This window comes from Rutilus rutilus (assembly GCF_951802725.1).
Source record: "Rutilus rutilus genome assembly, chromosome: 14".
NCBI lineage: Eukaryota > Metazoa > Chordata > Actinopteri > Cypriniformes > Leuciscidae > Rutilus > Rutilus rutilus.
In genome coordinates this window covers 28,187,995-28,250,804 of record NC_140219.1, presented here as the reverse complement: position 1 = coordinate 28,250,804, position 62,810 = coordinate 28,187,995, and the positions used below count along the sequence as shown (strand labels likewise).

The 62,810-nt window shown below is 38.1% G+C and overlaps 3 protein-coding genes and 1 long non-coding RNA gene across 4 annotated transcripts in view; 1 reads left to right on the top strand and 3 right to left on the bottom strand.

Moving 5' to 3' along the window:
- selenot2 (selenoprotein T, 2) overlaps window positions 1-964 on the bottom strand; it is an 8,365-nt gene extending 7,401 nt beyond the window's left edge. Inside the window, exon 1 of the mRNA XM_084431179.1 lies at window positions 660-964. Coding sequence (XP_084287305.1) covers window positions 660-844 — 185 coding nt within the window. The 5' untranslated portion in view covers window positions 845-964. The remainder of the gene's footprint in view (window positions 1-659) is intronic.
- A 3,750-nt stretch (window positions 965-4,714) lies between these two features.
- Window positions 4,715-10,049, bottom strand: rab33a (RAB33A, member RAS oncogene family). The gene is made up of 2 exons (XM_084430932.1): window positions 9,691-10,049; window positions 4,715-8,210 (listed from the first exon to the last, which is right to left on the bottom strand). Exons 1-2 carry the CDS (start codon window positions 9,952-9,954, stop codon window positions 7,764-7,766), a joined length of 711 nt encoding a protein of 236 aa, XP_084287058.1. The 5' UTR covers window positions 9,955-10,049; the 3' UTR covers window positions 4,715-7,763.
- A 1,220-nt stretch (window positions 10,050-11,269) lies between these two features.
- Window positions 11,270-26,116, bottom strand: LOC311303974 (matrix-remodeling-associated protein 5). Its single transcript, XM_084430759.1, has 6 exons — window positions 25,884-26,116; window positions 25,396-25,525; window positions 24,837-25,227; window positions 20,926-24,216; window positions 18,818-19,721; window positions 11,270-14,852 (listed from the first exon to the last, which is right to left on the bottom strand). The coding sequence occupies exons 1-6, from the start codon at window positions 26,075-26,077 to the stop codon at window positions 12,944-12,946; spliced, it is 6,819 nt and encodes a 2,272-aa protein (XP_084286885.1). The 5' UTR covers window positions 26,078-26,116; the 3' UTR covers window positions 11,270-12,943.
- A 10,809-nt stretch (window positions 26,117-36,925) lies between these two features.
- Window positions 36,926-38,632, top strand: LOC311303752. Its single transcript, XR_014629825.1, has 3 exons — window positions 36,926-37,246; window positions 37,913-37,989; window positions 38,399-38,632. It is a non-coding gene; the product is annotated as an uncharacterized lncRNA (long non-coding RNA).
- The last annotated feature ends 24,178 nt before the right edge of the window (window positions 38,633-62,810 follow it).

Genomic DNA, 62,810 nt, shown 5'->3' with positions numbered 1-62,810 from the left:
TAACTGGTGCTAAATATTGCATGCACTGTAAGTGAGAAAAAATGCTACAAAATATTATTATTTAAACCACTTTCACTTAGATAATATTAAACAACATATAGCTTCATCAGAAAAAAAATAAAATAAAAGATTAAAGTCTAATATGTCGCTTATTGTATTTGGATATATTGTGTTTTAACAGGAGCAGTCATAGACTGCAAGAGGGAGATATGAAATCCTTATTAGCTTTAAACAGATTTATAATAATCTGCTGGTTTCAGCATTTCACGTAAAGACAAGAATGCACGATAACCTGAGCAGTTTTTGTTGCAGCAATGATGTTAAATCATGTACATACATATGCATGAGTTGTAAAAGATGCTTTATGATTATAAAGTATTTAAAGGGTGGAATGACGTAAATTGCGCTTGACGTAACGTTAAATCTTTTGGCATTCACCCCATGACAAAACCGGCACAATTTATCTCAGTTCATCCACTTTATTGTGTAAATAGAAAGATTATGCAGGTTGTAATTATTTTAATGCATATTTATCATTATTATTTTTTATTTTTTCAATTCGGGCATGGTATGTTAGCCGTATTAGCTTAGCACCTCCTTTGGGCTTTAAATAGAAAGTGAAAACACTGAATAACATGAATGTCTGTGGAGTTTCTCACCAGAACTGGAACTTGAGAACCGGACCCGTGTATAACGTGTGTTTGTTCGGTCTCTGTGTGTGCATGTCGGGTTCGGCGCCGTCTTGTTGAATCATGCTGTTGCGGCCCACATAAATATCCTTCAGTGTTACCACAGTAAACAGCAGCAGGGCCGTTAATATACCCGTCTGACTGTACTCCGCCATCTCCGGCCCGTCCACAGCGACAGAACCGAGCCCAAAGACCCGCTGCTACCGCGGTACCGCCGAACGGTCGAATGTCTGCTCTGCTAGCGAAACAATCAGGATAAAGCGACCAATGTTTCAAAATAAAAGTCTCTCACGCTGAGTCATTACGTCGAGCGTGTAAACAGCGACATCTAACTGTCTGTGTCATCAACGCATTTCAGCTCCAGCACGCCACTCTGTGTTCATCAAAGGAGATGACAGGGAACGTTATAGATTAAAACTAAATTATTTAAACACGTTTTAAGTATATTTCATAAAAGTTTTTTTAGAGACAGCAGTTACAACAACTTGTTTCTCCATTTTGCCAACTGGCATATAAATTACATAATGAGCAAAAATTGTGGAGAGTTGACATTGATGATTATTGTGTTTGATGATGTTAAAGAGATCTAGCCTATTATAGTTTGTGTTGATTATTTGTATTTGTGTGTGTGTGTTTTGCTTTTTTGTGTGTGTGTGAACCAATTACAGGCAGCAAATTAATTTTTTACCCACGGTTTCACAGACAAGGTTTAAACCTAGTCCCAGACTAAAATGAATGTCTGAGCTGTTTTACCTCAAAGAAACGTGCACTAACATACAGTATCTTAAAATATGTCAGTGCCTTTGTTTTGTCTCAAGATGCATACCAGTAATGTTTTTTTCTAAGACACATTTATAAAAGCTACTTAAATGTATTCATAAAACCATGGCCTAATCCTGGCTTAATCTAAGCCCCGTCTGTGAAACCAGGCCATAGACATATTTCTATAGCACACATTATTCAATATGCACGCAAATACCTTGCACATAGATTTTGAAATGCAATAAATACAAAACGTTTTATTAATTTTAAATGTATTATATAGTTTATATTTATTGTATTATTAATATATTTTTATTCATATATGGAGAGATTTTGGAGCCATTGTTTAAGAGAGTATGAGAGTACACATATGCCCGGTTTCACATGCTTGTATCCAGTGGTGGAAATGGGCAAAATTCACTGGGCGTACTCTATTTAAAAAAAAAGAATAAAAAAAATAGAGATCATCTGGCTTTAGATGACCTTTCAGATGTTTAAAAACCTTTATAATCTATAATAACTAAATTATATAAATTATTTATTTTATGTTTCATTTAACCCCCTGGGGTCGGCTATTGCAAAAAAAAAAAAAAAAAAAAAAAAAAAACCTTGTTTTTCGTAAAATAAAATATAAATATATGGTGCGTTCAAGTCCTCCTGGGAATTTCGTACGTACGAGGTGGGAAGTCGTGTTGACGACGTGAGGTGCGTTCAAGTCAGTTTCGTCGGAGCAAGATGGTGGTGTACCTTCTTTTAATGAATAACACGAAAATATAGCAAGTTTTGTTAACTCTGCTTATAGAAAATGAAGAACAAAGAATGCGCATCGGGTGTGTTTTTCTTTTTATGTTTTTAATTAACTTATGAGGCCAATGTAAATTAACTGTATCATTATATTAGTATATATATAATTGTTATATTACAAGTAGGCTATCATATTTTGTGCAGAGAGCTTACTTTGTTATAAATGAAAAAGCCTTACAATGTCACTGCTATACCTGTAAGTATTGTGATATATTTTACTATCACTTTGCTCAACTACAGACGTTGCATTCATTGATTCCGCCATGTTTCTCACTGACACGCCCCCAACTCGTACAGATCGGGGCTTAAAGAAAATCCCGAGCTCCCCACTGGTATTTACGACATTGTGGTGGCGTTCATGTGCATTCAACTCGTAAATACGATCTATACGAGATGACTTGAACGCACCAAAACATGATGTGTTGTCCCATCTCTCTCAAAGTGAAGATCATTCTGAAATGCGACAGAAAATGATCTGTAACTCCGCGAATGCTTGTCACTGTGGCATGAAACATGTGTCTTTACAAAGCTTGAAGTCTCCATTTTTAAATGATGTAAACCATATAAAAACCAAATATTCTCTGTTTAAGTAATCCATATGAAAGCAACGACATGTACAGTTTCTCCAGTCCGAGCTAATTAACTCTAATGTGACCACGCCCACGCGTGCACGAGCGATTGACATGGAACGCAGAGCTGTTAATGGACTCTTTAGCTCAAAAACAAGGGGGGTATTATTTAAATAAAATATTATTTACAAAGAGTTTAGCCTAAATTGATTACCTCACAACAAGGCTACAATTAGCCACAAAAACTTATTTCTTTTTTTCTTTATTCCCTTAAATGCCTATTAATCAATAACTAAAATAACACTTTAGCTTGAAAACCCCATACAATTAATAAACAAACATTATAGACCGTTCTTATTTATCCGTACAGTATTACATTACCAGTAGATTGTATTTAATAGATTTCACTTTGTAACTGTTAAACACATTTGCAGTTGGTTTGTAAAAGGTATCATCATTACATGATTGGCCTGTATTACATTTACAGTTTTGACCAGCATGTGTCGCCATTTGTGTGCGTTTTGTGCATCTCACGCATGTATTTCTGGATTAGCCTACAGTGTGCGTTTCTGGATCTGTGATTGTTTAGTTTTTTTTCACTCGATACGTGTAACGGAAATTCGATTTCGAAATCCGAAAAGCTCTTTTCGAACAAAACAACCGGTTAATTTTAAGATGGCCATTTTTTATTATTTTTAGACCGGATCATTTCAGCTACGTTAATACAGCTTACCCATACGAAAGTTTCTGTTATGACATCTGGTAAAGTAACGGTTTCTATTCAGAATTTCGAACAATATTACAGTTCATCATCCAAGATGATTTATTTACCTCAAGCGGTCTGTTTTGAAGTTCTGTGAGTAGTAAGAAAGACGCGCACTGATAGAGAAGCATTTCGATTGGCTGCAGTCTGCAGGCATTGGCCAATAACAAAAGACGACATAGCGCAGCCAATTTTACAGAATGCCATTGATAAATATCAATATCCCTCTAAGGTTTTATTATCATATATTGTGCTACGTTTACGTAATACGGCTATTATATTGTAGATAAAATATAGTAATCGTTACAATGTCCACAAATATATATATATGAGGAGCTCTTTTCCAAAACGCTATAAATCCATTTAAATAGTTTTCAGGATTTTTTTTTTTTTTTTTTTTACCTAGACCCACACATTTTGTGAATATTCAATTTATCCTGTTAAAATGTTTTTTTTTTTTTTTCTTTGTTTTTTTTTTCAGTCTGAACATGTTGAACAATGATTATTAAATCAAACAACAAAATTGTTGATAATAAATTCAAAGTTATTTTTTTTTCTTTTCAAAACGCTATAAATCCATCCATTTTTTCCCAAAATTTATGGTTTGTCTTATAATTTTTTTTTTTTTTTAAAGGCAAGTCAGTCAGTAATAAATACATTGGCTGTTAAGTGTTGAACCCATAACAAGTAGAACCATTGTCCACTTTAGATAAAACAAATCATGACATGACCTTGTGTGAGTGAGAGAGTGAGTTGGGACTTCACACCAGACGCGAATAGAGCAAAGACGCGTTTACGCGCATCTGGAGGGCCTGCTGCGCCGTCCCCCCTCGAAATTCACTCCCCACACTGCGTCCCCCCCCCCCCCCCCCATTTCCAGCCCTGCTTGTATCAAGATGCACTTCAGTAATGTTTTTTTTCTAAATTTATAAAATCTTAAATGCAGTCCTAATTTAAGGCCTATCCTGGCTTAATCTATGCCCTGTCTGTGAAACACATAGGCACTTTTAACTAAAGTTTAATTTCACTTTTAAATCCATGACCTGTTCTGTGATTGCACAAATCAGTCTAATATTCTATTGCCTGTATTTATTTAAAATACAACTGATTACACAAGCACTCTGGGTAAGATTTATTATGGCTTTTTCCATTTGTTTATATTTAGTACAGTGAAAAATTATTTCTATAATTATAAATTATTTTTTCTACATCATAAAAATGTATGTTTAACTCCTCTCTTTACATTGCAAATTTATCTATTAATCTTTTTAGCATGTATTACAACATGATGATTATCGTTGCATAATGTTAGTCTATTATAATTGTTAATACTGTCCACAATAAATCCATGAGTAATTTCAGCAGAGTAGGATTTTACAAGTGTTATTAACTCTTTTCAGCATAATATGTTAACAATATTGTGTAGTGCGTTTGAAAATCATTTAATCAGTTCATCATTTTTCTCTTGATTAAAAACTCCAATAATTGTTTCAAAGCTTAGCCATTTCTCAGCTAATGAAAGGGCTGGGGCTTCAGGATATGTGAGATTTAATTTGGTGCTCAAAACCTAACATACATATTGTAACATGTGACAGCATACAATGGCACAAAACAAGACAAATCATAAGGCTTCAATGTCTTCAGCAGATATAAGGCTAAAACGATTGAAACCAGAGAATTCTCTTATGAATCTGAATACATTTGAAACCACACACACAAAAAAAAAACTGCAACTTCTCCTGTAGAACTAAAAGAACAGAACAGAAATGGCAGTGGATAGAGGTTATAATAACTAAAAACAAACTTACAGGGGCACCAAATTATACTCTTTTTCCACAATCAACATTTCCACAAACACTCACACCGCCAAATTGTCTGTTAATAACATTATTTTCTGGTTCTTTTGAATTGAAATGTAACTATAATTAGCCTATTTGAACCTTGCTTTTGTAGAAATGAAAGCCTTTATGCATTTGGAAGAACCACTTTAAGCTGGTAAAATACTGTGATGCCACATAAAACTTCCCACACGGTTCCACTCGTTCCCAAGGTGCATGTGGTGAACGAATTATGAGCAATATCAGATTACATTAAGCATTTTGTTGGGTCACTAAACTATTTAATGCTAACTATCAGAATATGTTTTAATAGTTTCATAATTTGAATGAGTTTCAAATACATACATGCTGTTAGTGAGGGTTAATGTTAAAAATATTTTAGCATGGAGTAACCACAAGGCTAGGAAAAAGAAATGAATATGTTTTAAGGCAATACAAACATTTGACTGATCATTGTAAAAAACTGCAGGGTTTGGATTCCATGTGCAGTTCCTGACGGCTGAAACCTTAAAGGGATAGTTCACCTAAAAATGAAAATCCTGTCATCATTTACTCACCCTCAAGTTGTTCTAAACATTTTTATGTTCTGTTGAACAACCACAAAAAAATATATTTTGAAGAATGCGGATAACTAAACAGTCGCTGGTCCCCATTGACTTCCATAGTATAAAAAAATACTATGGAGGTCACTGGGGACCAGAAACAGTTTGGTTATCTGCATTCTTCAAAATATCATTTTTATTTGTGTGCGTATGTGTTCAACAGAACAAAGATACTCATACAGGTTTAGAACAACTTGACTGGGAGTAATTGATAACAGAACTTTTACTTCTGTTGGGTGAACTGTCCCTTTAAGACCATCAGCCAATGATGTTGGAGATGTTGTGTGATGCCCATGAATGAATTCAAATGAATGTGTGACAGAACCAAATGACTAAATCTAACAAATGTCACTTTTTTTCAATCATTGAAAGGTTACTCATAAGTGGTATTTATGCGGATAAAGTGCACCTGAATTAAGTATGCGGGATTGAAAATCATTCTTCTACACAGGCATGAAATATTGTGTAAACCTGTCTAGCTCGCATTCTTTTTGGATGACAGAAATGAAGCATTTTGAAGGGCCATTATATATTTTTTCAGTTTTTTCAAAATTTTCCTTGCCAGAAATCTCAAAATAATGTACCTGATGTTTTACTTTTGAGTAAACTACTTCCTTTTTTGTAATTATAAGATTAATACATAATAATACTTATACTTACAAATACTTAATAATATATTAGTTGTTTTGCATTACAACAATGAAAATAAGATTTTTTTCCCCCATTACACCCTAGTGAAAAAACCCTATACCAAAATGCATTTAATTTTTTTTTTATTTCATATAAGTATCCTAGAAACCCATTAACATATTTACTGACATATCGCTTAAGATTTACTGATATAAATATTAGGCTACAGTTAAACTTTATTTGGAGTACTTCTTTATTGCACAATGCACATTTCTTAATATTAAGCTTAACATGTGTTTTAATATCACTATTAGTAAGGATAGTATGATCAGTATTAGTCTTTAAATGCTAGATATTTAAAGTGTACCTAAAGTATGGTTCCATTTCAGCACAATTAAATATACTTAAGTTTATCTTTAGTTGGACCTCAGCACTATTTCTGGATAACTAAAGTACATTAAGTAAAAAAAAAAGTTGTTCCAATTTAGCAGACTTTAAGTAGCCTATACCAATTTAATATACCAAAAGAACAATTGCAGGAGGGTATTTATTATACTGTATTAAGTACGTAACATGTAGATGTATTTGTAGTATACTTAGCATAAAATAAATGTATTTCAAATATATTTTAGTATATTTATTATTCACTAGGGCAGTAATGTGAATTTTTGGGGAAATGTGCTTGTCATGAACATAATGTCACAATGGAAAAGTGGCATTATTTTCTGTCTCATTTATTTCCTTTGATTTTGAGATGAAATACGACCAGTTTTGTGGGATTTGCCTTTTAGTGATGGTGTAATTGAAAATAGAAAAATAAACAACAACAACAACAACAACAACAACAACAACAACATTTTAAGATAAGCACGCACGCAACACACACACACACACACACACACACACACACACACACACACACACACACACACACACACACACACACACACACACACACACACACACACACACACACACACACACACACACACACACACACACACACACACAGGGCTAGTTCATGGCGTAAAGTAACTAAAATGAGTTGCAGGCACATTCTTGCACTGATTTATCATCAATGTTAATAATTCCACAGTTTAAGGTCCTCAGCATGGGCAGGTACTCTTAGGATCGGGCGGATGCGTCAGCCTCACTCTGCCGTCTTCTCTCTCCACGTCTCTGTAGATCAGGGACTTTTGTGCTTTTAGACGACATGCCAGGCACATGAAAATGGAGTCCACATTCTGGCTCTCCTTGGGATCTTTGGCTGATGTTTCAAACAGTAGCATGTTATGGGAATCTGCAAACTTAAGGGCAGTGTTGGAAGGGACCTGGATATGGTCAACTAGATCGCATTTGTTTCCCACCAGAACACGAGGCACTGAGGATGACACCCCGTGCCCGTTACACTCTTGAATCCAGGTCTTTAGGTTCTGGAATGAGGCCATTTTTGTGACGTCATACACAAATACCACAGCATGCACATTGCGGTAGTAGTGCTCCACCATGCTCTTCCGAAAGCGCTCTTGGCCCGCTGTGTCCCATACTTGTACCTGTTAGAGAAGAAACAAGACAGAAACTAATTTCAAGGTTGCAGAGAAGGTGAAGGAGAAAACGGATACATCATAAATAAACTAACATGACAATAAATAAATCTACTTTGGCTATTTTTTTAAACATTCAAGGTGTGACAGTAAATCCAAATGATTACTGGTCAAATCTTTGACCTTTACTCATAATTGTATATGACTGTGCTCTTTAAATGTCATAGTGTTTCCCTTTTTTAATTTATGACAACATAAATTGGCTCAACATAAAGATAATTTCAGTGTTGATGCATTTGGAATATTTAGTACTGGCTTCTATTGCATTAGACGGTGGTGTAACTTTCTCAAAATACATTTCTAATAACATACAAGACACATACAAAAAACTTTATCAAAATGAATGTATTAAAGGGGTGACTGAACACACACACAGAGAGAGAGAGAGAGAGAGAGAGAGAGAGATGTATAGACAAAGACAGATGATAGATAGATAGATAGATAGATAGATAGATAGATAGATAGATAGATAGATAGATAGATAGATAGATAGATAGATAGATAGATCTCATCTGTGTGTGCATGTGTGTGTTATCTATGTAATGTCATCCCCTTTCCATCAGTCTATTGTATTAATCACAATAAATAAAAATACAAGATACTGTTGAACAATACCACAAACATTCTATTGGACAATCTGGCTCTAGATGGAAGCTGTGGAACATGCTAGTGGGTCATTCCGTGTCAAATCAACCAAATTGTAGAATTTTTTCCTGGCTCAAATTTTTGATTTTGCTAATATTTCTTCTGAAAAAAGACAAAGATTAATAGTGATGAAAGCCAAAAATATTAAATGTCATGGATGTATATTTACTGAATAATCCACTATTTTGCAGAGGGAGTCAAAATGACAATTTTCACCTGATATTTGGAGCCAAATTACACAGGGGTAAAAATGACTTTAGAAAGACGGCAGCATCATTATTTTATTTTTACACTGAGATTGGTAGGTCTATTATTTAAATCTGTTGACTTTAGCTATCTTTGTTGCATTATCTGCCAACAGACAGATCAAAAATGGGAAAAAACACTTCTTGTGTTTTTTGCCTGAAGTTTGCATGCCAAGAAGTAATACTCAAGAAGTATTAAAGATATCTTAATATCTTTATATATCTTTGGTTTTTGACCACTGAAAATGTGTTCAATTGACCAATTTACCCATGGAGGTGCATTAAGATGAAATAGCAGGTGTGATGATTTTTAAATGGTCGACATTATGGCATGTAATTTGATTTGTCTGAAATGAAAGACGATGACCAGGCGCCTTGATGCAGCATGCGATCAGAACATTGATATTACTCAGAATGTAAACACTGAGCTTCCTCATGATGCTGCTGTCTGTCACACGTCCACCCAAACACACAATACAGTCGTGACACAACGAGATATCGGCCTTCGGAAAGAGACCAGCCCCGACAATATATCCCACCTTTATTTTCTCGCCCTCGATTTCCACGGCTTTCTCCCTGAAATCCACGCCGATGGTGGCTTCAGTCTTGCAGGGGAAGGCTCCGCCGGTGAAGCGGAAGGTTAAACAGGTCTTACCCACATTTGAGTCCCCGATGACAATGATTTTAAAAATCCGCGTCTGCACACTGTGGTCTAGAGACGTGCTCAGGTCTAGAGACGACGTGATGTTGGCATGGCGTGAGTTGGCAGTTCTTTCTCTGTTTTCTGGGAATTCATTTGCCATAACGGTGAAATGATGTACCGAGCCTGGTGTTCACTGGTCCGGCGGTGATGATGGTGGTGGGGATGGGGGAAGGGATGGCAGATACACTCCCTTTGCAGATGCAGCGAGTTTACATAGACTGACTGACACTAGCTGATGCAGTAGCCTAAACGCAATTAAAATCGTATAATAGCTGAAAAATAAATGAAACTTTACCCATAGTTGAATAAAAATGACAGCATGGGTGTGGTAGTTAAATTTAAAGGGATAGTTCACCCAAAATTTAAAATTCTGTCATTATTTTACTCTCATGTTGTTCCAAACTTGCTGGTATTATTGCAGTGGAATACAAAATAATTTTGGAAGAATCTTTATGTAGCTCTTTTCCAGACAGTTCATAGTGATCATATAGCCTTTGTCAACAAAACATAAAAGTGTCCAAAAAGAACTCCATATGACTCGTGCTCTATGGTGCAAGTCCCTGAAGTCATATGATTGCTTACAATGTGAGAAATATACCAAAAAAGTTATTGATGGAAAATACCCCTCTGCAAAACTGTTCTGTTATATGCATTTTGTTCAGAAAAATAGTTTGGCAAGGTTTGATGTCTTTGTCTACACTTGCCATTTCTAGGATGTGTCATAACTGAGCATTACACTTGTTTTAATATGTGGAATGGAGAATGACATTTCATTGCAATCATTGCTGCGGGAATCAATAATGACAGAATTTTCATTTTCAGACCTTTAACCATATTTTATTGCTCTATCATAGCTCATAGATTTATGGAGTTCATTTATGTATCAATCGAAAATTGTTAATATACACTAAGAGTACATAGCCATAAAACTAATGTGTATAGAATAGCTCGGATAGTTTGGTCTTGAGTGAATTTAACAAGAAATTCATATTCATATTTCATAGTTCATATTGAGATCTGACTTTTGTTTGCAAACTTTAGTATCTTGGCAAATCTGTTGTACAGATTGTGACATTGTTGAGATCTCTTCTCAAACTCTAGAGCAGACAAATCAGATAAACACTAAAAAATCCTGTCTAGGAGATTATATCATTCATATATCACTGTGATTTTTATTTCCTATACATTAATTAGTACTATTGCTTGATTCATCATTGTGGCGTCTTACATTTAAAATGTAATAGACCTCAAATTAAATTAATAGGCCCACATTAATTTACTTAGTAATGTTGTGCAATTGTGGCATTTTGTAAAATAAATGGTATATATTAAAGAGTTGAAACAAAAAGACCATAATAGTATTATTTATTTGCCCAGTGTGGCAGTAAGTATCTTACATAATTGTGTTCTTGTCTTATTTTTTGTACAGCTACCACATCAATAGCAACATTTGTACCATACATTGCCTCATTCCACTCTGACAAGGCCATTTTGTTCTAACGCACTGAAGAATGCAAGAAATTCAACAGGCAGTATTTCAGACAAATTGCAGACATTCTGGAATGTTTTATGTTCAATTTATGTTAGAAAATAAGGTATTTAAAATGATTGTTTACTCCGTGGAATATATATAAAAATGTACAAACTGATATTTTTATAAATTAAAAACAGAATACCAAAGACATCTTATCCTTGGGTCAATGAATGGGCAGATCCAAAGCTAACAAACATTTAACATTGATGAGGGCATTTTAAGTGCATTGGTGCACTTAAATACATTTTTTAATACAATATATAAACCCAATTTCCTGAAAAGTTGGGACATTTTGTATAATGCAATAAGAATCTGTGATTTGTTAATTCTCTTGAACTTTTATTTAACTGACAAATGTACAAAGAAAATATTTACAATGTTTTCACTGACCAACTTAATTGTATTTTGTAAATATAATTTTTATTTTATTTTATTTTGATGGCTGCAACACACTCCAAAAATTCAGAGACAGAGGCATGTTTACCACTGTCACATCACCTTTCCTTTTACTTTTTAATCATTTGGGTTTTGAGGATACTAATTGTTGCAGTTTTGCAAGTGTAATTTTTATTCAAACTCGCCTGATATAAGACATCTACTCAACAGTCTGTGGTCATCATTGTCTGATTGTCCTTTGATAAACCACTCCGTTGTAGCACGTGCAGAATGAGGCCTAGTATTGTCTTGCTTCCCAGGAAAGTTGTCATCTTGATGGCAGTATATGTCTCTGTACAATCCCAATATATACCTCCACATCAACTGTACCTTCACACATATGCAAGTCACCCATGCCGTTTGCACTGATACCCTCATACCAAGACAGACCTTTGCCTTTGCACTTGTCGTTGATGAAAGTCTGGATGGTCCCGTTCATCTTTGGGACTAAGAACTTGATGTCCGTTCATTTCTTGATGACTGTGTTAAGTGAAAACGGTTTTCCAAAGTACTCCTGAGCATATGTGACTACATTTAACAGCAGCATGATGGTTTCTCATGCAGTGCCATTTGAGGGCTCAAAGGTCACGCACATTCAATGGAGGTCTCCTGCCTTGCCCTAAACAGACTGAGATTTCTCTGGATTTCCTGAATCTTTTCACAATATTATGTATGGTAGATGGTGAAAAACATAAATTCTTTGCAATCTTACATTGAGAAATGTGATTTTTGAATTGTTTGACAATTCCCTCATGAAATTTGGCACAAAGTGGTAAGCCATGACCCATCTTTGCTTGCAATTTGCTTTTATACCCAATCACAATACCCTCAACCATTACCAATTCACCTGCTAAATGTGGACTGTTTCAAAAGAGTTTAACTTGGATATTCTATTATCTTTTGAACTTTTTTGTAGTGTGTTGCAGCCATATATTTACAAAAAACAGTTGGTCAGTGAAAACATTGGAAAACTTTTCTTTGTACTTTTGTCAGTTAAAAAAAAAGGTTCAAGATAATTAACAACTCACAGATTGTGGATTTTATTGCATTTTACAAAAGGTCTCAACTTTTCTGGAAATGGGGTTATATCTATATTATCTAATGGATTTTTGTCTATTGCTCAGATCACTTGAAGGTATGTTGATTTGAAGTCCGTTCCCAAGGCATTTCTAGCATTACATTTGTAAATCCCTGAGTTCATGAGGCCTGGGTCCTGTATTACCAAATTTCCCTCCTCTGTCATGTGAATTCCACTCTGTGCTGTGAAGCGACTATTGGGTACAAGTGTGGTGCGTCCAGGCAGAGTCCAAGAAATGTCTGGTTTGGGTATGCCAGAAGCTATGCAGTTCAGAATCACAGGAGACCCCCTGTTAACTCTGGTTATTGAAGGTGGAGCATGAGTGATTTGAGGTGGAAACACCATAATACTCACTGGATATGACAATGTTGATGATCCAAATGTGTTTTTGGCTTTGCAGGTATATGTTCCTCTATCAAATTTGGAAGTTTCTTTTACCTGAAGTGTGCCATTAGATAAATATGTTACTCTTCCAATAACTTGAGGCTTGTCCAAGACCAGGCCATTTGGAAGAGTCCAGGTAATTGTTGCCTGAGGCCAACCATCTGCATTACATGGCATATTCAGTGTCTGCCCAAATGAAATCTTCATTGTTGCAGCAGTACTTCTAATTTGAGGCTTTTGTCCAGGTTCTAAAGCATAGCGCTTTTCTCCTTGTCCAGCTACATTTTTGGCCAAGCATCGATATACACCTTTGTCAATGACACCTGGTTGCATAATGTGTAAAGTCCCATTTCCCAGGAAGTGAGTGAACCGTTGAAGTTTCATGCCTGGATTCAGTGCTGTTCCATTGGGTAGAATCCAAAGAAACTCTGGCTTTGGTTTTCCTGTAGCACGACACTCCAAAGCAATGTCATCACCATCTGGTTTGAGAGGCAGAACCTCTATATTTGGCACTGAAAAGCTTGGCTTCTCAGCAAGTGATGCTACTTCCAGGTCAACTGCTAGACTTGCTTCCCCTAAGAAATTCTTGGCTACACACAGAAACCGACCTTCATCAGTCTTTCGAATGCCCCTCAATTCAAGAGTGCCATTCCTGTGGACTTGGAACCTGCCTCCCAAATATGGGGTAGGTAGAGACATGCTATAAGGTGTGGTCCAGGTGACCTGTGGCTCAGGCATACCCTCTGCTTTGCAGTCCAGCAGCAGTGTCTGGTAATACACTGCTAAAACTTTGTTCTCTGTTCGCCCACTCTGTCCATTGATTTGCGGCCCTTTAACATCAACTAGAAGCTTCACATTCTTGATGTAATCTCCGGCTGGGTTCCGTGCCACACAGGCATACTTTCCCTGATCAGCCAAAGTCAGTTTTTTTATGATTAGAGTCCCATCGTTCAGGATTTGGTATTTGACCGAAGATGAGGTAATTATCTCATTCCTTGGTGAGATCCAGATAATCGTAGGTGGTAAAACACCTGTAGCATCACACTTCATTTGGACTGATTGCCCGAAAGGTGCCCACATGGATACTTGCTCTTTAGAAGATATTTGGACTGAGTTTGGCACCACTTGGACAATTACTTTCATTGCATCCTCCCCCAGGTTGTTCTTAGCGAAACATGTATAATTGCCTTCATCCTTTTTTCCCATTTGTTGCAACAAAAGCGTTCCATTCCCAAAGATGATATAGCGCCGGTTACGGGTTCCGCTGTCATCCGATTGAAGGGCATTGTTGATCATGGTGCCATCTGGGAGGCTCCATGAAACCTCAGGGTCTGGAAGGCCAGAAGCTACACAGTCCACCAGGAAGTTGTCTCCATTAGCTATTCTTTTATGTTGTGCCCCATTGTTCTCTATCTTTGGCGGCCTCATGAGAACCTCTACTTGGAACAGCTCCATGTCCTCACCATTTGGTCTTTGATACATGCAAAAATAATTGCCTCCATCTTTCTCAGTCAGTCTCAGAATTCTCAGAGTGCCATTGGGGAAAGCAGTGATGTGCCTTTGTGGACTGAGAACAAAAAGAGAGAAATTGTTTACACCTTTTTATGACAGCTGAACTCTTTCATAGTAATTAACTATGATAGAATAAAATAGCTCATAGAATTCTTCCTACGCTGTACACCGTGCAATTTCTTTTCCCTGTCCATTACAATTGTTACTTGTCAGATTTTGTCAGATATGAGTCCGGTGAGATTTTGCATAAAAACTAAGCTGGACAGAGTGGCATCTATGCTTATTCAGACTGTGTGATACATCTACAATTTTGGTCATGATTGACAGCGCTGACTGGGAAGTCCACATCCATTCAGGGGTGAGTTTCCCATATAGTGACGTAACTCACTGCATAACTCCGTAGTACTATGAATCGTGGTATGCACTGGTTTTCCGAAACCTTAGTAACATGGCCACACCTGTGTTGTTTGAACCGTGTTATAGATAAAATTAACTAATTTAATAATTTATGGTCTTTACAACAGAACTGAATCAACACTGAACTGACTTTAGCTGAACGACAGCCAAAATGCATAATTTTGAAACAATCTATATTGTATAAAGTGCTATATAAATAAAGGTGACTTGACTTGACATTGGCTCAACATGGGAGTGTGGATAATGGCATCACGTTTTGCTTTGTAATGTTTTATTTTGACCACTAGAGGTCCCCATAGGACTCTTGTGTGTAAACGTGTCCCTTTAGTAATCAGTGCTATTGCTTTCTCATTCTGTGCTGTGTATTTAAGCTGGTCTTTTTCTCTGTATCTTTGCCTGGTTATTGTTGTTCCTAAGCAAGTTACTGTCGTAAGTCTGCTCTTGTTCCAAGAAGTTTTCTTTTGTGCCTTTTGAATTGTTTCCCTGAGTTTATTTTTGCAGTTTTAGGAACCTTTTTCTGAGTTTTTGTTTTGGAGATTGTTGTTTCTCCTTTTGGATTTTTTGGATGCTTTTTTGGTCTGGATATTCTTCTGTTTTTGTGGCTTGAAGAAAGGGATTTTTTTGTACCCACATGAAGGTGTTGGAGTAATAACTCCTGCTAATTAATCCAATCAATTTGAGATTGCAGTTAATGTAATATTATTATAGGTAATGTAAATTAACAAACAACAGAAAGCTGTTCATTTATTTTAATCACGTTAACATTCTGTATTTAACTGCTGTACTTCCATATACATTCAGTCAGCAGCTTACTTCACAACATAATTTCTCTGAAATGCTGCTGTAAAGAACATGGCATCTGAGGACTACTTTAACCTTTTTGTTTCCTGTCAAGACAAACTTTGAATGTTGACGTCACAAAGCTTTGTTTGAAAGTAAAAAAAAAAAACGTGGTTTTTGATGAGCACTAATTGTTCTGAGCAAATATTGACAAACTAGTTTGGCTGAATGCCCAGCTTCCGTTAAACTGTAAACAGCAGTGAAAGGTCCGCTCTATGGACGCAATAATAAGCTTTAAAAAAAATCTGGGTACAATGAAGTGACATTATTCACATTAACATTAAAACGATTAAAAGGAAATTTAAGTGTAAAAGGATTAACAAATTAAAAGAACAGACCATGATTAACCCCAAAAGCTTGATTATGTTCCACAGCAATATTATGGGTGTGTTAAATATCACTGTAGTAATATATATATATATATATATATATATATGTGTGTGTGTGTGTGTGTGTGTGTGTGTATTATGTAACATACTTTGCCTTAATGAATGTTCATTAACTTTAGTATTGAGTGATAATATCTCAAAGTGCTTAACAAATAACAAATACTGTATTTACCTACTTTAGAAATGTTACAGTAAACACTGCTAATATGGATAATGTAAAGCATCCATGTGAGGGGAGGAAAATGAGAGATTCTTCTCAGTGCACTACAGTGATTTATTCATGGTATATAATGCAAATTTCATCGGGAGAGCAGACCACAAATGCACAGTATATGTTGTCTTTTTTCATGTTACAGCAGAATACAAAGAAAAAAGAAAAATAGGAGGAAAAGAATGCAGCGACTGAAAAGAGCTCTTGCCATTGAATATGCCAATTCCATTGTGATGCGATATCCAGTCCCTCCAGGACTTCACGATTTTTTTGTGTGATTTTTGCGATCAAAATTTGCGCTTTTTTATATTTTATAATTAGGACATCACATTTACCATAATAGTATTATGTCAGATGCACAATAGTCATACATGACACAAATCACAAACAAAAGGCATAAAGATTGTTTATTTTGGTCTAATCAAATTCTCGCACTATAGTAACCTGGCAAGTTGTCGCTTCAGTCGTTAAACCTGCTAAAATGTCGTTTTTCGGGGACTAATATAGACGGTAAAATAATGATATAGGCTAAGGCCGCGCCCCCTTGGCGGGCTCTGATGTGTAATGGCGTGATGCCCGCATTTGGATGTGCAGTTGCCGCAGCACAGCCAATGAGTGAGCCAGACACTCACTGTGCTAGCTGTGCTGTGCAGCTGCAAAATGCGTTTTACCAGAGCCCGTCTACGGAGAGCCTGCCCACTCCCTATTAAGCCCTATTGTACCGAATTTTGGTTGTAGTACCACCAGAGTTCCACTGGGGGCGATCGCCATGAGTGCAAAATGAATGGGAGTCAATGGGGCTAGACAGCTAAATTTGTCTCTTTCACCCGATTGCCGTTGAGAAATCTCAGATCTGATTGTAGATTTTGCAAGTTCAACATGGGTTTTAGGTCGAAAGTTGAATGAACGAGTACTTATGTCCTTTCGATTTCTTACAGGTTGAGTTGTTGTTGCCCATAACACGCTAGCATTCTGCTAATGACGTCAGCATTCTGACGTCATTGACATTTTTAAAGACTTTTTAAAGCAAATAAGTGACTCTAAAAAATCTAACACCCAGCAATGTGTAATTTCTTTGCATCTCCTTTCGAATACAACATTCAAATTACTAGACAAAAAATTATATCCTGAGAAAAGTGGATTTTGAGGGGTATACCGCCATTGACCTCCATTCATTCTGCACTCGTCCTGTGAGCGCCCTCATATGGAATCAGAGTGGAACTGCAACCAGTTCAGAAGCCGGAAGTGTAGTGAGAGTGAAACTTCTCGCCATATTAGACATTCTCTGGTTTTACATTATAGGCTTCAGTAAATCGAGGAAAAGGAGTTTCCCCTTTTCCTGCAACATCTGTATCCATGTAAAAATGCATTGAAACTTTAATTAAACTAGAGATATTTCAATTGGGTGATTATAATTGAATGTTTTGTGAGGTCTTTTTCATTTTTGTGATTATTTTGCGGTTAAATTAGGAATTATGCAGGATCGCAAAAAATGCGATCTTTTTGAATGGAATTTCCCCAAACTGTAAGTACCACCCATAATTCAAAATGCATTAGTCTTGTCAGGAAAAAGGTGGATTGGTTCTTCATTCGAATGTTGTAGCTATACAGTCACATTGCATGACTGTGAATTGAAGATTATTATTTTATTATAGAATTTAATTTTGATAAATTTTAGTTGTAGGCATAATAATGACTAAACATTTGTTATCTAACTGCTTTAAGTAGCCTGTTGCATAGCTGGCTGAGCATTTAGACAAATTGTCCTTGCATCCCGTTCTGTTACTGTATTGTCTGGATCAGCAGGGGTTGTTTGGGCTGAGACAGACTGCTTGTTTAATCTACGCCAGACATGGTTTGAATTCCATTAGTGATGAAGTTGGCCTGCTGTGAGTTTGAGAGCATATGTCAGCTTGAACAGTGAGGACCAATAATTGCTCAAAAGAGAAAAGTAAAACACTTAATAAAGGAGAAATAACAATACAGCTGTGACGGCTTGACTTAAATAATACCACTGTAGGATTGTTATGAAAGGGAAAAGAAGTTCCCACGTTATTAAGCAGAAAAACTCTTCATAATTTTATTCTAGAAAAAAAAATTCAAATCTTGCTCGATAGAACATATATACATTTAGCTTATATTTAACAGCATAAAACATGCTACCTGTACTGATGTTCCAGTATGGTTTTAGATGGCAGTCTCCAGACTGTACCTCTGTGGGAACCTATGGACTCTGGACAATGCAGGAAAACTATGGATCCATATGTTGCCTTGACACTGTGTTGCTGGTATAGGCCTTTCCAGGGGCCAGGAGCCTCTTGCCTAACATCCATCTGCACCGTTCTTTTAGCAAAACCCACTGGGTTGGTTGCTGAGCACTCATACCTCCCTGAATCATTGGGAGTGACGTTTTTTATATAAAGTGTTCCATTTGGGAAAATAAATATCCGGCTTCCAATAAACTGTGTGGGCTTGATTTGTGAACCATCAGGGAGAACCCACTTAATAAGCGGGAATGGCTCTCCTTTAGCAGTGCAATCCACATATACGTTTCTTCCAATATTCGTAAACATTGTCTCATATGACATCTCAACAATTATTGGAGGTAGCGCTGCAACACGAATGTGGTATGTGAGTGTATCAGCTCCTGCTACATTGCTGGCAATACACTTATAATCACCTTTATTGGAAAAGTTTGCTGAATGAATACTCAGTGTTCCATTTGGAAGAAGAGATATTCTTCGGTCAAGGATACCAATGTCTCGCACAAATGTCCTATCTGGAAGAATCCATGAAATCTGAGCTTCTGGTTTACCCAAGGCAATACAGTCCAAGCTGACTGGGTTTCCCAAAAACACTGAGACATCTTTGGCCTTTGAACTCATGATTTTTGGAGGCTGAGTCTGGACAACCAGGGTAACTACCATGCGGTCTGAGCCAAATTTGTTTTGAGCTGTGCAAAGGTACTGGCCTCTGTCTTGCAGCTGGACATTTTTAATCACAAAAGTACCATTTGAAAGGACCTCAAATCTTTGCCCAAGTTTTGTGTTGGTCTGAATTGTTGCACCTGTAAAGGAGTTGGAAAAAAGAATCAAGCATAAACATCAACAAACTAATAAAAAAATGTACAAGCCAAACACAGTTTATGATAGCCGTTATTACAGAAAATAATTACAGCTGTAATTACAAGCAATTTATGCATACAATAAGTGCATTGTATCGAACAATTCTTTTAAAGGGGTCATATGATGGTTCTAAAAAGAACATTAATTTGTGTATTTGGTTTAATGCAATGTGTTTACGCGGTTTTAGATTTAAAAAAGTCATTATTTTACACATACCGTACATTATTGTTGCTCCTCTTTGCCCCGCCTTTCTGAAACGCGACAATTTTTACAAAGCTCATCGTTTTGAAAAGCGCGGTGTGCTCTGATTGGCCAGTGATTCAGTGCATTGTGATTGGCCCAATTACATAAAACCATGTCTGTATTAGTGATCGTAGAAACGGCAAACAAGCGGTACTTTATACTGCTCAAAACTTGCGTTTGAATAGTCCGTAGCAAATTCTTTAAATACGAAAACATACTTACAGGCTGTGTCTGTGAGTCAGAAGCGCCAGAATGTACTTGTAAAAGATGTAATTGCCCCACTTTTTAGAATCAGCCTTTGTGCACAGCCGGCCTTGTATTCTCGCAGGTTCTAGAAACAGTCCTCCGAAAAATATAAAGTAGTTTGGCTTTCGCAACGAAAAAAACAGCGTCTCCATGACATGGCGGTGCCGGCAGCAACAATAATACAGCAAGAATAAAAGTTACACCTTCTTTCTTTGCGTATACATTTGGGCGGAGTTATGAAACTCTGCCCCAACACACTGACGTTGATTTGTGGGGGCGTGTTTGAACGAAGCGTTTTAGGAAGGCGTGACTAAGCCTTAACTTTTACAAAGAATATTTCTTTAGGTTTGAGACTTTGAGCCAACCTATCTCACAAAGAGAAGCTGCAATAATAATTCTGATATTAGAAATCTATCTAAATATTTTATGGTTTATTTTCAATAATTTTACACCAAGTGAAAACTGTCACATACATGTTCAATTTGGCTAATATAGTTGGCCAAATTAATGTGATCAGTTTTGGTATTATCTTGGGAAATTATTAAGCATGATGGCATGATTAAGCATTTGTTAAAAGTTAAGCACTCTAAAAGGGGATCTCATCTTCCATTCAGATAAACGCATCCACAGAAGTTTTGTAATGAAAAATCGCCTAACCTGTTGAAACTTTGGTCCATGAAACAACAGGTTTGGGGTCCCCAGATGATCTACAGGACAAGAGCACATCTGCCTCTGCTAGAGCAGATACAGTTACGGATTCAGTTGCTGTGATCCTGGGTTTGACGCCACTGCCCATCAGGTTTGGAAAGGGAATGGCAGTGATCTTTGCTCCAAAATGACTGTAGTGCCAGCGACTACCATAGGGTACGCTTGCTGTGGAGGGTGGTTTGTTTGTATATGCTAGTAAGGATGGGGGAGTCACGGGCTTGTAGGTGCTTTGGATATTTGGTGCTTGGTGAGGCTGTGGGGTGGGATAATATGTCCTTGACTTAGAAGTGGCAATCTTTCCCAGCTGGGCTTGTCGATATGCATCAAGCTGTGATTGTCTATATCTGTTTCTGAGCCTGTTGAAAAGTAAGTGGTTGCGTACATGAGACGAGCTGACATGTGGAGCTATGGTCCTCAGAAAGGAAGCTGTTGCTGACCCAGAAATGTAAGCTGTGGGCTTTGCTGTTTGAGCAGTGATTTCAGGCCAGTTGGTGACCCCTGCACCCCTTTGTTGGAAATACCAAGTTTTGTCTTGGGAGTGGTGGTGCCTTGAGCTATGAACTGTGGGCCAGAGGGGAATGCCATAGTTCTTGGCCCAGAAGGGAGACTGAGTGTAGGGATGTGGTGTAATTGAGATTTGTTTTTTTGGTATATTCTTTTGGATTAGCCAAGGGTGAATAGGCACACCTTCAGGATGCATTCCCCAATTGTAAACACTCTGTTGGTCCACATTAGTTAAGGTTGGTTTCCCAGTCGTATGTGCTCTTTTTGTTTCTGAAGCATTTATGTTGCTGGTTTGAAGATGAGGAATTGCTGTTGCCGAAATCTGCCTTGTCTTATTGTCATTTGGGTGGCTGTTAGTTCTAAAAATGATCTCTATGTTTTCATGCCCATACCTGTTGATCTGTCTGGGGGCAAGTGTAGCAGGAACTACTTCAGTTTCTTGCAGAGGTGTTGTACTTAGGAGCTGAACTAATCCAATGTGTTTTGTTTTGCCTTTAAATTCATTAAGCTTCTCCTTTTTTATGAATGTTGTTATAGGTGTTTTAAGAAGATCTTCTGTGACAGCCATGGCTAAGCTTTCACTTACTGGGTAATGAGTAGGAGAAACTTCTAAAATCATTGATGTTTTGTTTTGGGTTGGAGAATAAGAGTTAGTGGTCACAGTCTTGACTGGAGATTGGGTGAATGGTACTGCTGTAGTAGTGTAAGCTAGGGTGAAATATGGTCTCTTTGGACGTGGTCTACGTGATGGAGGCCTACGGTGCCTATATGGGAATCTTCGTCTTTGGTTCCAGATGGAATTATTGTTAACCCTTATTTTCTCTTCTATTGTGTGTCTGTCTACCTGTTTTACCAGCTGTGTCTTAGGTTCAGATACAGTTGTTGCGTCCATGTGTACTAAAGTCAAATCTGAAATGTTAGAATCACTTGTCTTGTAATTAGAGTTTTCTCCTTGTGTAGTTTCTTGTTTTTCATACTCACTTTGGTATGGTGGTTTCAGCTGTTTCGTATTGTAATTGTGTATGCTTGAACTTATGCTGGGACTGCTTGCTGTAACTTCTGCTTGAGTAGTTAGAAAGGTGTCAGCTGTCGAAGGGGTGGTGGTTGTAGTCATTGACGACTCTGTCACTGTTTTTGAGGTTTTTGTAATTTGTAGTTGTGTTGTAACTGGTGGCATGGTTGAGAGTTTAGCATTAGCTTTTGCAAGAATCTGTTCCCAGCGGCTTGGGTCAAGCTCTTTGACAGAGTTATTCGGTTTTCTCACACTCTCCTTTATTTTATTTTCTTTTGCATTTTGTCGGCCAATGCCCTCTCTGTATTTTCCACTGACCCTCTGAGGTGTTAGTTTAGCAGTTGGTCGTTTGATTTCTTCATATCCTGACGCTTCGCTGTCCTCACTCTCAAAAAGCGGTAATTCGCCATTAGATACGGTAACACCTTTTTGTGCTTCTTCCTTTTTACCAGTTACAACAATTAGATGAGACAACATATCAGCCCCATAGAGGTTAGCTGCTAAACAGCTATACTCTCCAGCATCCTCGTAAGTCAGTTTTTTGATTATCAAAGTGTTGTTCTGTGACACGTACACCCTTCCTTTCATGTCTGATGCTTTGAGAATTTGATTGTTTGGAAGGTACCATCTTGTCTCAATTGGATGAGGAGATGTTACTAAACAGGGAAGAGTAAGAGTGTCCCCATTCTCCACAGACATCTTCTTTCCATTTAAATCACTGGGACTTAACAGACGCATCCTGACTGTGAGTCTATAGGAGACGATGTCTACATTAGTGTCTGTCCTCACAAAGCAATGATAAAGTCCAGAGTCTGCTATACTTGTGTTTTTGATTACTAGCCTGTAATTCTCCAACCTTAATTTATGGGAATCAGTTTGATCCACTGTTGTTAAGTCTGGAAGCATCCACTCCACATGTTGATGCCCTGTGCTGAGCACACTACAATCCAGACTGACTTCAGAGTGTTCTAGTACTGACTGAATTCTCCCTGGAGCTCCTCTTTGGATCATAGCCCAGGAGGAGACCACATCCTCCTCATCCCCTCTTCCAATGATGTTCTTTGATATAAAAGTGGAGAAGTTCAGCACCAGTTTTTTAGTTGTAGTTTTGCGCCTGTTCAGCTGAAGGGTGACCCTTGGTTGTAAAAGCCAGGCTGGTTCAGCTATTAAGTGTCCTTTGAGCTCTGTAAAATATGGTGATTCTTCACTTGAGGCTTGAGAGTATTGAAAAGTCACCTGGGAAGAATTTCCAAGTCTGGTTCCCCGTTCTAAAATAGCTGGGCTCTCGTAGTAATAGGCAACTAACCTCCAAAGGTTCTGAAGAGCATCTCTATCGATCTCACACTCCAGCAGTGTACGTAGAGTCACATTTACAGCAATCTCATCTGTTCTCCTCACTGGCTCCCACACCATGGAGGTGTCTTCAACAGGGTGTGTTACATTACAAGCCACGTGTGCTCGATTCCCATGGCTGTCAGAGAGAATAAAGGTCAGGTGGCCAAGAGGACGCTCAAAGTCCTTGATGTAGGGGGAATCTGGCTCCTGATCTTCCCACACACTACTCTCTCCGATTTTTAGAGGGGACTGAAGGGAGGGTTGGCCACAGGTGAGTTGATTGGTTGAAAGCTGCAAGATCTGGCTGTTATTCAAAGGCTGTGGTGAGGCACATGCAGCACAGTTGCCAGCATCTCCAGAGTCACGGTCCTTTTTGCACTTAATAACTCCTTGAAAGAGAGAGAGGGATAGAGAATGTTTCAGTAAAAAAAAAAACTTTTCTTTGTTTGCCTTTTCAGTTATTTGAGTTGTACACATTCAACCTTAAATTTAATGTTACAATACAATGCGTCTAAGGGCCAATTCACACAGCACAGACAAACGGCAACAAAGACCAAAAAAAAAGGGTTGGCCATTAGATTTATAATTTTATGAAAAATAACTGTCACGTTCACACTGTCCCAACAGACACTGACAAACTCGAGCACCCACGAAAATGGTTGAGCACCCACAGAAAAACACGAGATATTCTCCATTCATTTAACCAATAAAAATAAAAGATTGCTGCTTTCAGACACAACTTTCTTCCCGTCTCTTTATGACAACTGTAAAGACTGAACATGTTCAGTCGGGTGAAAACAAACCCCGACCAACGCCAACAAATGCTGACAGGGGTAACACACTGATCCAACAAACTCCGACAGACTTGTTTGTTGGCATTTGTCTGTGCGGTGTGAATTGGCCTTAAGACTGATGATAAATGTGACTATTTAAAATAAATAATGTATGAATTATTATCACTATGAGTGAGTGATGCAAAGGTTGAAAAATACAATCAATGTAGTTTCACCCTCATGATTTTTGTCCCACTCCAAGAGCCAATGTAAGTGGCAGTCACAGGCCCAGGGGTTTCCATGCAGGGATAGGACTTCCAGCCTGTGCAAGTGCTGCAGAGTTCCAGGCAGCAGGTATTCTAGCTGGTTGTCTGCCAGGTGCAGGTGCCGCAGTCCTGAGCTCCAAAATGTGCCCAGGACTGAAACAGTAATAAATGTGTGAGAGTGAAGGTCCTGCAGTCTGTTTCCCTCCAGTTGCAATAGTTTTAATGATGTGAGTCCTCTGAATGAAAAGGGCTCAATGAAGTCAATATGGTTGTGGTCTAAATGAAGCCGTACAAGGCTTGTCAAGCCCTCAAACAAACTGGGATCAACTCTTTTGAGTTTGTTGTAGCTCAACTTGAGTATCTGTGCCGAAGAAGAACAACAATTACTCAAATGCTATTTCAAAGTCATGTCTGCTAACTATTTATAGAGTTTTTTCGAAAACTAGAGACACAAAGAAGCTACAGTACAGTAGTTAAATATAATGTGTTTTCTTTTGTACATCTCATATAACCATATATGAATATATACCTGGAGGGAACGGAGGTGGTAAAAGGATCCGGAAGACACAGAGGAGATATCGTTTCCATGGAGCATAAGCATTTCCAATTGCCGTAGGTTCACAAAATCTGAAGACCCAATCGTGCCAATGCTGTTATAGCTTTGTAGTAGACAAAGAGGATTAAGGAAAAAATGTTAGCTTAAGACATATCACATTGGTTACCCCTTAATTTAGTAAGATACAGAGTAATCAACACCAATTTTGAATATCATTTAATGAATAGAATTTAATTAGAGAAATTCATACAACCACAAGTGTCACAATACCCTTTTTTTCTTCATTTTGAGTATCAACTTCTTTTTGTGAAGTGTTTTGCTTAAAAAGTGTGGTTATCCTGTGTGACTTAAGTGTTCATCTTGGTGCCTTTTTATATGCACATTTGTATTTAAACATGAATATGTTCGGTCTGCCAGTAGTTCTTTAGCTAAAAGCAAAAGCCAACAACACAGTAGCTTACCCTAAGTTGAGTCTCTCTGTGTCCTGGGGTAGGTTTCGTGGGGCAGAGGGGAGGTGGCGGAAGGTACAGTGTACTTCCTTAGGGCTGGGGCAACTACAGGACCTTGGGCATGCATACAGACAGCATGATGGCAAGATGAGCAGCAGATACAGAGCTGCCAACATCAGGAGAGTAGGTACACCCACTGGAGCCATGTCCCACTCATGCCATTATCTGATTTAGGAACAGTGTGACTGCAAAGCACATACAGTATAATGTAAGCAATGTGTTGATATCAAGTAACAGCAATCAGTCTCCAATTTCACTTGCAAAAGATAGAAATGACTGAAAGTTCAAATTAAGCAAAACACAAATTTAAATGTTTAAAAAAACTGAACTTATGTTGGATTTATGTTGAATGTCTCCTAAAAGCTTTTTGAGTTACCATGTGACAATACGCCTGAAGTGTGATGACTCATAAACCTCTGAAAGTTGTGCCCATGCCTGACTAGATAACATATTGCAACATTTTAATAAACAAAATCCACATATGTCTCTTAAAGAATGACTGAGGAACTGTGATTCAAGCAACATACTACTCATCAGTTTATTTGATCGGTGACAGATGTACTGTAATCAATTATAATGGCAATGTGCAAGTACCTAGTTTCACTAAATAATAATAATAAAAAAAGTGAAGTGAAGTGTGACCTAATTTAACCAATTATAATTACTGCACATATTTAGGAATATGTACTGTGTTGTACATACAAGAAATATATTGCTATGTTATTTACACACACACAATTTGCTGAAATGTTTATCTCAGGTAAAGCATTGCATGGGTTTCCTACCACAATCTGGCAACTCATCAACAGCTTAATTACACAAACTACATTTAAGAGGAAGAAGAAAAGTGTTGCACTTTCTAAATACAAAAAATGTTTAGATTCTGAGACACAGAAATGCCTGTTTTGCATTTTAATTACTTTTCTGCCAGCTTGGGTTGCTCAAATCTGCTGTTTAGTGCAGAGCAGCCAAAAAGGTGAAACGTCAGGCATGATTTATTCAGCTGACAGAAGCCCAATGATGACCCATGATGACTCTCAGACCATTTTGGACAATTTTATTCTCTCTGCATTCCTGTCTCTTTCATGCTGCTACCAGCTGCTGGTAGGATAACTACTCTAAATCAGGATACTGACTGAATGAATATTTACATGGGCCTGTAAATAAGTCCAACAATTTACATCCAGTATTTTCTGGTTTGGTATTTGAATGTATTATGAATTATGATTGGTCTAACTGCTGTTGCACACCCTACTTGCACAGAAAACTACTTGCACTGTAGAAATGATCTAGTGGGAGCTTATGCAATAAAGCATAATCATAAGTTTACTATATCTTGCAAATGATTGGGTCTCTAGTAATATTAAAGTTTCATACAAATTAGTTTTGCTTTGACTTTTGAGGGCATAATTTATGTTAATTCAAAAACTAATTCAAATTGATCTTTGGTGACTTGAATTACTGTGGAATACTGGCTGATTGCCCTGAACTCAAGACAGAGATTCACTTTACTTTTAAAATATTAACTAAATTCATACATAATTATGTCAGAGATATTGAAAAAAATCATCAAACCTCAACGCTTCTTTTGAAGTTAACTTTTGCTCAGGCTTCAGTTCTGTTTAATATGCAAGGGCATAAGTCAAATTTATGTGCATTTATTCAAATAGGATAAAGCTCAAATTCTAATGAAACCACAAAGTTCCCCCTAATGTCCAAGAGGAACTACAGTGAATTTCTCAATATGCACTGAAATATTTATAAGAAAGCTCTGAAGGAAAAAAATGGCATGCTATTTGTGATAATTAGATGCTGAGACAGATCTCAACTTGAGTCCCTTGGAACAAATATTGTGTCTTACCTCAAGATTCCTGTTGACAAAACGTTACAGGTGAAGACGAAGTGTATAATTGTTTGCAGATGACTTGTTAAAGTTCCGTAATTTTGTTTATCCCTGTACTTGACTGAGCAGGAACTGTTGGAGGCTCTGAGTGATGGAGGCTTATCTGGAGAAAGTCGGACTCCAGGAGTAGCAGTCAACTACATCTGGAGAAGTGCTTAACTCCCACCTACACTCCTCCTCTGAACTGGCCTGTACAGGGGGAGGGAATGCTGGGAGACTTGGCTTCCATCCATCCCCTCTCTTCCTCCATTACCTGCGCTTCCTGAAGTTGTTTCTTTCCTGATGTTTTTCTTTGTCCTTGTGCCTGCACTTTGCTCTCTTCTACTCCACTCTTCTCTTACTCACTGTTCTGTTTTCTCACTTTTAAACACATTAATAATTGCGTGCATATGCAAACACATGCTCACCTCAGTGTGTCCCACTCACACTCCTTTTCATTTTCAGACATTCACATTCTGTTTATTATTCCCCCTTCTGTTCAGTTTCCAGCAGTTCCATGAACTTTTAAAAGGCCACGAGAGCTTATTTTCTAAAGCTTAATTAATGCATGAGAGACTAATTGCCAGTGACAAAACTATTGTTTGCAAAATATTAATCAAATCAACTAGTCATAGAATAAATGAATGGGAAAGAGTATCACGAAAGTTCACTGTCAAATATGCACAGTATTATATTGTGCTCATTTGGTAACCTTGGGTAAAAATGCTGGTCAATTAAAGGACTGAAAGGTTCTAAGTTCAAAACCAGATTTTCATCTTTACGAACAGAAGGATGATTTTTTTTTTTTTCTTTGCTTGAGGTTTAGTCTGTTGCCACAGAAAATTATTTTGACTTGTCCCTCAGTAATGCATTTACAATGGAAGCCTATAGGCAGAAATGTGAAGTTCCCTTTCTGGTAATCTTACTGTATATGTATCATGCCAAAGCTGTCAGTTTTACACGATTTACATTATCATGGCAGCAAACAAGGTTAATAAGTAAGAGATGATTTATGTACAGCCCGTCGATAATCTGATAATATTCAACTATACTATATTTGAGATAAGTTTCTTTACTGTATTTTGTGGTAAGGCTTTTATTAATACAAAAAATAGTCCACCACAACGTACAAAACAATCAGCCTAGCAACAAGACAAACACTATTACAGTAATATACTTAACCGTTGTGATTATCCTTACGCACGCCATAGGTTGCCGACCGCTGCTCTAGTGGCTACCCTTACGAAAAATAAGTTTTTCAAGTGTGCTACAGCTACTATACTTCTTTTAAACTAAAAATAAGAACGTATACTTTCAGTCTACTCTTTATGTATACTTCTCATAAATATAGGCCTCCTTAAAATTCCACTTGTATACTTGACTAATACTGACAGAAAAGTCTAAGAATATGTGGCCTATATTTGTACGATATACTTAAAAGTATAATTAAATATTAAGTAAATATTAAGTATACTTGGCTTGTATTTGTGTTTACTCTTTTGATTGAGTAGCCTAATAAATACTTTTTTCAGATAGTTTTTCACACTGCATTATAAACTTACATTGTTTGAAAATATTGACTAAGTGTTACCGAAAACGGTAACACTTTTAAATATGGATCCTTCGTTAATGAATAACTACACAGGAACAAATGAGTAACACAATGTTAACAATCTAGTAACTACAGTTAACTAACAAGTAACTCTGATTAACGAATTAGTAAGTAATAGCACACAGATTTAAGTGGTAGTTCACTATTAACTAATCAATAACTACTATTTTTTTAATACTTCCCAGAGAACTACTGAATTTTTTACAGATTTAAGTGGTAGTTCACTAATAACTAATCAATAACTAAAATTTTTTAATACTTCCCAGAGAAATAATGAAAAAAATTCACAATTCATGCAAAACTTAATAACTAATGCAGGAAAAATTACTAGCACTAGATTAACATTACTGCTAGATACTGTACACTAATTATCAATATGTATTGCGTAGCAGACTTATGATTTGGGAAAGCTGTCAATAATTAGCCTATGCACTGCTGTCTTTTAGAGAACTATTCATAAACTAAATAATTTTTAAGAATTGTTTTTATAAATGCACTTGTCTGGAACACTTACCCTGTGGCCGATTTTCCGGCATTCCTCTGGACTGGCTTTGAATAACTTGACTCATCATGGTGAGTACTGGAACATACTGAGTCATCAGCCATCCAAATACCAGTTATTTTATTATTTAACCTACCTCTCAAAATTGTTTTTATGTATGTCTCTTTGTTCATATGTATATATATATATATATAAATATGTGTGTGTATAAATATCCTGTGAATGATTAGATGATTCTACCCTTTCGGGTTGGCTCTTCATTAGTAACTACAGCATGGAATCATGATAACTAGTAATGACTCAAGTGTTAATGCATACTTTTATAGGACTTACAAATTATTTGGATCCGTATTCTAAAGTGAAGATCATGTTAACTAACTAGTAATGACTCAAGTGTTACTACATACCTCTATAGGAACTATTAATTATTTGGATCCGTATTCTAAATTGAAGATCATGTTAACTAACTAGTAATGACTCAAGTGTTACTACATACCCCTATAGGAACTACTAATTATTTGGATCCGTATTCTAAAGTGAAGATCATGTTAACTAACTAGTAATGACTCAAGTGTCTCAAATGACTCAAGCTATAATAAAATAACTGGTATTTGGATGGCTGATGACTCAGTATGTTCCAGTACTCACCATGATGAGTCTAGTTATTCAAAGCCAGTCCAGTGGAATGCCGGAAAATCGGCCACAGGGTAAATGTTCCAGACAAGTGCATTTATAAAAACAATTCTTAAACATTATTTAGTTTATGAATAGTTCTCTAAAAGACAGCAGTGCATAGGCTAATTATTGACAGCTTTCCCAAATCATAAGTCTGCTACGCTATTACATATTTATAATTAGTGTACAGTATCTAGCAGTAATGTTAATCTAGTGCTAGTAATTTGTCCTGCATTAGTTATTAATTAGTTTTGCATGAATTGTGAAATTTTTTCATTATTTCTCTGGGAAGTATTGAAAAATAGTAGTTATTGATTAGTTATTAGTGAACTACCACTTAAATCTGTAAAAAAATTCAGTAGTTCTCTGTGAAGTATTAAAAAATAGTAGTTATTGATTAGTTAATAGTGAACGGTAGTAAGTCACTTAAATATGTGTGCTATTACTTACTAATTCGTTAATCAGAGTTACTTGTTAGTTAATTGTAGTTACTAGATTGTTAATATTGTGTTACTCATTTGTTCCTGTGTAGTTATTCATTAACGAAGGATCCGTATTTTAAAGTGTTACCAAGAAAGCAGATATGTTCCTAATTCTAAGGATCTGGGGCCTCATTTATAACCATTGCGTACGCATAAAACAGGCCCTGAAAGAGGCGTACGCCATTTCCGACGCATAAGTTGTGATTTATAAAAACAAACTTGACGGGAAAATTTGCGCACCTGCACGCAAACTCTGACCCATGCGTACGAACGTTTTGGAGATGGAGCAGTTTGGCGACACCGATGGTGAGCTGGAGTTAAATGTCTTTTTGGTCACTTTTAGACAGAAATCTAAAGACATATACAGAAAGATGATACAAAATATAATTTCACTCACCAAGCCTATCACTTGAAGCAAATATCCATCCCTTCTTCAATGTCCACGCCAGCGAGCGCGTTGGGCCGTTTAGTGAAACTGACGCAAATAACAGTTTAAATAAATAAAATAATGATTTAAACTATGTTTTACTTCTGATATAAACATTTAGATTAAATATGGCATTCAAATTAATGGAGTTTAACACTTAAACATGAAATCATTTCTGAGAAGTTACAACATTTTTTTATTTTCAATCAATAGAAATATTTGTTGTGGATGCGATGTTTTTGAACACTTTTCCTGTGGCGTGCTGTGTTTTAATGTTTAACCACAGAGATAATTGCTTATCATGATAATACCAGATTGTCTGAGAAAATAGTTTCGTGCAAATAATGCCTAAGGCCTATCTGTTTCCATTAAAAATATAAATCAAATAAAAATACAATTCGGCCAGTGGAAAAGATTGAGAAAAACTTTCTCTGAAATGTTTTTTACACTATTTGATTTATGTATTCAAAAACAAGGCAAGAAATAGGCAACTACTTGATTTTTATTAATGTAATGTGTCTTGTACCGTTAATAAACGTTATAACATGGATGAAAAATCATATGCAAATGATATGCAGATGAGGATCTGCATAGTAAAACTAGGCGTTGTAAGCTCCATATATGGTTATTTCGGGGTGGAGACGCATGTGCGCACAATCTTCCGCTGACTGGGATTTATAAAGTGAATTCTGCGCAGGTTCTGGCGTACGAACGGTTTTATAAGTCTGAATATTTTTTTGCGTACGCCATTTTTGGCTTTCGGGCGCACGTACACTTTTAGTAAGGATCCTACGCACAGTTTTATAAATGAGACCCCTGATTTTTGTTGTGTAAGCTAGTCCACTGGTAGTATACATAGGAATCTACTTCACTGTTTCCCGCCAGTGACTGAATTTTCAAGCTATCCATGCTTTCACTGTTATAGGGGGTGCTATTACGCATCTTCTGAAAGAGTACAGAATCTCCAGATCAAAACACAGGTGAGGAAGAAGCAGAAATGAGTGATAGAAGATTGCTTACGCAAATGTAAAATAACACGATCATCAAACATTAAACAGCAAAACATAAGTTCAAAACTGCTTAATGTTACTGAATGAAATGTTGAACCCATGAAGAGGAAAGGACCGTGAAGCTTTGGGGGTGTCTATGGACTCAAACTACTACTTCTATTTTTTGACCATCATTCTGAATCCGATCCGGATGTAGTCTTTGACAAAAATGCGATTTTCTCAGCTTTTTGTTTAAAATGTTGCTTTTTTTAAATGAAACATACCCACATTCAAGTGCTGATGAAAAATTAATAAAATAGAATAAAAGAATAAAATTATTTTAAAATGAAAATAGTTGTTTTCTACTATTACTCTTATACTTAAAAGTAGACTTAAATACACAAAAAAATGCACACTAACACGTATACTTCTAGTACATTAGTATACTTACTACAAATTATACTTAAAAATATACTTGAACTTTACTTAAGTATACTTAATCAAATTAACTTGAAGTATATTTATTTTTGTAAGGGTAGCTGTTGAGAATACATCGGTTGCACACTCTTTATTGAACTACACATTGGAAATGAATGACTGCACTTGATAATGTCTCCTCAAATAGTGCACTATATATAAGGGTATAAATAGTCAACTCGATGTCACAGGAAAACACAACTATTTTACGAGGTGGCATTTTCATATGAATTCAATGTGAATCATACGTAAACATGAAAAAAAAGTAGGCATGGAGGTCCATGAATGGTCCTAAAACATAATCGTAACTGCGGAGTAGATCTGCAAGATTCTGGATAAATTGAGAATCACATTTTTTTTTTTGTTTCAAATAGAGGTCACGATTCTAAATGAAGTTTTATGTAACAAAGTTCAGGAGCACGTTCAGGTAATCAACCAATCAGCTCAAGAGGAAGCCGGTATAAATAAAGCCTTTCCTCACCTCTGTCTCATGTCAAGTTTCACAGCATCCCTCCACCACACCACACATCTCACCTCACTCTAGGCTGGTTTCTATCCCAGTAAAATGGGGAGTACTCTGGGTTTGGGCAAAATTCCGAGCTCGGAGCCCTCCCCCGGACAGCATGCCAAATACGCTTAAAATACTACATCTGATTTCATGTACGTGTGAACTCGTGAAACTACACAAAATAACGTAATTTACTAGAGGTTCTAAAAAAAAAAAAGTTAATTGCTGCAATGTATGTATAATGTATGTCCGACCTTTAAACTTTTATCCCAATATTTCTTAATATATGTAAATAACGATTTTAACGATTAACTGTGCAGCTCTACAGGGGTTTAAGGAGATCATAACATACAAAAACATACGAATGAGATTGTGATTGGAGACACAAAGCTTTTTAAAGAATCAACTGAACCAATTGCTTCGCAAAGTAATTCACTGTTTCGAAGCATTCGAAGCACCTCATGCTGGTGATGCCTGCTGCAAATCAGTGTAAATGCAACATCAGGCCAAACATGCATAAAATATAGCTTTTACAAACCCATTGCAAATGCTTTATTGAAAATATAAACTATCAAATGCAATTAACTAATAATCTAATACAATTAAATATTAAATGTCTGTATAATATGCGTATAATGTTCTTTTATCAATTTTCAGGGCTTGTTTTGTTTGTTCAATGGATGGCTCAGTAAACAGGCCAATAAGAGACTACTAACTACTATTATTCCTTTTAATTATACAAATGTCTCATTAAAACATCTATAAATGTATAGAAATTAGAAAGTGATCAGGTAAAAACCATAGACAATTGTTACAATTGTCGCCACTGGGGGGCAATCTCAGTGAATCGACAGTTATGACATAACAAAACCTTGTTTACTGAAATCACGTGACTTTGAAAGTTTGATACGCGCTCCAAACTATTGACTGGAAACAAAATATTCATAAAGGTTTCTAAGGTTCATAAAGCAGTGTTTCAAAAGCGCTCATCTCTACTTGTCCTTCTATGGTTGTATTTTGGTGTTCTCAGTTCACTTTCAAACATTTGTTCGATATTCCACTATGGGAAACGCCTCGGGCGTGTTTTTTTTTTTTAAGTGCTGGTGTTTCGCGTGCGTTCGGCCAATCAACGTACACTGGTAGTTCCTATAGTGCTGGTTTAGACTGAAGTAGGAGCTAAATTAGTTCCTCCAAAAGGAGTTCCTTGAACTAAAATTGTTCCTAGTTCCTACACACCAAAATCCGGGTACTTCCGCCAAGAGATCTAGGAACTATGAAAAGGTTCCTCCGGAGCAAAAGCCCCTTATGTTTACGTCTGCTAGGACTGATGGGCTCAACTGTCTCGGTTATTCCACTGGGACTGTTGTGAATGAGAGAGTTTCAGCTCTGGATGGCAGCACAGCATTTGTGTCCAAAATGCCACTTCAACCGTAAAGTGATAGTGTCATCACTCTGCATGCGGGCTCTCCGTCACTGGAGGGATCACGCGTTTCTCTACTCAGGGACTCTGCTGGGGGCAGTTTCTCTGAGAAAGGTGGTTACAACGGATGCGTCATTTACAGGTTGGGGTGCAGTGTGCGAGGGCAGGATAGCGAAAGGGAGATGGCCCATCTCGCTACAGAACACGCATGTAAACTTCCTAGAATTGTTAACAGTGTTTCTGGCATTGAAACATTTTGTGCAGTCCTAGGGAACCACCATATTTGGATCAAATCAGACAACACAACAGTGGTGGCATACATAAATCACCAGAGAGGCACACGTTCTCCTCAGCTTCACAGTCTGGCACGAAAGCTGATTGTGTGGGGCATGCAGCATTTTTAGTCATTACAGGCAACGCATGTCCCGGGAATAATGAATATGGGGGCTGATCTCCTGTCCAGGGTAAACCCCCTGTACGGAGAGTGGACTTTCCAGCCTCAGGTAGTGAGCCAGTTGTGGGAGAGGTTCTGCCGAACTGCCGTAGATCTCTTCGCCTTACACGAAAACACTCATTGCCCTCTATTCTTCTCTCTGGCAAGAGACGGTGCACCTATGGGTGTGGATGCTCTGGCGCACACTGGGCCAAAATGCACGACTGTACACGTTTTCTCCACTGAGTCTGATCCAGTGCTGATCCTACACTTTTGGGGGCCCAAAGCAAAACTTTGTGAAATGGCCCCTGTCAGTGCATTCTTTAAAACCCCAAAATTGTTTAACAAACACAACCCGAAAGTAACATTTCATCATGGGGCATTTCTAACGAAACACGGTGGAGACCTGGACTGGAGTTATTGGTTTTACGACTTGCTTATGAATTTATTGCTTTGTCAAGACTAAATAAGTTACAAAAATACATACTTTCTTAATTTTTGGCACTTTTTTTCTGTTCCAGAAGGGTAGTTTCGTTTTGCAGCCATAGCCATGTCAAGACACATGTTATTATCTGCTGCACTGCAAGATGTCATTATTTTATATAGTGATGAGAAATGGGGCCCCTGGTGGTTCTGGGGCCTATGCAACTTGCGTAGTTTGAGTATAGAGAGGATCGGCTCTGGTCTGATCGTACCAACACTAAAAAGATTAAGGGGATGTGGTCACTCAGTCATACTAATCGCCTCAATCTGGCCAGGGAAATTGTGGCTGACGGAGACAATTTAACTCCTGTGCGACCAGCCCTGGCCTCTCTCGTTGGGCAGGAAACTCCTCTCTCAAGCAGGTGGGGAGATTTTTCACTTGGCCACGGACAAAATGACTCTTTGGGCCTGGCCCTTGAGAGGTTAAACTTGAAAGTTATGGGTTTGCCTGTGAGGGTGATTGAGACTATTCAGAATGAGAGAGCGGCTACAATGCGTATGATCGGAAATGGAATGTGTTTGAGCGATGGTGCACACACAAACACGTCTTTCCTTTTCTCTGTTCTGTTGTGGATGTGTTTTCTGCAGGAGCTTTGGGATAAGGGCAGAACCTTTTCAACTTTTAAGGTTTATCTTGCTGCAGTTTCTGCGTGTTGTGTTGATTGACAGGAATACCATAGGTCAACACCCGCTCATTTGCAGGTTTATGAGAGGTGCGTGGTGTTTGCACAGGGTTTCAAAGCCACTGATTCCGCTGTGGGATCTGTCTTTGGTCCTTAATGCATCTCAGCCCCATTTTGAGCATATATATAATATTGATTTAAAGCTCCTTTTGCTAAAGTCTGCTTTATTATTGGCTCTTTCGACCGTGAAGCGGGTTAATGAACTTCAAGCTTTGTCGGTTCATAACTCCTGTATGCAGTTTGCTATGGATTACTCGAGAGTAACTCTCAAAACTAATCCAGCGTTTGTGCCTTAAGTAAGCGAGTCAGCTCTCGTCTGTAAACAAGTGGATTTACTGGCTTTCCATCTGCAGCCTTTTTCCTCATTGGAGGATGAGTGGCTTCATTGCTTGGGTCCTGTCTGTGCGTTGCGTCACTACACTCTAAAAACTCCTGGGTTATTTCTTCAACCCATTTTCTGGGTTATTTGTGTTGGGTTAAAATTATGGGTTATTTTTTCAGAGAGTAACCATTTTCTGGGTTATAGGGCTAATATTTTGACCCAATTCATGGGTTGTTTGGGTTTCTGGGTTATTTTTCAAAGAGTAACCCATGTTCTGGGTTATAGGGTTGGCTTTCTCTCTCTCTCTCGCCCGCAGTTGTTCTGGAATTTTCTCACAACAGTCGTTTGAAATAACCGTCGCTTTCGCGCTCGATCCGTTTTGGCCTGTGCTTCATCGGTGCAACTTCATCTATATTCAAGGTAAGAGAGTATTTTCAGTGTTGATGTAATGTAAACGTTTCTGTGTCCATGTCCTGGTGCTAGTTTATCACCATTTGCTAAAAAAAATACGTTGAGAGTGAGACTAGCGTTAGCCGTGGTAATTCTGTGGTTGGCATGTAGCCGTGGCTATCACGACAACATCTAGGACAACTCGAGGTAACGTTATCACACACCGGACGCGATTTTGAACACGGTCCTGAGCCGTTGCTGGGTGTCGCGCATAGATATATACAGTACACTATATGTAAGTTATATCTACGGGTGTCGCGGACAGATGCCGGATGGCGCCGCCGGTGTGTGTACACTCATAGAGAATAATGTGTTCGAATTTTAAAAACGCGGCACTGCGCTTCGCGTCCGGTGTGTGAGCCCCTTGAGAGACTGCACGTCCGGTGGTGGTGAGCGATACCTCGAGTTGTCCTAGAGACGCGACGCGGCGCTTCTCGTCCGGTGTGCAAACCCCATAGCCGCGGCTACAGAGCGACGAGGCAACACAATAGCAGCTAGTTGAGTTATGTTTTCCAGCTGCGCCGTGCTTATCATATTATACAGTGCTCTACTGGCTGAAGTAGTGAGAGTTAAAGAAGCGGGTCAAGTCTTCAAATTGTTGCCAACCTAACCTCTATATTGCTATGTTTTCTCCAGGTCATCTTGAATGGACAGTTTTGTCGCTGATAAGCTAACTGAGTGGCAGCTGTCTGAGCTGACAGAGAATTTTAGAGGTGAGCATTTTACTCTTATTGCCCTTATATCATCATCTCTCTATACCTACATTTTTTTTAATAAGACTTAAATGTGTCAGTGCAAGATTTTGTTGTGCCTTGTCTTTAAGCTGTTATGCATAAGAATGGGCAAGATATTCACCTTTGCATTAATGTCATTACACTTTTTAATGAAAGAAAAGATGTCATTCACACAAAATGGGTAACATTAATGCTGCAAAAGAACCACATTAGTTAACTAGCAATTTGGGCCACGTAAAAAAAAAAAAAAAAAAAAAAAAAAAACTGCACTGGATTCCCTTAAAAGTGATTATTTGTTAGCTTGATAATGAAAGAGTGTCTGGTGAGTGGTTCACAATTGTCTCAACTTATTAACAATACTCATGTTGTCTTGTTTTCTGTCTTTCAGATGAAGACATAGATGAGGAGGCATTTCTTCTCTTTGATGAGGACACTATCAAAAATCTTGTCCCCAAAGATGGCCCCAGGCTTAAATTCCTGAGGCTCTTCTGAGAATTGTTGTTTATTTTTCTATTTTTTATTTCTAATATTGTTATTACAGTGTGACCTAAAATAAATAGGAAAATAAACATGTCCAAGTGTGTGTTTTTTCATATAGATTTTAATTTAATGCAATAAAAATGTAAAAGTGCTTGTAGTGTGTAATATAATGTAAAACAAAGTTTTATTTTCTGAAATAAGGCATACTGGGATAGTGAGGTTAAGTTAGGTTATTTTTGACCCAACTCCTGGGTTAAAAAAGGATCAACTAATTTTTGGGTTATTTCTACCCAGATGTTGGGTTTTTTAAACCCAACATTTGGGTCAGGTATTTAACCCAGAATTTGGGTCAAAAAGCATAACCCAATTTTCTGAGTTGAAATAACCCATAAATTAGTTGGTCCCTTTTTAACCCAGGAGTTGGGTCAAAAATAACCCATTATGGGTTATTTTTGACCCAGGAGTTTTTAGAGTGTATGTGGACAGAAATAAATCACTAAGGAAGAGTTATCAGTTATTTGTTTCATGGGCTATTTCTCATAAGGCTAAACCTATTTCACGTCAGCACCTGTCCCACTGACCCCCATATTAGGATATAATAGCATGGGAAGGGCTGAGGGCTCATTCTACCCTACCAGAGGTATGGCTACATCATGGGCACTATTTAAGGGCGTTTCAGTCAGGGCATATGTGTGGCAGCAAGTTGGGCTTCACTTCACACATTTGTCCAATTTTATAGACTGGATGTCACAGAGCCATCACTGGCTCATTCCATCCTGTGTGTAATAAAACATAAAACAATCAAAACACTTGCTTGTGAGGTGTTTTTTGCTTTTTGTTCACATATATTCCTGTTCTATTCTGAAAATAGTTACGGATGTTGTGTCTATGTTATATACACTGAGTTGGTTGAAATGCCCCTCTTCGGACAGCATATCTGCAATACAGGAGTTATATATCCCACATTTCTATATCCCATAGTGAGATATCGAGCGAATGTTTAAAAGAGAACTTCAGGTTACTTACTTAACCCCAGTTCTCTGATAACATGAGTTAGGTATCTTACCACACTCCCCTTCTTGCAGTGGCAAGCGTCTCAAACTTGTGAAAAACTATCTGCGATCGATAATACTTTTACATGCAACCAAATAATCCATTAGTAATAGGTTTGACGGCTCAATCGGACTGAAAAGCCTTCATGTAAACACCTTAATCAATCCGATTGAGCTCAATCCGAATGAAATTTAGATCGGATTGAAAGGGGTGGTTTATTCCGGGTGGTTCTAATCCGATCGAGAGGACATGTAAACACTGATCGGATTGAAAACCGAAACTGAAAGGACTGCGCATGACGTATGACGCACGGAACGAGCTGTTCTTCCTGTTGAATAAAGTGTCATATAAATGAGTGTCCCATCATTTTAAAATTATCCTTTCACTCAGCGTCTTTGAAGTGGAGCAGGACAATGTCCCACCAGTCCTTGTTTCGGATTCTCATCCACAGACGACGTTTTGGGCGCGAGGAGGGACATTTTTACTGAGTGATAAATATAAGCAACACGGCACAACGGTTCATATTATGACCAGAGACGGATATTAAGTCTGCTGTTTAAAACAAATAAAGAACTAATGTAGGAAAATAGTTAATATATGCAAACAGCGGGAAACTCTGTATATTTGTGGAGCGCATGTCAAAAAAATCTATTCTGATTTGAATCTAGTAACATAAACGCATACACCAGCCCGATCTTTATTTAGTGTTCATGTAAACACTATGTTCGTATTTATCAATCGGAATGAATTCAGTCCAATTGAAAAAAGGTGTGCATGTAACAGCCACAAGATCGTATGATTGGATAGGCCGAAATTTCAATTGAGCAATTAAATCTGTTGCAAATTGGATTAGCCTACTCCAAGAAGAGTTTGCAGCAGCCAAAGCAAGAAAGGTCCTCTTAAAATGGTGAGTCAATTGTATTAATTCATTACACCTGTTTTAAATCAACAGTAGGGGTCAATATGTGATACATTGGCATTTTCTTTGGAAAAATTTGAACGTAGGGGGCGGCATATTTCGGCCCTGCTTCCAGGATCAGTCAAGCCCGAGGCGTTTCCCATACCGCACTCATTTTATCAGAGAACCGGGGTTACGTATAGTAAGTAACCTAAAGTTCAGCCTCTTTGTGTTTTGTTTTCCAGTTTCTGAGTTAGTTGTATTTTGACATTACTTTAATAAAACTTTACATTTGGATCAATCTCTCCCTCGTCTCTGAGTTCGCTGCATTACACCAATTTGCCAAAATGTGTTTGGAAAATAGTTATGATTGCCATGGCATTGTGTTGGTATAGGGGGCGATTTTGGACACAGCTCAAGTGTGATACAAGAGATGTGAAAGTAGCTCCGGTTTTATTTACCCAGATGAACGGACTGATATACATCATTGCCATATGTATATGCCATTGCAAGTTCGGTTGAGCTTCTGTTTATGTTTGCTGATCAATGTTTATGTGAATAAAAAACGAAATTAAATCTGTTCATTTTGCAAAGCGATCGAGTCTCTTCAGAACATTTGGACTAAACTTCTCAATTCATATGGATTAGTTTTACAATCTCTTTATGAACAATGGAGAGACATAAATCTCTCAGATTTCATTAAAAATACCTTCATTTGTGTTTCGAAGATGAACGAAAGTCTTAAGGGTTTGGATATGAGGGTGAGTAATTAATGACATTAATGATAAAAAACCTATCTATCTATCTATCTTACAGTGTCGCATTAAATATCACAGCTTTTCTCCATTGTGACGTCCTGTCAGCTCCAGCCCATCAATAAGGCTGCAATCCTTCCTTTCTTGCACCCTGTGAGGCGCATTTGGATCCTTCATTTTGCTTTCTTTTCACGATCCCCTCTCTCTCTCTCTCTCTCTCTGCCGTCCTCCAACAGCGGGAGGAAATGCATGCTTTTCATCATTCCAGCCTTGTCTCTCAGCCACAGCTGGCAAATTAATTTAGGTGCTTTCTACACTGCAGCTCAGAGTCACATTTGAACACAGAGCATGGAGCCAAAACAATAATATAGTCGAGGCAAACCTTGAGAAATCTTTAGGACACACAGAATATTTGGGCACACTGTCATAGAATAAAAAATAATAGCATTCATGGCACAAGTTGTTCTCTTTCCCTGTGAGTTGTTATTAAAAAACCATTGCTTAATACTGTAATTGACATGTTTTCTATTCTTACTGCACACTAAAGGGTTGTTTCGGCGTCTAAACAATGTTAAACACCAAAGGAATGTTAATGATCAAGCTTAGACAGTCAAACAGGGGAATGAGAAGCACTGACTGAAGCAAGTGGGCTGTGAGTGCTCTCATCTTACAGAAATAAGCTTCTGTTGCATTTCCCACAACATTCTTCTCAGCACTGGGAAACAACTTTAGGCCTCAAAATTAATACTGCTAAAATACTGCAAGAGCAATCAGGGCTGTGCCAAGTAGGGCCCAATAAGGTCCTCTAAGGAATATATTAATTGGGTCTGGAGAGGGGGCCATTTATTTTATCAAATACATTTTATTTGGAGGTGATTTAGTGAAGGCCGACATTGAGATTATCTTACAGGGCCTAAGAAGTTTGTATCTGGAAGTATTTTTGAAATGAAAAAACATTTTAGAAGGAGGTTAAATAAAACAATGCAATGGTAAACTTGTGTAATGTTTTATTTTAACTAACAGTTTGAAGCACCCTGTTGGTGGCTGGAGAAGGCGCTTTGCATAATATCTCATTATACAACTCATTATATGCCAGAATGGAGGCAAAGAGCACTGAGAAATTCAATCACAGCTAGCTTAGTCAACCGCCGGAAAACATTTGAGCGCAAATGCGTGATGGGTGGTTGGACTGTTTATCAGATGGAAATGTGGTAATATAACTAAGCATTTCTGTAATCTTTTAAAATGTTATTCTATGTGGGTTTGACTTTCAGTGACAAAGGCTTTCAGATTTTTTCTTTTTCTATATTTACATAAATTACTAGTCTCAATAATCCAGCTCAACACATTTTTTTCATAAAAATTTGTTTAATGTTTTTGTTCTGGTGATTTGACAAATCTGTGAGTCCCTTGAATACGCAATTGACTTGAACAAATCCTTAATTCCTAAAATAAACTTTACAGTGTAATTCATTCAGCACTTTTTATGCTATGGACATGAAGGATAACTGAAATCATAAGGGCTTGACATTACTCACATTTAGAACTGCTTTTGTTGTATGAGAGTTACAACTGGTAGTATGGTTGTCAAGCACTGATTGTGTGAAAGTAGGTGTAGGTCAGTAACCTAACAATGCCCTGGCAACCATCCGAAACACCCCAGCATAGTGACGGTGAGGTTCGTATGTGCTAGCACTGACCCCAAATCCAGTTCAATTTAAAATCATGAGGTTGTTCAAAAATATTGATTCAGTCAGGAACAAAACAATTGCTTCTCAAATCGAAGGCAGCGTTCTAACAAGGCTGCATATCTCGGCCGGGATGACGGTGGGTGCTGTCCTCCCTTCCTCAGGCATAGGCTCACTCATCACGGCAGGCGGAAGCTTCCAGTCTGCGGGTGGCTCAGGCGTTTTCTCCATTGAACGGTGTGGTAACAGGCTGGGCTCTGGACAAACACTCTCCAGACACCTGATGATGGCCTCCCTCCAGCTAAGTCCTTTGGTGTCTGGGAGGTCTACTGGGTGGTAATATTTGGCCCCGATCCAAAAGAGAGACTTTAAATTCTCGTTTGTCAAGCGCCGTCTGTACTGCAAGCTGACTGAATTCAAATGCATAGTCTAGTAAAGGAAGCCCTTTCTGAGCTAAAGCAGCAAATCTTGCAGCATAATCCATTTGTGGTTGGTTGTTCTGTCATGACGTCTAGGCATGGTGTAGGTAGAAGACAGGATGAGGATGAAGAATTAACAATAGACTTTATTAAAAGAAAGATTACCATAACCAAACTTAGATCTTGCGTTAAAGACAACCGACAGTGAGAACTGAAAACCCAGGCAGATTTAATGCATAATTAATGACAAACAGCTGGAGAGAATGACTAATCATATCAGTAACCATAGTGACAAACTCAGGTGCAGACTGAATACTTAATAGAAACAAACTAAAACTCCATGAAAATGAAGGGTGCTTTCACACTGGCAGTTTAGTTCGGAACGGGGCACGGTTCACATGAAAAATCGGAAATGTGAACGCTGTCATGTGGGTGCGCACTGGGGTACCGAACCCGAGACTTCCTGGAGGAGGCGGTCTGAGTTCGGTTGCACTCGAACCGTGCCACGGTTCGCATGAATGTGAAAGCAACACGGACTCGGGTGCGCACTAGCCTGGGTTTCCCCATGCTGCCTTGTGCGCAGCGCGATTTTATTCACGCTGCTAGGCAGCCTGGATTCCATGGACTAGATTTTCGCCTCAGCGAGTGGACCAATCACAGAACGGGGAGGGAGCAGCAAGACGATGACGACGTCTATGCGACACACCGAAGCAGTTTGTTTATATCTATGGATCTAACATGGCAGCAGACGCGAAGTTACCTTTCGATGCAGCCTTAGATAGTGTTCTAAGTAGTTTAGAACGCAAGTTTATTTCGTCTTCTTCCTCGTCGAATTTTCTCGCTCTACATACGTCATCTGGTATAATTGAAACGATTGGCTATGAGCTACGTACAGGCGCATTTGATAGACATTCGTAGCGTCCAATAAACGGCTCTGGGCATTCTTAAACCACGCCTCAAATACGAGAAAATGAACATATGGTTCCCAGACCACGTCTCAATGAGAAAGAGGTCTGACGTTAGCCAGGCTAGGTGCGCACTTGTTCAGGAAGAAAAGTGACCTGCGCATGCGTTTTAGCTGATTATGATGTATTTAGTTAAATATAACACAAAAGAGGGATGATAGTGTTGATGATTTACCTTGGATACGAGCAAGAGTGAGCCTGCAGTGTATTCGCGCATAGCGCATGGAACCAGGGCAACAAATGAATGGAAATCCACTGTCTCCTCAAAAGAGTCCGTTTGCAAGCAGCAGAAAACCACCTTATGCGTCACACACACATAGTAAACCTGTGTTGTTCACTTAGCTGTGTATAATAGCACGAAATGAATAAAAAAAAAACAGAATATATTGACTCGCGTTCTGTTTTCTATCATGCGCCGTGCACGTTTGCGATGACGTAAGATGCACGCAAATGCACCAGGGTTCGATAGAATCAAGTTGAGTGTGAAACCAGACCAATGCTGCGGGGGGCGCCGGGAACAAATGCGTTTGGGCTTGGACCGCAGCAAACGAGCCCAGTGTGAAAGCAGCCTAAATCAAACTAAACATGCCAAGTGTGAACACACCATAATACTTTTCTCTTGAGCCATTGTATAAGCAATATCACTGTTAAGACTTGTGTTATGGATGTATATCAGCACGGCTGTGATTACTTATATCATTGATCATTACACAGGTTTAATATTATGAGTTAGCAGATATTAACATACATTTGTAGCTAATAAGGGTCAGAGAGACGTTAGCACAGAGGATACATAGATTTCAGTGTGTGATTTGTGGTGTAGGCGGACGGCGTGGGCAGCAGGGATTGAGCCAAGTAGCCTCTGGCTGCCACCAAACACAGATCTCAGATTCCTTCTGCCTTCTCTGCTCATTAACCAGAGCTGAGCATGATACCCATGAGTGCTGAACTAGCATGGCATCCCATGCGTGAAATCCTAACAAACCACTGAAATATGGCTCAACTGATCCCTGAGGAAATTGACTGCATTTGTACTGTAGGTTTTCTAATGTGCAGGATCAAGTTCAAGAGACTCGCTGCCCTGGCTCTCTTATGTACGCTGTTATTAGTGCTTGTATGGGATTGTATTGTGTTCTAGAACCAATCAGTTATATGGAGCCTCTGTTCTTTAAAGCTCTTTGAGTCAGAATCAATATACCTTGATTTAATACAGTTCTTATTGTTTAGAGAAGTGGCTGGATGGATCAAACATGTTAGCTTTGATCATAACAAATAAGCCTTAGATTTGGAGATTACAATATGTTAGAAATTGCCCAAACAAATTGGTCATGCCAAGGAAAAATTAAAAACTTCTGTTGATCAAAACCTGTTTAACTTCCATAGAACATGTAATTTACATAATTTGAAATAAATTATTGATAAGAAAAAATGATAATATTCAAAACAGTTGGGAAGTTATGGCTACACTAATATCTCAGTATATGACTTTTCCCTTTGTTCTCGCTCTCTGCCTTGTCATGTTCTCGCTCTCTGCCTTGTCATGGCACTTCTGTGGTAAATGTGCCCAGCATTTTGCAAATAAAATTGTGTAATTGAAACATAATGCATTTTTAAAATTGCAACTTATAAAACTTCTGGACAGTGATATAAGTTTATAAACAAAAATATTAAAATGTAAAATACAGTTTCTAGTATGCCATTAGATATGGCTACTGTTAAACCCTGATGCCATTTCTTGTTACAGTAGTCAACATTGGATAAGTGGATCAAAACCTTTCATCAAAGTTAGACACAAATTTTGAACAATACCTGTTCTTGTCTTAGGACAATTTTGATGAACTTTTTTGATCCACTTCAAATGTGTGTTGGGTTGCTCAAACGCTCAAGATTTATTCTGTTTTCCAACTGTACGTTGGTTAAGAATGAAATAGCTAAAAAATTTTCACACCTCTACTACTGAATCCAACGTATCATCAGCGCACTGATTCTCTTCCATGGTGCTGTCAAGTACGACTTGCAGTCTGTGAGGTGAACAAAACGCTATTCGCTATTTGAAAAGGGGGAGGAGCCATTCAATATGTCCCGCCTTAGCTTCCTGTTTCAGTGGAAATTACGTCAACGCATCATACAAAGCTGCGCATTCCAAGGCACTTCAGTGGGCCTTTAAAGGTTCCTGGAGACACAGGAGACCAGATTGTTGAGGGCTAGATGAGAACATACAAATTATGGCCCTGTTTTGAATAAAAGTGAGGAGACCCTTGGCAGAGTGCAATTATTTGTTTGGCTGCAAGTTAAGTTAATGTTTCGTAGCTCTCCTTCGATAAATAGTATTTAGACACACGCTGCTAATAACCTTAAATTGAAACCAGATTTGTGATTTCCTCAGAGCCACAACCTTTATTACTACAATAACAACAGACTATTTTGAGATTACTTGAGTCATTTTCATATCTACTGGCTGTTTTAGTCATTATCAACTGGAATGATAGTACAGCTTGTGACTTCCTGTAATAACGGAAGCCCATTATTTAATCTCTGTGCCAAATTACCCAAATGGATCCAATAAAGCATTCAGCAGCTTCTAATATTTCTATTTATTTACTTAGTCAATTTGCAATTATAATTAGGTCTGAAGAAAGTATGAGGACTTGCATCCGACTCTGATTTGAAAACCCAAGTCCTCACCAACAGTGTATTGAAAAGACCTCCAGGGCCCCTTTGCATGATACACCTTTCATTTTAGTCTGAGGTCTCACTTATCGCAGTGGAGAATCAACAGTTTAATCAGTGAATTAGATCGGAGATTGCTGGACAACGTTATTGGAAAAGACAGACTCTTAGCTGTGGGCAATAAGCACTGATAATTCACTACCTTCTCAGTGAGGACCATCCATTACACTTCTAGATGCTCATTAATTTCCATAGAAGCGATGCATCATCAATTCTGTCTTCTCTCAAGTGTGTGGCGAGTTCATTTACAACCTGTAGTAGTGTGGAAGGGGAAAGTTCTCCAAGGGGTTGATGGAAACAGAAAGTGGTATAGCTATCCAAACAGAGGGAAGGGGGATTAATGGTGATGTTGTGAGCAATTCCGTGTGATAAAGAAGATGGAAGAACGTCCTGAGGGAAGGCCAAATTGCTTGAATGCTCTGTTAATATTTGTTTGCAGAAGACACATGAAGACTTGAGAATGAATGCTTCTTTGTTTTAGTGGGCTTCATTTCTCTCCATCCTCTACCCCTTCTAACAGATTTACTTTGCTTTTAATACATTTATTTTCACTGACTTATATTTATTGATCTGCATCCGCAAGTTTGAGGGATATCATTATGTATTACAATGCTGTCTTTACTCGTGGAGAAACTTACAGTCATGTTTCGATGTTGCAATGTTGAAATCTCAGTTAGGTAGAGAAATGTTTGCCAAAGTGTTGACCGCAGTGGTATTGTGGGAGGCTATGGCCTAGGCTAAATCAATCAAATTAAAATATTAAATTAAAATAATAAAAAATATATTCTCTGTTCTATTTTTTATTTTATTATAATTTTAGTTTAAATGCATCAGAACTAATATTTATTTTCATTATTATAAGGTAAGATACCATACTTATTTCTAACTGTATTTACTTATCTCTACCGATTTCAGTAACCCAGTCTGTTCACAATATCCTGCCCATTCTAAAATGCATCAATGGCTGCAACGAGGCTGCAACAACAAGCCAATAATGTTTCTGATGCTGCTTGCCACAGTGTATCTCTGCGAAGTGGGATTTATGGTGCTTGGGTCCTTAAAGCCAAAGTACAGGAATGTGTTGAGTGTTGAATCCGAGATTCTGAAGTGCACAACCACTGGACATTTTACTATCCTATGAGGCCACAGGAGAGTCTTTCTACACACATCCATACTATATAGAACACAGTGTTGGGGAAGCTACTCTGAAACTGTAGTTTGACAAGCTACAAGCTACTCGCAAGTTAAAGTAGTTAAACTACAGTCAAGCTACCCTTTTGGAAAAGTAGTTAGCTACACTACAAGTTACTATCAAAAAGTAGCTAGCTACATTGAAACTACTTTTGATTTTTTTGAACAACGTATATTATAAATAACTGAATAAGTGTCTGAGGAATGTTTTAAGTAAAATATTTAGTGTTTAAAACAATGCAATACAATTATGATTTCAAAGAGTATTGTTTTATTACACACAACACTCAAATATCTCAGACTGTTTGTCAAAAGTGCAAAATTGCAACAAATACAACATTGCAAGAACAAAATATATATCCAACGTAAATTGCATGTAGAACATTTTCTTAAAAAGATTGCATACAAAAGTGTAACCTTTACTTGTCGTTTCTTTGAGAGACATGAACTTGGACAAATAAGGCCATGGGTAATTAACGTCAGTTGTTTCTCCATCCTCCAAATCTGCCGCCACGTCTTGCTCCATCATGGATAATATGGGTGTGTCAACCCACTTCTGTACGTCAGTGAACCGTTAGCCGCAAGATGCGTGATTAAACAACAGGTGGCGGTAATGGCAAAAAATTAGTTTGTAATCTAACAAGAAGAAGAATATTCTTGCATCGCGCTGATTCACGCAGGCTCGACAAAACGCAATGTAGCTTTTGCTCGCGCTACACCGCTACTTGCTGCAAAAAGTAGTTAGCTACTGGAAAAGCTACACTGTTTAAAAAGCAACTGAGCTACTGCCAAGCTACTGAAAAATGTAATTAAGTTAGTAGCATCGTTACTTGTAGTTAACTACTCCCCAACACTGATAGAACATACTTTTTTAAAGTTCACATCAAATGTAGTACCTACTTAGCATTAAATTTTTTGACCCAGCAAATTATAGGGTAGAGTGGGGGAAAACGCCCCCCTGGGGTAAAACGCCCCCCACCTGTTTTTCCCAAAATAACCACTAAAAGTAGTCAATATAGGTTTTTACTGTTGCTATGCACTACGTTGATAATGGGGATATACAAATCTCTATGGAGAAGCTGACACCAGCAACATATTTGAAGAGAAGAGGATTACATGGTAAATGCTATAATTTTCAGTAGTAAACAAGTGTTTAAGAGAATATTGTTCTGCATGATATCACAGTGATGTATGATAGATGAATAGTGAAGTCTGTAGTTTGAGATCATATGTTATTTATAAGGAATATAATTATATTAAAAAAATTAATTTTTTTTTTTAAAAGTCATAGCTTGTGGGGTAAAACGCCCCCTACGCTGAGGGGTAAAACGCCCCCCTGGGAGCATAGTTTCTCTCTATCATAATTACTATAATAAAATATTTCTGTCTATCAAATCCTTTGTTTTACACTTAATGCAGTATAACTAGGTGGTAAAATCAAAATATTTGAACAAAACATAAAAAAATTACCTCAAGTGAACATTAACTAGCTAGCTTGCTAGCAAAGTTAGCTCACTGATGGAAGGTAGTTAAATTTGGCTATTTTGGACATTTATTTTGCTGAAATAAATATTAATATATATACATGTTTATACATTACTTGCCTTTTACTTTCAGAGATTAAAAACTATTTTCTGTTAATTTTGCTGTTGATCTATCAAGCAAACTTGTTTGTAAGAAAGGGGGCATTTTACCCCACCTTGGGGGGCGTTTTACCCCACCGCTGGGGCAAAACGCCCCCTTTGTACAAAAATATTTTCAGTCAAAATGCTAATTAATTATGAAGGCTGAGCAATTTTAATATTTGGTGAATAACTCCTGCCATAGTCACTCAAAACCGGGATGGCAATTCTAGTCACATTTATGTTTTGTTTCACTGTAATGTCACATTTTCCTTAAGGGGGGCGTTTTCCTAGCCTGGTTCTACCAGACTCTCGTAAATTTCATTTGTACAGAGAGTCTGGCCTCGCTCCATTGAGAAACGTTTACTTCCTTGAAGGCGGGTTCTCTGTTAAAGTTCAAAACTATTGGATCTGCCCAGAGTCACTCAGGATCTACCATAACCAATCGCTAACGTGTGGTCGTCCGAATGATCAGAGGATTATGTTTAGAATAAGATGTCTGTCTTTTATAAAGTTTATAAAGCGACGAGAATACTTTTTGTGCGAAAAAAAAAAAAAAAAAAAAAGACTTTATTCCACTATTCATTTCCTTCTCTCTGTTCCTCGAGTCTTGATAAAGCAGCGCATCTGTGTGTTGTACGTCACACGTAGGCTCACTATTGGCCGACGCTAGTCATGTGTGTGATCACATCAACGTCATCGTTCTCAGCCACTCCCTCTATTCGCTGATTGGTCCTACAAAAAATTTGATTCTGGAAACCTAAGAATATACAGCAGTCGCAGACGTAGTACTGAAGGAAAATGAAATTGAGCGGAAGTACGTAGGAGGGTGGAGCCAGGCTAGCGTTTTCCCCCACTCTACCCTATTTTTTGGCACATTTGGTTGTCTGCCAAGTGAAAATTGTCTGATGCTTCTAAAAGTACACAGCACCAGCTAAGCATTAAGAGGTGTGCACGGAAAATCCCTAGTCCTTAGTATAAGCAATAGTAATACATTTTTTTCGACTGGACACGACAACAACGCAGTCCTGAAGTATCAAAATAGTCTCTCCCCTGTGAAGGCCTCCTTCCCTTCCCTTTACCTCTGCACAGATAAAACGTTGTCGGGATAATTCCGGTTCACATGGCTATGCGGAAGCGATACAAATTCTGTATTATAAACTTTAAGGCCAGACAAGTAGTTTGTTGAGGGTTGGTTTGTAAAGAAGGACTAGATGCCTGCGCACATACTGTATGTATTCAAATGCTCATACCTATAGACTGAACACGTAAAACACATGTGCGTGCCATCAGCGTTCTCACAGGTTCGCGTTTTTAAAGTTTGCGCATAGAGAACTTAAGAGTTTTCTGTTAGAACGGTGTCGTGTAAGCGGCCCCTAAGTTAATAACTAATGATCGTTGTGACAGAAGTGAATCAATCAAAACGAACTTTTTTCATACATTACCGGTAAACAAGTGCTTATGCGCTACAAAACAAAAGAGTTAAATTATTTCTGCTTATCATGTGACCTCAGTTAATGGTCTATTGCAGTGATTCCCAATCCTGGTCCTGAAACCCCCCAGCACTACACATTTTGGATGTCTCTTATCTGACACACACATCTTCTTTGGGTCTTTACTAATGAGCTGGTGAGTTGAATCATGTGTGTTTGATTAGTGAGACATCTAAAATGTGCAGTGCTAGGGGTACTCCAGGACCAAGGCTGGGAACCACTGGTTTATTGCAAGCACCTGTCCTGTGGAAGCATTCCTTACTCCTGGATGAACAACCACTGAGCTTTACACAACACAAAGGTTTGGACTTTTTGAACTACAAAGATTTTTTTTTTTTTACCTAAAAATCCTCAAAAATTTGTTCAGAACTGACAACAAAGTTTGTCAATCATGGGGCCTCATGATCACACAACGCAAAAGACCCACATCTCATTTGCTGCAACATGGATTAGCCCAGATTCAACAAGGTGGTTTGATTCCTGTCTTGAAGAACTGGGGAAATGGAAATATGTATAACAAAAAACAGCTGCTGGTTCTTCTCTCCTGGCCAGTGGACCCTAGCCAGAACGACAACTCTTGGCATGATAAGTCTGAGAAGCTGGGGTGATTTGTCGAGCATTTCCAGAAGAACATAATCCATGGCCTGATGAGGCTGCTGGGCTGTCATGCTCACCATTACAGAGCTGCCTGTAAATCTCTGGGATCTGAGTCCCGTAACTCATGCTCCTTATGCATGTACACACGCTCTAACTTTTGGTATATGAGGGTCTTTAGTTGAGAATATGGCCAAAAAGCCAGCCAAGTTCACTTAAATATAATATTTTTGCTGAAAAGTACAGCTTTCCATCTGCTGGTTTTGATAGCTCATTCATCAGTAACTATGTTTCCATCAAACTATTTTAATGCTCATTTTGTGATATTGCATAAAAAAATGCTGGATGGAAATGCCAAGATGCATAAATTCCAAAAAATGCACATACAAATCTTGTGCTCTCTACTGAGATACAATGGAAACGGTGCTTTATTTGCAAATATTTTACGCAATATAAAATTTTTGCACATAAGTTAAATTCAAAATGGTGTGGTGTTTCTACAGTTTTATTGAAGAGGGCAAACAATTGCGGACAGATGGGAGTTACAAGCATAGACTTTTACATTTTTTTTATAATGAATTATTCTTAATACTTTTATTTAATTTTTTTATATCTAATTATCAGCATGTCAACATGAGTCTAGATCATGGACCCTTTTCACATTTCCAGGGTTCTCAGAAGCAGAAGTTGTCATAGTTGATAGTTTGTATATTTTATGATTTTTTTAAAAAATATATTTTTTAAAATGAAAATGTATAAAACTTTGCTAGATTTATGATGTTAATAACTGTGAAAAGTGTCCATTGAGGTGACTGCTACTGACCTAGAAACAATAGTTATTTTTGTTTTGTATAATACTTCACAATACCTTATACTGAAAACATGCATAAATATATCAAACCCAGCAACAAAAACACCAAGAACCTCTTGCAACAGTGACTGGTATGTGTTTCATGTCAAGTCCTCCAGTTCCTGAGGGAAGAAAACCCTTGCCTTGTTCCCAGGGCTCAGTAGGTGTGCCAACAGGTGTTGCCCTGCCATTCAACACTTCATCACTTCCAGATGAAAACTCTGAAATGATTTGGCAACTGCACGCTTTTAATAACTCCCACCTGCCTCACAGGGGTAAGACCACTTGTGTTACCGCCTGAGGACCTCTGCTGAGAACCAGCCTTGAATGTCCATGCCTGAAAAAGTGATTTTGTGTGTAGTGCAAGAGGAGTTGAGAAGAACCCATGATAATTGTTTCCATAGGAGAGAGAAGAAGCGAGAGAGATGGGAAGTACTCTGGAACATCTCAAAAAGGGTGATCTTGAGGTTACTAGTGTCTTGAAGATTATAAAGACTCTTGGAAGGGTTTGGATTTCTCTAAAGAATGGTCCTATCTGCTTTTATGAGCCTATATGTTGGACTGAGCAGCAGGCTATAATAGTCTCATGAAAAGAAAAAAAGAAAAAAAATGATATGCTAAATGACACAACACTGCTTTAGGTGAGGTTTTATGGCTGTTGTCAGGGTTCTTCTGGGCTTAGCGTAGCACACATGGTGGAGTTTACAGAAGGATTTCTCAAATGGGGCAAAGAGTCTCATAAGACAGCAAAGTAGGTTGTTTTTCTGGGCTGAAGTTACCAACTTAATTAACAACCTGGCCAAAAGAATTTTAGGCTTGGCTGTGGATGATGTCTTGGATCAATGCTAGAAACATTCCAAAGATCAAGAAAATGGGAATTTCTTTGCCATTAACAGTGCTTCTTAAAGGGATAGTTCAGCAAAAAATTCTAACTTTATCAGGGATTAGATTTTTCTGTATTTTTACGGATTTCTGTATTTTCTGACCCAAAAAGTATGACCCACGTGAATTGCTTAAATCCGAGAGGCTTAAACAATTACTAAATAAACTGCAAAATGTTATGTTTTTCAATATATTTATTTCATGGATGGATTGCCTCTGACAGCATTTTGTAAGAATTTTCAGAATGAAGGCAATTCTTTAAAAGTTTATTTTTAAATAAGTCAAATATCACTTTGGTTACACTTTATTTTGATGGTCCACCTTAGACATTCTACTAACTATAAGTAACTTTGCAACTACATGTAAACTAACTCCCAGACTATTAGTTGACTGTTAATAGACTGTTAGGTAGAGGTTAGGTGTTAGGGTTAGTATATGACATGTAGTTGCAAAGTTACTTAGTAGCATATCTGTTGATGGAGCAGTGTTAGCAGATATTAAGCAGACAGTCTACTAAGCCTCTAATGAGAGTTAGTTGACGCATTAACTAAAGTGGACCATCAAGAGGAAAAAAAAGTGTTAACATAATTTTTTTTCATAAAAACAAATTAACAACAGCAAGACAACCATTTTTGCATGTGCAAAAGTGAGTAAACATCATATTTTCTTTTTAAAATTAAAACATCTAGTTAAAAATTCTGTACCATCTAGTATATTTAGTCTCATAGTCATGTTGGGTTTGGGAAATAAATGAGACTTGCTTCTATATAATGAGCTGCTGAAAGGGCAGGTTGTTAGTCTTCAGAGACAGGCCACAATTCCAGCTCAAGCATATGCTTCATTACAACATGAAGATTGATCTCAGTGGCTTTGGAATCTGTGTAATCAACTCTTTCTGAGATCTGCTGTCAACAGACAATACCAACTCTGGGAGAACATCAAACATTTGATTCCTTCGCCCTACCTGGCATTCTTCAATAGCTGGCCAGCACTGTGTTTTGGCAGCTGTCCAGACGAATGAAGGCGCATCACAGAAAGGATTCTGGTTGAAGACCTGTGCAGTGTAGAGAGAACATGGCAGTAGGAATTTGGCTTCTGGCACATGTCTAAATGCTGCATTGATACCTTCTTTAAATAGCTGGAGAGTTTTTTAAAGTGGAGGTAGACACATTTCAGGTTATTTTATTAATTGCTAATGCTTTTTTTTTTTTTTTTGGCTCTTAGATTAATTTTATAACTGACTCACTATTTTTTGCTTAGTCATAAATGTTCTTTGCTTAAGCAATTATCACTGTTGTTTCTCATGCATTTGTGCTATTTTTTCTAAGCAATCAGTCTGGCAACATTTTACTGGACTGCAGACACTGCGCTCTTGCAATTTTCTCACCCGATACAAAACGAATATCCACTTATTTATTAAATAATTTCAGTAAAACCCAAAAGGCAGTGCTTCAAAACGGTTTCTTCTTTCAGTAAGTCAGTAAAAATAGTTACAACAGTAAAAATGCAATGTTCTTTATTAATATGAAATAATTTGCAATTTTTTGCAAAATTTGAGTAAACACCACTTTGACCACTCACATTTTCATTTGATCTTGTTATTTTGACTGTATAAATAATATCCACATTAATCCTTTGATTCAAATTGGAAAACATTTGAGAGTGTAATAATTTCGTTATTCCTTTTTTGCGCATGTATTTTTAAAAATAAATAAATAATAATTGTTGGTTTCTTGCAGATGTATTCTAGCAATCTTCATGCAATTGTAACTGGCACGTCTTGGAGGGGTGGGTAATATGAGAGGGGGGTTGGTGAAACACCAATGTTTGGAGAATGAATGTACTGTTTTGTCAATCTGAAAGAGAAAAAAAGTGTGAATCATAGAAAAAAAACATTTGAGAGTGAAGTTGCCCAATGTAAAAATCAGATACACAGAACACATTTTTTTCTTGTGTGTTATCTACAGTTTCCAGATGCTTATTCAGCATGTGTGTTATTACCCACAGTTCACCTTGGTTGGACATCCTCAGTATCTCTAAACTGCACTACTGTCAGGATAGCTGTTCACCGGATGGTCCGGGGAGAGTTGATGTGAAAACCATCTGATGTGAAACCCTCAAAGCACACCTGTACACCATCCTTCTTATAGGCAATATAAACAAGCACTGGGCTCCCCCAGCACCAGCCATATTCTCCTCCTCTGTTGCTGAGTGCTTTCCATTCTCATGTAAGTTCTGATCGCTTTTACAGGAACCAGTGTTTCAGAATGTCAACACAGTATTTTCTAGCTGTCGCTCATCTTGTTACCACTGACTCAGGAATTTTCAAACTGTTACTGTTAGTAATTTACATTGTCAACTAATTCAGATTTCTTCACCAATATCTGGAACTGATATTTTTTTGTATGCAAGTAAAGACAAAAAATCCTTTTTTTCTTTTTAGTATCCAATTTGAGCATCCCCTTGAAATAGCGTATATCAATTCAGCAATGGGGTTTTAAAGGATTAGTTTACTTCAGAATTAAAATTCATGTCATCCAAGATGTTTATGTCTTTCTTTGTTCAGTCGAAAAAAAATTAAGGTTTTTGAGGAAATCATTCCAGGAATTTTCTCCATATAGTGGACTTCAATGGCAAACAACAGGTTGAAAGTCCAAATTGCAGTTTCAATGCAGCTTCAAAGGGCTCTACACGATCCGAGGAATAAGGGTCTTATCTAGAGAAACGATCTGTCATTTTCTATTTTTTACTTTAATGTAAGTACAGTGAGTTTTGTCTTACGTAAATATAAACAGATGGTACAAAACCTCTCGGGTTAAGCATGTAACCATGGTTCCCTGAAAGGGGAATGAGACGCTGCGTCAGCTGACACACTGGGGACACGTTCCGCATGACTTGTTGTCTGAGGCACATGTACCAACTAGCCAATCATGGCTGATGCAGTGATGACGTTGCAAGGTGGTCCCCAACGTATAAAAAGGGCACCTGAAAACATGTCATCAGCTTCAAATGTCTGAAGCATGGCAACGCGACGCGGTGTCTCGTTCCACTCTCAAGGAACCATGGTTACATGGGTCAAGTCAAATCACCTTTATTTATATAGTGCTTTTTACAATACAGATTGTATCAAAGTAGCTTCACATTGTTAACATGAAAATAATACAACAAAGTTTGTTTCTAGGAGAAAATTGCGTCATTGTCCACCTAAGGCAGATCAATAATATTGTTGAATATTAAATGTCCCCAACTAAGCAAGCCAAAAGCCAAGGCAACAGTAGCAAGGAACCAAAACTCCATCGGGTGACAGAATGAAGAAAAAAACCTTGGGAGAAACCAGGCTCAGTCGGGGCCAGTCCTCCCCCGGAGTAGACGAGTGAACAGTGTACGATTATGATTCAGGCAGCATTACAGGTCAGAAGTCATATTGGATCAGAACATTCCGAATATTTACTGAATTTACTGATGGCTGTCGTGTCGATGAGGCCTTCACAGGGCTGATGAGGCTGGCACTTCAGGGATGCGTTGTGGATGGGTCCAGGCGCAGGTCCACCATCTGATCTGGATACGGCCCGGAGCCGGCTGACTTCAGTAAACCTCGGAATTAACAGAAAGACTAACATTAGTGTAGATGTCATTCTTCTTATGATCTAACGAGTACATCGGGTGTTATAGGAAGTGTCCTACTCACTTAATACCCATATGAAGAGAGTATAACTCATACATGATAATCTCAAACATCTGTCAGCTCTACGTCCAAATATAATATCAGGGAGCCAACCCATATCTTATTCTCCTCTAATAGCAACCCTCTGTACCCCAACTCCCTCCTTGAAGGGGGAGGGAGAAGAATTAATTTTCCTTTTAGAAACAGCATACTGCCCACCCAACGCCCTCAACTGGGGGAACGGGAAGAGATTATACAACTTCCTGTACCCCGAACCCTCCTCGGAGGGGGAGAAAGGGAAGAAAATAAGAAAGTTTCTAAACCGGTTCACCACCATCCCAATGGCAGTCCCGCTTGAAGATCACGAGCGAGCATTGAGTCCTCATATTCTTCATGCACCTCCGGGAAGAAAGACACGGCAAGGCGATTTTCGCATTGAGCTCCGCCCCCAGCAACCAATCGTCTAGCCAAGATTGCTCCGAGTGAGTCCGAGTGCGCAGAGGCCTGGGAAAGCATGGCTGTCAACTGTGAATCCGATTCAGCATGAGCAAGCACCGCTGAAGCAGGAAGCTCAGCGTCATCTTCCTCTCCAGAGAACAATAGCATGCAGAGCTGGCTTCTGCTTTATGCATGAAGATAGCAAGAACTATGTGGGTTTAAACAGTTTGCTCGCCATATTTCCTTCTCTTTTCGTTTCACACACTGTAATCTTCACAAGGTACACAGACAAGCAGCTTCCTGAAGACATTGAAACTGATGACATGTTTTCAGGTGCCATTTTTATACACTGGGGAGCACCTTGTGACGTCATCACTGCATCCGAACCCTCGTCAGAGGGGGAAGGAGGAAAACTTGATTCTCCTTTAAAAACAGAACTATTGTACCCCATACCCAATAACCCCATAACCCCAAGTGAGCGTAACCTCACTTAATACCAGATACCGAAGGTGACAGAGAAGAGATATAACTATCATAGATGATCCTCTTAAACATCTGTCAGCTCTGCTGCTGAATATATTACTGGGGAGCCAAACACCCTATGCCAGTTCAACCTGACTTCATCCATCCCATATCTTTATTCTCCTCTAATCACAATCCTCTGTAGCCCAACTCCCTCCTTGGAGGGGGAGGGAAAGCATAAAAGGGGAGCACTTTGCGACCTCATCACTGCATCGGCCATGATTGGCTTGTTGGTACACGTGCCTCAGACACAGAGTCCTGCGGGACGCATCCCTATTGCGTCAGCTGACGTGCCGCTGAGTTCCCTCGAAAGGGAACATATAATGTCTCAAAATATTAGATCTGTGCATTAGGTCTTGCAGTGTTAATGCAGCCGCAGACTTAATTTAGCGTTACAGTCATTGTATCTTTACATGTTTGTTTAGGCTATAATCAGTGTTAGATAGTGAGGCTCATAATAATGACTTAGGGGAAGCGAGTACATATGGAGGCCCCTAAGCTAGATGTGCACCACTCATGCTGTGGCAGATGGGGGACCAGGCCTATGTAATCTGGACGTAATAGCAACAACAACACCACATGTTTCCTTCTGTTCCCCTCAACTCCTATTAGATGTTACTCCCTTGTGTTTAATTTTCTAGATAACTGTGATTCTTTCCTGTTGTGTGGTAAACTGTGAATAACAAATACAAAAGCAACTGTTGATGTAAGACTCCTCACATTTTAATCAGATGCACAGAATTGTCTTATTCCCAGATGCAAGGGCATAAATTAAATATTCATCAGTTCTCACATCCACTGTCCTCAGAGCGGGTTCACAGCAAAACCGGAGCTTTCAAATGTATGTCTCTGTCTTTCTTACCCACGTCCATGCAGCAGGCATTGAGAAGCTGTGACACTGCCTCATTGAAGGGTGTGTGATATGTACAAAATAATGTTCTACTGGTCAGAGATGTTTTACATCTCAACATCGCTCATGTCAAGGCGTGTCTCTCATGCAAATGCATGCAGACAGCTGCTTAGCTGTACATAACTTTGCCCTCGGCAAGAACGTGCACGCAATGCGAGATGCATGTTTCTATAAATATGGAAAGGTTCCCCACGTGTAACAACAAGGCTCTGTGTTACTCGCGGCTCCACAATCCGTCATCTTAAAGAGTCTTAAAGTGCCCCAATTATGCTATTTTAAGTTCCTAGTTTTGTTTTGGAGGTCTCCTAGAATAAGTTTACATGCATCCAAGGCCAAAAGACACTTTAAATTTCTTATAATATACGTTGCAGCATCACCTCTTTTCTAACTGTGTCTGAAACGGTTCGATCAAGGATTCGGTCTCTCTAAACCCTCCTTTCCGAGAGATCTACTCTGCTCTCATTGGTCAGATGGCCCAGTCTGTTGTGACTGGTCTACTCTGCTAGGATAGGTTGGTCAGGTTAGCGGTTGTGATTGGTCTACCGCTTACTGCGTGTGTCAAAAAACAAACGCTTATTACCATATTTGGATTTCAGCTCCGGATCTTCCTCAGCATTTCCTCAGCGATGCGAAGAGTAACAATGGCAACAGTTTTACCGTATCAATTCAAGCATGAGTCCTTATCCTTTGGAAGTGCATCAAAGTGGATTTGCTTTCACAGTGCAGAAAAAGTGCATTCTCGACATGTCAGCAACTCAAACCAAACTCTTCCAGGCCTCAGCTAACACTAGTGTTTGAGGGCGAGTCAAAGACGATATTTTTCACGGGCAGCCAATGAAGACGTAGGCTGGCATTATGCAAATTTGTAACAAACCAATAAGTTTGTGCAGGAAGTAAGACTGGAATTACTGATAACTCTTTGGAATTACTGATAACTCTACTGATTCACTGAACTTTGATCTTTGAAACTTTGAAGACCTTTTACATTCACAAACAGCTATATTTACACACTGCATAAAAATGTATATCTGAAAAAGCATTATATATGCACTTTTTTGTGCAGTGAACTAACCCAAACTTGCATTTCTCAAGACATATGATGCTCAAATTAAACACCTGAGTGAAGTTGGAGTGGATGCAGAAAATAATTACTCGTCAGAGGCAAGCCGGCACAATGCTGCGTGCATTCCAGTGTAAGGTGACGGACATGTTAGCTCATGCATGCAGTGCATCTGATCTAACATCACCTATGATGAAGCATCACTGAGAGCATTATCGTAAGAGTAGCTTGGGGCTCAGCTTATGAAGAATCTTAACTTGTTTAGTACCAGTTAAGTAATATAGTTTGGATATAGTTAGTGTAGATAAATCTCAGAGTAACACTATTTTCGGACACACTAGGAAGCTGAGCCCAAGAAGCTCTGATAGCCTGCAGTCTCAAAAGACATAGAAATTATTATCAAGTTGGACAGTGTGTACATTTGTTGTTGTTGTCTATATATCCCATTTGTGAAGTTTGTGCGTTGTAATATGTGTTCTATGTAGCAGTTTGTATTGGATCAGTTGAATTTTATGTATATATTATTGCAGACATGTTGACAGTTAACATTCTCTGTACCCATGTCAGTAGTCCATTTTTGAGTAAGAAGCAATGGCTACAATTGATTTGTCTGTTGTTATTAATAACTTATATATGTGTGACAGCAATTTCTATGGTTTTAAAAGTGAGAGGGCTTGGTAAAGAGGGGAATGATAGTTTTTTAAGTTCCTTGAACCAACTGCTTTTTTATTACTTCTCTAAACTGTGTTTCGAAAGTAGGCCTGGTTTGGAATGTTATATTTTAATTGAGCATAAGCAGGCCATCAGTGTATATTTGGCCCAGGTTGGTTATGCCTTTCTGACTCCATGTTTGTGCCACAGTGGGGTATGATCTGATTGTATTTTAATACCTTGTGAGTATTCCACCAGGCATTTATTGTGCTAGAGATGCCCTAACCCCTAACCCATGCATTTTCAAAGATGTGTCTATAAATGGTAGATTCTTAACATCTAATTGTTTCATAATTTTTTTTTCCATGTCTAAATTTATGGGTATGCAATATATAAAAGAATGTTCAGCATATAGGCTTATTTTATGATGGTGTGAATCTGATTAATTCCAGAAATACTATGGGACTGCCTGATTACCACTGCCAGTGGTTCAATAAAAAATGCAAATAATAAAGGAGACAATGGGCATCCTTGACGAGTACCTCTTTTCAAGGGAAATGGCTTTGAAATTATTCTGTTGGTTACATCTAAAGGCTGCAGGGGATTTATACAGTATTTAAACCCAGTTGGTAAAATGTGTTTTAAAACCAAAATGACAAAGTGTGGAGAAGAGAAATGAACCATTCCACCTTGCATCTAGAGATGCAATTAAGAAAGGTGATGTGTTTTCTGGCATGAAGTTATTATAAAAAGTAATTACATTTGTTAACCGTCTTGTACTTTCGGAAGGATGTCTCCCTTTAACAAATCCAGTCTGGTCATTGTGAAATTAAAGTTGTGATTTAAAGGTTTCTAGTCTGGCAGACAGTGCTTTGCTTATGATTTTTATATATTGATGAGTGAAATTGGCCGATAGTTGGCACATTGTGTAAAGTCTTTATTGGGTTTTGGAATGAGAATGACAATGTTCACTTCAAATGATATGTTTCCAGTTTCGTAGATTTCTGTAATAACCCTAAAGAAGAGAGGGGACAGAGAATGCCAAAATTCTCTATCAAATTCAACTGTGTAACCATCTGGACTGGAAGATTTGTTGTTTGGCATGTGTTGGAGAGCTTTGTTAATTTCGTCTAGTGTCAGAGAATTTCCAGCATTTATGCCTGAGTCTTATTTACTTTTGGAGCAATTCTTCAAAAAATATTCTATTTCCTCTATTTGTATAATTATGTTGGTCTGGGGTATAAAGGTTTAACACATTTCAAAGGTTTATACACCATTTCCAGCTTTCTATAAATATATTTCTCATGTCTGTGAGGCAAGTAGCCTATACGCTGAGTTTCGGTTCATTTATGTGACTGCTGTTCAGGGAGACCAAGACGGCAGACAGCGCATCCTGTTTGTTTTCTTTATTTTACAAAAGCACAACGTTTGTTGACCCTCTCAGACTGCGTGACTTTGCCACTTCCTGTTGAGTTTTTTTTTCTGTGACTAACCGACTAATAAAATCTCTTTGACTATTAGGGGGTAGCCCTACTAATTATTGCTCATTCATTCAAAGTTATCTGTTCTTTAATAATGTTCTAAAAACGTGAGCACAAAAATGTTATTTATACATCGACCATGGACCTATTTTTCTGAAGTGTCTTAGTCTGTCTAATATTTTTAAGTGTTACTACTTGTTTCAGAACGTTCAAAGAAAATGTAAAAATAATGTTTCCACAATGTTTGCAAAATTCCAAAACGGAATGTTCTCTAAACATTCGTATAACCAAGAAATAACATTTTTTAAAACATTAAAAAAACTGTACATTTTAAACATTCAGAAAATAATGTGTTCATAACTTAACAAGACCGTTAGCAAAATATTTTTAGAACATATTGTTAGCTGGGAAGACTTTTTGAGATGAATGGAACAAATTAGCAAGAATAAACTAT

Coding starts and splice junctions, on each gene's coding strand:
- rab33a (XM_084430932.1), bottom strand. CDS start 9,954: ATGGCAAATGAATTCCCAGAAAACAGAGAAAGAACTGCCAACTCACGC. Junction 8,211..9,690: donor TCGAGGGCGAGAAAATAAAG/GTGGGATATATT, acceptor CTTCTCTAACAG/GTACAAGTATGGGACACAGC.
- LOC311303974 (XM_084430759.1), bottom strand. CDS start 26,077: ATGGCTCCAGTGGGTGTACCTACTCTCCTGATGTTGGCAGCTCTGTAT. Junction 25,228..25,395: donor ACCACCTCCGTTCCCTCCAG/GTATATATTCAT, acceptor TCTTCGGCACAG/ATACTCAAGTTGAGCTACAA. Junction 14,853..18,817: donor ATACTGGAACATCAGTACAG/GTAGCATGTTTT, acceptor TTTTGTTCTCAG/TCCACAAAGGCACATCACTG.